The sequence below is a fragment of the Solea senegalensis genome, linkage group LG19, assembly GCF_019176455.1.
Source record: "Solea senegalensis isolate Sse05_10M linkage group LG19, IFAPA_SoseM_1, whole genome shotgun sequence".
In the NCBI taxonomy this organism is placed as follows: domain Eukaryota; kingdom Metazoa; phylum Chordata; class Actinopteri; order Pleuronectiformes; family Soleidae; genus Solea; species Solea senegalensis.
The window spans coordinates 890,196-952,658 of NC_058038.1; the positions used below are offsets into that span (position 1 = coordinate 890,196).

Below are 62,463 nucleotides of genomic sequence, written 5' to 3' on the forward strand. Positions count from 1 at the left end.
GTAGTAGCAGTAGGTCATAGTCGTAGTAGCAGTAGTAGCAGTAGGTCATAGTCGTAGCAGTAGTAGTAGCAGTATGTCATAGTAGTATAGTATCATAGTCGTAGCAGTAGTAGCAGTAGGTCATAGTCAGTAGCAGTAGTAGTAGCAGTATGTCATAGTAGTAATAGCAGTAGTAGCAGTAGGTCATAGTAGTAGCAGTAGTAGCAGTAGGTCATAGTCAGTAGCAGTAGTAGTAGGTCATCAGGTAGTAGTAATTAGTAGTAGCAGTAGGTCACAGTAGTAGTAGGTCATAGTTGTAGCAGTAGTAGTAGGTCATAATAGCAGTAGGTCATAGTAGTAATAGTCGTAGTAGTAGTAGTAGGTCGTAGTAGTAGTAGCAGCAGTAGTAATAGTAGTAGGTCATAGCAGTAGTAGTAGTAGCTCATAGTCGTTATAGCAGTATTAGTAGTAGTAGCAGTAGATCATAGTAGTACATTATATTACATTACATTTAGCAGACACTTTTATCCATTATCCAGTCTTAACCACTGAGCCACTAGTAGTAGTAGTAGTAGTAGCAGCAGCAGCAGCAGTAGGTCATAGTAGTAGTAGGTCATAGTCGTAATAGCAGTAGTAGGTTGTAGTAGTAGTAGTAGTAGCAGTAGGTCATAGTAGTAGTTGTAGTAGCAGCAGTAGGTCGTAGTAGTAATAGCAGTAGTAGTGGTAGTATTAGGTTGTAGTAGTAATAGCAGTAGTAGTAGGTCATATTAGTAGTAATAGCAGTAATAGTAGTAGGTTCTAGTCATAGTAGTAGCGGTAAGTCATAGTGGTAGTGTTAGTAGTAGTAGTAGGTCATATTAGTAGTAGTAGGTCGTAGTAGTAATAGCAGTAGTAGTAGTAGGTCATAGTAGTAGTAGCAGTAGTAGTAGATCATAGTAGTAGTAGTAATAGCAGTAGTAGTAGTAGGTTGTAGTCATAGTGGTAGTAGATGTCGCTCACAGACCTACATTTTATTTTGTTTTAGATCTGGAGATCCCTGCGCCTCCCCCTTCTTTTCTACTGGACACTGAGGGTGGCCTTGATGACATCTTGTTGCCCCTCCCTCCACCACTGGATTGTGACGACACAAACATGCATATCCTGGAGAGAGGTGCCACTGCTAATGCTAATATAGTTAATATTAATGAACCCACTGCTAATGCTAATACAATTACTGCTAATGCTATGACAGTAGTTCAGACTCATGTGAGTGAGTATGTGTATGTATGTGTGTGAGTGAATGGGTGAATGGCAAAACTGTAGTGTAAAGCAACCTTGAGTGGTCAAGGCTAGAAAAATGCTATAAATACAGACCATTTACTACTACTACTAATGCCACTTCTAATGCTACTACTAATTGCACTGCTAATGCTACTACGAACACCAATGCTACTGCTAATGCCACTACTAATTATACTGCTAATGCTACCACCAACACCAATGCTACTCCTAATGCCACTACTAATTCTACTGCTAATGCTATTACTAACACCAACGCTACTGCTAATGCCACTTCTAATGCTACTGCTAATGCTACTGTGAATACAACTACTGCTAATATAACTCCTGCTAATAGTACCGCTAATGTTACTGGTACTACTTCCAGTGCTAATGCTAAAACAACTACTGCTACCATTAGTACTGCTAGTACAGGGAGTGTCTGAGTGCGTCATCACCATGACAACAGTCTCAGTGTAGCGCTCCACCTGGAGGATCATTGGTCTAACTGCAGTTCTCTTTGTGTCCAGTGGTGGTGCTGTACAACTATGAGGCCTCTAAACCCGGTGACCTAACCCTCACTGAAGGTGAAATTGTCCACCTGACACGTCGCCATGATGATGGCTGGTGTGAGGGTTTCCTGGACGGAAGGCAGGGCTTCTTCCCTGAGAGCTACGTCACTCGACTGATCCACCCATAAAGATGACATGAAGGTCAAAGGTCGATCACTGAGATAAAACGATCACTGAGATAAAAGGACCAACCGGAATTTTATTGACTTTATTTTCATTCAGTTGTATTAATGGTGACAATAAGATTCACATACTTTGTTTAAATGATGACATGATTAATCATGTCTTTGATTGACGGACAAGTCACTTGGAATAACATCTGTGATGCTGCACTGCACCCTGCTGGCCACAGACACAAACTACACATTTACAAAAAAGTAAAAAAAAAGTAGAATTATTATCATACATGTTAAGATCAATAAAGTTATTAATCTACGATGACTCATTTATTTCCTATTTTCTTTACATGTTTCATAATAACTATAGATATATAACTATAGAGCCAGAAGTTAACCTAATAACCAGAGTTAAACCTGAAGTTAACCTAATAACCAGAGTAAAACCAGAAGTTAACCTAATAACCTGGCTGCTGGGTTAATTGGTTAATTGTTAGTTATTGAAATAGTAGGACAAGGATAACATTATCAATAGCATAAAATGTGATAAATAAATATTCAAATAAATAAATAAATAAATAAATAAATAAATAATCAATTAATTCCATCAACAACATGATCAATAAATAATTCACTGGTGACACAGTTAGTGTGTGTGTGGTGAACAGCGCCTCCTCTTGGCAGCAGCTGAAGGATGACGAATGGAGGAGACAAGCAGCTGTAACTGATCCAGGTGCAGTTTAGTTTCTCTGATGAGCGTCTGCCACGAGTCACTGCTGCCCCCCTGCAGTCACACACAGGTACTGCAGTCAGTACACACAAGTACTGCACTCACACACAGGTACTGCAGTCAGTACTACAGACAGCAAACACAGTAGTAGTAGTAGTAGTACTCACAGTGCAGTACACAGTACGTCTTATGAGCCTCTTGTAGTATTTTTTTAGTCGTGTGTCTGCTTGCTTCTGCATCGACACCTAAGGAAAAATATGAATGAAAAGTGTGTCAAAGTACTTTAAATGTGTCAAAGTACAGGTGTGTAACAGCACTCACAGGTGTGTAACAGTACTCACAGGTGTGTAACAGTACTCACACAGGTGTGTAACAGCACTCACAGGTGTGTAACAGTACTCACAGGTGTGTAACAGCACTCACACAGGTGTGTAACAGTACTTACACAGGTGTTGAGTCCGTCGATCATACTGTTGGTGTCGATCAGGAAGCGATGAGTCAAGTTTGTTTCCCAGGGAACAGAGGAGATGTTGTCATGGTGATAGAGGTCAGAGATCAAGGAGAGACTGTCTCTGATGAAAACCAGCTGAGACTTCACCTGGAGAAAGAGAGAGACGATGATGTCATCAATCTCTGTAGAGGATTCATTCATTCACTCGTTCATTCATCTGTTACCTCAGTGTGTCGTATACATGAGTAGAATCTGTATGGAAAAGAAACAGGAGCCTCATGATGAGTCACCTGACCAGCCTGAAAACACACACATAAATTAGAATTGATTAACTGTAGATTAACTGTTGTTAAATGTAGGTTAACTGCAGATTAACTGTAGGTTAAATGCATATTAACTGTAGATTAGTAGACCAGGACACAGAGTTGCAGTCTTTCATGCTTCTCTGTGCTTCTTTTATTAAAAACCCCATAGAGACTGTGTCTGTCCCTCGACCTACTAAAGTAAAAACTAAAGTAAATAAAGTAAATAAACCAATAACAAACAGAAGAGGAGTTAGACATTCTAACTTAATAAAGATTAATACCAACAATAAAATAGAGTCAAATAATACCACTTTCAAATGTGGACTATTAAATATAAGGTCTGTTTTAATAAATGATCTTATCTCTGACAATTGTATTGATTTATTCTGTGTAACTGAAACTTGGTTACATGAAGACGATTACGTCAGTCTAAATGAATCAACTCCACCCACTCATGCTAATACCCATATTCCTAGAAGAAGGAGGAGTAGCAGCCATTTTTAATACTAGATTATTAATCAATCCCAAGCCCAAACCAGGATATTCATCGTTCGAAAGCCTTATTCTTAATCTATCTTATCCTAGTTGTAAATCACAGAAACCAATTATAATAGTCACAGTTTATCGTCCACCTGCACCTTATTCAGAGTTTCTATCAGAGTTCTCTGAGTTCTTATCTGAGTTGGTGCTTAAAACAGATCAAATCATAATTGTAGGGGATTTCAACATCCATGTAGATGTTGACCGTGATAGTCTTAGCTGCACATTTAACTCGCTGTTGGAATCAATAGGTTTTATTCAACACGTTAATAAACCAACTCATTGCCTTAATCACACCCTCGACCTTGTTTTAACTTATGGTATTGATATTGATAACTTAAACATAGTTCCTCAAAACCCTCTCCTTACTGATCATTATTTACTCACATTTAACTGTTCAATAATGAACTACAATAACATAAATAAGAAATACAGCTACAGCCGGTGCCTGTCTGATAATAATATGAATACATTCAAAGAGACAGTGCAACCTTTATTTAACTCGGTGCCATATGTCAGTACATCTGAAGGTACCTTTTGTGATTTTACCCCCGCCCTCATAGATAACCTTGTTGATAGTACAGCAGCCTCTCTGCGTACTACATTAGACTGTGTTGCCCCTCTGAAAAAGAAAGTGGTGAATCAGATGAGACGAGCACCATGGTTTAACTCCAATACTCGTGCTCTTAAACAGACGTTACGTAGATTAGAAAGAAAATGGCGTTCCAGTAATCTAGAGGAACTTCATATAGCCTGGAAAGATGGTTTTGTAGCTTACAAAAAAAGCCCTACACAAAGCTAGAGTTGCCTATTATTCTTCTCTAATTGAAGAAAATAAGAATAATCATAGATTTGTTTTCAGCACTGTAGCCAGGCTGACACAGAGCCACAGCTCCACTGAACCATCTATTCCTTTAACACTGAGCAGTGATGACTTTATCAACGTCTTTGTGAATAAAATAACATCAATTAGAGAAAAAAATGGATAATCTCCTCCCTCATATTGGGACTGACTCACCTTCTAGCACAAAAGCTTTAGAAGCACCAGGTGCACAGTTAGACAGTTTCTCCCCTATAGATCTCCCTGAGTTAACATCATTAGTTTCATCATCTAAGCCATCAACCTGTCAGTTAGATCCTATCCCCACCAAACTGTTTAAAGATGTGTTTCCTTTAATTAACAACTCTATATTAACTCAAATTAATCTATCCTTATTAACTGGATATGTGCCCCAAACGTTTAAAGTAGCAGATATTAAACCCCTTCTAAAAAAAGCGACCCTTGACCCAGATATTTTAGCTAATTACAGACTCCAGTGTTAGCTTCTCTACACTGGCTCCACCCACAGTTTAGAATTCAATTTAAAATCCTCCTCCTCACGTACAAAGCACTTAATGGTCACGCCCGTACACTTATTTTATAATTAAAAAGTCGATATCAGTAACTGTATAAACTTGTAACCTGATACAGTTGTTGTGTATCTGCTGCTGGTCTCCCTCTCTCTCTTCTGTCTCTCCCTCTTGTCCTTTCTCTCCCCCCATTTTCTGTCCCCCACCTCTCCACTATCCCCCATTTTTCCTTTCACCCCAACCGGTCGAGGCAGATGACCGCACATCTCTGAGCCTGGTTCTGTCAGAGTTTTTTCTCTCCACTGATGCCTAGTGTTTGCTCATTGTGTGAACTGTTGTGTTTCTCTGCTCTCCTTGAGCCTTGAGATAATATGTATGTTATGATTTGGCGCTATACAAATAACATTGAATTGAATTGAATTGAATAGATTAGCTGCAGATTAACTGTAGATTAGCTGCAGATTAACTGTAGGTTAAATGCAGATTAACTGCAGATTAACTGCAGATTAACTGTACATTAACTGTAGGTTAAATGCAGATTATTTGTATGTTAAGTGGGAGCCCGGCCCCAGGACCAGTACTCACCATGCGGCGTACGAGCGTCAGAGACGTGTTGCTGTAGTGATCGTAGTGTCTCAGCCAATCACAGCAGAGCGCCGGCGTCAGGACTGTGAAGAAAAAGAGGAGGGAGGAGCTTAACATGATGATGATGATGACAGTGATTGTGTGTGTGAGAGAGAGTGAGACACTGACCTGAGGTCAAGACTTATGAACGTGTGAACAGGAAACAGAAAACTGAAAAAAGAAAGACAGAAAAACCCAAATTCACTTTTTACACACACACAAATTCACTTTGACTAAATAAAAATTACACACACACACAAATTCACCTTGACTAAATAAAAATTACACACACACACACACACACACAAATTCACTTTGACTAAATAAAAATTACACACACACACACACACACACAAATTCACTTTGACTAAATAAAAATTACACACACACACACACATTGTAAATCGCTATGGATAAAAGCATCTGCTAAATGACATGTAATAATAATGTAACATACACAAACACAGAAAGACATACACATACACACTAACACACACACACACATACACAGAGAGACACACGAACACACACACGCACACACACACACACATACACAGAGAGACACACAAACACACACACACGCACACACACACACAGAGTGTTTCCCTTTCTAACGTCAACCTCGTTTTCACTTTCGGGTCCGCGAGACCGTAATCGCTGATTACGTCACTGACCAGCAGCCAATCACAGTCTAAAAACACGTTCTGGAATATTTTTCGGACACGTGACCAATCACCGCAGCCTTCAAAGCGTCCGCGTGCGAGGGTTCGGGTTTTTCCGTTTTCTCCGTCATTCAAATAAAACTGTGACTGGTCGACTGAAAATGACGTCACTTATTCAAAATCCTCATTGGTCAGTGAAGCAAACTCCGCCCCTTAGCGGAAGTGTGGTAGATCGTTTTTAGTGAAAAGGAGCAAACCAGGTGTGTGTGTGTGTGTGTGTGTGTGTGTGGTTCCAGCTGAGTTCTGGTCTGTTTGTGATGGACGTGGACATCGTGGAGTTTGTGGTTCCTGTAGAAAACAACAAGACTGTGCTGGTGTGGAACATCGAACCTCTCACTGAAGCTGAAATCAATGTGAGTCTGCTCTGGTCTGGTCTGGTCTGGTCTGGTCCAGATTGTCATTTGTTTCTCTGTTGGTGTTGAAAATGAATCATTAACTTTTTAAGGTGTGTGTGTGTGTGTGTGTGTGTGTGTGTTGTGTGTGTGCGCGTTTGTGTGTGTGTGCGCGCGCGCGTGCGTGCGTATAGGATAGATTGTTTGCTGTCTTCTCATCCTTCGGTCCTCTCTACCTGTTGAAGTTGACTCCTAATGCTTGGCCCCGCCCCCACGGTTTCTCCGCCCTTATTAAGTTCTACTCTGGTGTCCAGGCAGCGGAGGCTCAGCGTGAGACTGACGGAATCTTGCTCTTCAACTCTCAGCTCAAGGTCTGATTCACTAAAGTTTATTATTATAAATTTGATTCATTATTCTTTGATTTTTTTGTCGTGGATTATTGATAACTGATAATCTGAGGTTCACCTGCTCAGGTGAGGCTGAGCTCCAAACAGACGCCTCACTTCCTGTGTAACAGCAGCAAACCTCTGAGCCACTCCCACTGCCTGGAACTGGCAAATCACTTCCTGGGATTCAACGGCTGGACCTCTGACATCATCACAGTAAGAGCCACGCCCCTTCATTTGCATACAGGTGAGTTGGTTCGTGTGACTTGTGTGTCGTCTTCAGCTGAAGGAGCTCACAGATGAAGACGATGTCCGAGGTGAAGAGGGCGGAGTCAACGAGAGGAGGCTGCGGTTTGGCTGCGTGTTGCAGCTCTCCTTCCCCCACCATGGAAAGACCACCAGAGGAGGCGCTGTGGTGGAGGACACCTGCACAGGTGGGCTTGTCTTCTCATTAACTCCACCCACATAATCAACCTGTGACTCCTCCCACACACCCGTCAATGTCACCCTTGTCACCCAACACACGCGCGTGCGCACACACACACATTTTTTACATGTGAGTTTATACAAACACTTCAATGATTCAATGTGTGTGTGTGTGTGTTTGCAGATACAGTGTTACAGAGTCGCAGTAAACTGCTGAAGCGTGTCAGAGACAGAGCTCTGGTTCAGGCCTTCTCCAACGTCCTGCTGATTTTATTAGGTCAGACCACACCCACTCACACACACGACACTGTGACATCACAGTGACATCACAGTGCAGTTGTGTCTCTGCAGGAAACGGTAAAGTGATGGTGGAGGTTAAACAGACATCGGAGCAGTTTGTCCCTGAGCAGACAGAGGGCGTCGTTCAGGTGTGTACACACACACACAGCACTGATCCATGTCGACATTATTGATCAGTGATCGCTGATCAATCGTCACCTCTGTTTCAGGTGAATCACTTTGATCCAGACGAAGGTGATGATGAGTGGGATCTGACGGTGTCATAGGTTTGTTCCTGGTGCATGATGGGAATCATGGTCCTCAGTCAGCAGGACATGTTGATTATTAACAGAAGCCACCAGGTGTCCTCGCTGCTCTGTTTTAGTACTTCCTGTTTACAGTTTGGATTGTGTTCAGTTGTTTGGAAATAAATGTTTCTTTCAGTTAATCACTTCTTGATGAGCCTGAGCCTCGACGTCTCAAATCAAACTGAAAATCTCTGAAGTGAAAAAACAATCTGTCACTATGTCAACGACCTGCATTCTGTAATGTAAATGACACACGATCATTAAGGTTATCTGTTAACATGTCACAGCTGAGGCTGTTTGGTCTTTTTGTCAAACCTTTACTCTTTCAACAAGACGTTAAAAACCTCTTCAGACTGTCGCAGTAAGACTTCAAAAACATCGTCAGACTGTCGCAGTAAGACTTCAAAAACATCGTCAGACTGTCGCAGTAAGACTTCAAAAACATCGTCAGACTTCAAAACATCGTCCTGAGTAAGACTTCAAAAACATCGTTCTAAGACTTCAAAACAGACTGTCACAGTAAGACTTCAAAAACATCGAACTGTGCAGTAAGACTTCAAAACAAGACTGTCACAGTAAGACTTCAAAACATCTTAAGACTTCAAAAACATCTTCAGACTGTCGCAGTAAGACTTCAAAAACATCGTCAGACTGTGAAGACTTCAAGAAAGTAAGACTTGAAAACATCGTCGAACTGTAAGACTTCAAAAATCGACAGTAAGACTTGAAAACATCGTCAGACTGCAGTAAGACTTCAAAAACATCGTCGAACTGTCGTAAGACTTCAAAAACATCGTCACGTAAGACTTCAAAAACATCTTCAGACTGTCAGTAAGACTTCAAAACATGTCGCAGACTGTCGCAGTAAGACTTCAAAAACATCGTCAGACTGTCACAGTAAGACTTCAAAAACATCGTCAGACTGTGCAGTAAGACTTCAAAACATCTTCAGACTGTCGTAAGACTTCAAAAACATCGTCAGACTGTCTTCAAAACAGGCAGCTTGAAAACATCATCAGACTGTAAGACTTCAAAACATCGTCAGACTGTGCAGTAAGACTTCAAAAACATCGTCAGACTGTCGCAGTAAGACTTGAAAACATCGTCAGACTGTCAGTAAGACTTCAAAACATCGTCGAACTGTCGCAGTAAGACTTCAAAACATCGTCGAGACTGTGCAGTAAGACTTCAAAACATCGTCGAGACTGTCGGTAAGACTTCAAAAACATCGTCAGACTGTCAGTAAGACTTCAAAAACATCGTCCTGAGACATCGTCGACTGTCAGTAAGACTTCAAAAAGACTCTTCAAAACAGTAGTAAGACTTGAAACATCAGACAAGTAAGACTTCAAAACATCGTCGAGACTGTGCAGTAAGACTTCAAAACATCGTCAGACTGTCGCAGTAAGACTTCAGAAGTAAGACTTCAAAACAAGACCAGTAAGACTTGAAAACATCGTCAGACTGTCGCAGTAAGACTTGAAAACATCCAGACTGTCGCAGTACATAGAAAAGACTTCAAAATCGCAGACCAGTAAGACTTCAAAAACATCGTCAGTAAGCAGTAAGACTTCAAAAACATCGTCAGACTGTCACAGTAAGACTTCAAAAACATCGTCAGACTGTAGTAAGACTTCAAAACATCTTCAGACTGTATAAGACTTCAAAACATCGCAGACTGTCACAGTAAGACTTGAAACTTCACTTCAAGACTTGAAAACATCGTCAGACTGTCGCAGTAAGACTTCAAAAGTGTAAGACTTCAAAACACTCAAACTTCAAAAACATCGCAGACTGTGAACTTCAAAAACATCGTCAGACTGTGCAGTAAGACTTGAAAACATCGTCAGACCTTCAAAACACAGACTGTCGCAGTAAGACTTGAAACATCGCCCGTAAGACTTGAAAACATCGTCGCTGTCGTAAGACTTCAAAAGACTGTCGGTAAGACTTCAAAAACATCGTCAGACTGTCGCAGTAAGACTTCAAAAACATCGACTGTCAGTAAGAAAAACATCGTCAGACTGTCAGTAAGACTTCAAAAACATCGTCAGACTGTCAAGACTTCAAAAACATCGTCCAGACTGTCGCAGTAAGACTTCAAAAAACTGTCACAGTAAGACTTCAAAAACATCGTCAGACAAGACTTGAAAACATCGAACTGCAGTAAGACTTCAAACTGCTTCAAAACATCGCAGACTGTGCAGTAAGACTTGAAAACATCGTGTAAGTAAGACTTCAAAAACATCGTCAGACTGTCGCAGTAAGACTTATCGACTGTAGTAAGACTTGAAAACATCGTCAGACTGGTAAGACTTCAAAAACATCGTCAGACTGTAGTAAGACTTGAAAACATCGTCCTGTCGCAGTAAGACTTCAAAACATCGTCTGTAGTAAGACTTCAAAACATCGTCAGACTGTCACAGTAAGACTTCAAAACATCGTAGACTGAGTAAGACTTCAAAACATCGACTGTACTGACCAAAACATCGTCAGACCATAAGACTTGACTGTCGGTAAGACTTAAAAACATCGCCAGACTGTTAAGACTTGAAAACATCAGTAAAGACTTGAAAACATCGCAGACTAAGTAAGACTTAAAAACATCGCAGACTGTTTAAGACTTGAAAACATCGTCAGACTGTAGCGTAAGACTTGAAAACATATTGATAAGGCACAAGCCAGACCAAAAGACTAGTCGCAGTAAGACTTCAAAAACATCGTCAGACTGTCGCAGTAAGACTTGAAAACATCGTCAGACTGTCGCAGTAAGACTTGAAAACATCGTCAGACTGTTGCGGTAAGACGTCAAAAGACTTTTTTTTTTTTTACCAGTGCCATTATTACTATTATTTCGAAATATTATATAAGCCCACAGCAACATAAAGTCATAGCAAAGACTATTAGATAATGCAGAAGCCTTTTTTCTGGGTACTTGTCCATCCCCTTTGTAATAGTAAGCCTTTGGTTTTATGTGTCACAGTTTATGTTTGTTAAAGTTTACATCAGTGTTAAAGTGCAGTTAAAGTGTATTACTGTTCATATTTCATACCTGAGCTTCCCCATATCATTCATAGGCCATATATACATATATATTCATTTCACTGCACCTTACTGGTTTTTGCACTCTGGTTAGACTGAATTGCGTTGCAATGACAATAAAGTTAAATGAATCTCATCACATTTTCATTATTAGTCTATATTAGTCTCATGTATAGCACACCATCTGTTTTTTTATTCAAATGTAACATGCAGTCGTCACATACGCTTCTCTTCTCTCTTCAGATGCATTTTTCAAATATTTCAGCACCACCCCCAGTGACACAGCCTCAGGTGCTCCTGTCCCGTCTACCTCTGCACAGCCCAGTGACACAGCATCAGGACTAAAGGCTGCACCTATAGACCCTGCTGACTTGCCATCTCTTCTTACAGACAAAGTAAGAAGAGAGTTAGTTCACAGAGGACCATTTCAAACAAAAAACAGTTACACATTTCCCCAAAACAACGATGGGAGAAGGTGTCAACGTGACTTTTTTAAAAGAGTCTTAGTTAATGGGGAAGAAATCAAAAGGAGCTGGCTGATGTACTCCAAAAAGAATGATAGCTTGCACTGTTTTTATTTGGTGTGATATTTTTTACTCAAAGAAATAAAATCTTGAATACACACATGCAGTTTCTGTGCGATTGTATGAAAGTTGATTGTGAAATTGACTGCTGCGATGCAAGGGGGCGCCAGCTAAAATCTTGCCTAGGGCACCAAATTACTCAGGGCCGGCACTGATTATTAGTTATACTTTATTAAACACAGGAAACATCATAACAAACATTGTAACAAATACTGATTACAAACCACGTCCACACAACGTGAACACGAGACTTTACACATCAACAGGTGCTGCTGGAACTCTAACTTATATCACATCATAGAAAGCCTCAATAAAAAAACACTTGTTGTTGTAAAGTCCGACAACACTAAAACACAACGTGTGTCACAGAAAAGTCCTTTAAGAAGCAGTTACGGATGAAAACACTTCAATATAAACATTTGTAGGTGGAGCTATTAAAGAGCATCACTGGATAATAGATCAATGAATGTCCCGTCAGTAAACCACACCCACAAACACGAGCGATGACGTGATGTCACTGCATCAACATTGTTTACATGAATTCACATATGTATAAAACATTAACACTCTCTCACACGCACGCACGCACGCACACACACACAGGCAGTGAGTCGCTCTTTGGTCCAGTTTATGATTTTTTATAGTTTCCATAGTAACCACACCATACCACATCATAGTAACTGTGTCAGCGAGTCTCAGTCCAGGAAGTGAGCCAGTGTTTCGGTGGTGAGGGGGCGTGGCCCTGAATCAGGAAACCATCAGCATCCTTGTGCTGCTGCTGTTTACCCATAATCCTCCCCTGGTGGAGCGCCACCGTGTGACGCACAAAGAAACCACACTGCAGAGAGGACAAAGATGATGTGACAAACGGCTAAACATGTAAACAAGATTACCATGTAAATTACCATAAACATTAGTCAGTCAATCTGTACAGAAACAGTTAGTCTGTGTCCTGAAGAAGAGGAGATGGTGGTGGACTTCAGAAGGAAGAAGACAGCTCCACAACCTTTGAGGGTACTGGGGGAGGTCATTGAGATGGTGGAGGAATACAAATTCCTAGGTGTGAGGCTGAACAACAGACTGGACTAGGCTAACACCAGTGCTGTGTACAGGAAGGGGATGAGCAGGCTCTTGTTTCTGAGGAGGCTGCAATCCTTTGATGTATGCAGCGAGATGTTGGAGTTATTTTACCAGCACACTGTTCTTTGTTGTGGTGGGCTGGGGGTGCAGCATGGAGCCAGTGAAACTAACAAACTCAACAAACTGATAAAGAAGGCCGACTCCATCATCGGAGAGGAGGACGCTGAATAAACTTTTTTCCATCATAGATAACCCCGATCATCCTCTCCACCAAATCCTCCAGACCCAGGAGAGTACATTCTCCAAGAGATTCAGACAGTCACAAGGACAGATTCAGGAAGTCATTCCTGCCATCAGCCATCAGGACTTACAATAACTCTCTGTAAGAAAAAAAGCTAATTGTCTCTCCATGAGATACGGTATGCCATTGCACTCCTTTATGCCATTCCTTTATTATTGCACTATTTTTTTTCCCACTGTTGCACATTTTACATTTTATGTTTATTATTTTTCTTTTTGTATTGTATTGCTGCTATGTGCAAACAATTTCCCCTTGGGGATGAATAAAGTATTTCTATTCTATTCTATACTATTCTAAGAACCTTTTCTGTTTACCTTCCACAGCAGCAGACAGATCACAGCCAGCAGTGACACTCCAACCATAACAGACACCACCACCAGCCACCAGGGGGCACTGAAGTCCACCTGCCGTCCCAGATCTGGATAAATGTGGACCTCAATCTGCAGAAGAAGATATGACTCGGCATACAACACAACAAATGACAGTGACCTGTAGGGGGCACTTACGTCCACACTGTGAGGCTCCATTTTGATGTTGGTTGTGTTTGTGTGCAGCTTCAGAGTCGCTCGACCTCGGACCACAACACTTTCTGCGTCAATAAAGTCCTGAAACACAATGATGAAGGACGACAGCTTGTTTACAGTTCCTTTACAGTTTGTTTACTGTAATGTAATGTAATGTTTAGTTTGTTTACAGCTTGTTTACAGTTTGTTTACAGCTAGGTTATATTTTGTTTACAGCTTGTTTACAATTTGTTTAGTTTGTTAACAGCTTATTTACAGCTTGTTTAGTTTGTTTACAGCTAGTTTACAGGTTATTTACAGCTTGTTTAAAGCTAGTTTACAGCTTGTTTACCTCCATCATGGTGGTGCTCCACAGCCGCGCTCGGACTGTCAGAGTCGCTGAGTTCTTCATGTCCGTCAGTGGACACACAAATGTCACACACTTGGCTCCCTGTACACAGTCCTGTCCCCCACACACACACACACACACACACACACAACTTAAACTCTGTACAACAGTAGTCTGCCCCCAGGTGTCAGGTGGTGGTACTGACCAGAATGTAGGCCTTTTTTCTGTGTGCGTACAGGTGGAGGACAGGCTCTTCCTCCAGACTCCACCTCCCTCTGTCCTTCCCCTCCTCTAACAGCTGAGTGAAAATGAACAAACATTTGTCTTCATCTTGAAAATTGTTATTATGTTTTTATGTACTATTCCATCAACCTGCCCAGGGACTACAGGTGGAAAATAGCAATCTGCTACAACCTGGCACAATGCATATTCTCTTGTTGTACAAGATTAATGTTTTGTTGTGCATTGTCCCTGTCTTGAAAAATATATTACATTACATTACATTACATCACATCTTATTTTGAAAGGACTCCATGTGTGTTACCATGGCTACCGTATCAGGTGGATCACAGCGAGCGCCCTGCACCTGGACCTCTGTGAGGTACAGCAACCGCTTCCCATTGAACAACGCCCATGGCCAATGAAACTCCACCTCCAGGTTACCTAGACGACCAAGTGACGGGCCTTGGACGTGCACCTGTGAGAGCATAAGTCAGGTTTACACCTGATCTGTGGACGTGTCATTAACACGTGTGACATGCGACTTCACCTGGAAGATGAAGAGCAGCAGAGCGCCGAGGTTTTCATCCATCACATGACCACTGAAGGAGGTGGGGCCTGGTGAGCTGATTCTGTCATGACACAAGGATGTGTTTAAAGCTTGACTCAGGAAGTGACACATGTTTCTGTCTGTGAGAGACAGACACATGGACATATCAGTCAGTGTGTGTGTGTGTGTGTGTATGAGGATACTTACAGAGACAGAGACGTCAGGAGCCAGTGATTCACCAACACTGAGACGAGGACGGGAGACAGAGACTGTTCACTGAGACTGAGACATGGACACATCAGTCAGTTACTGTGTCTGTATGTGTGTGTGTCTGTGTGTCTGTGTGTCTCACGTGGACAGCTGTAGTTCAGTCTGGATCTCTGTTGTGTCCACACTCATGTCAAACTGAAATATGATCCACACCTGAACCTGGAAGGACAATTTAAGACATTACAGGACAGTATAAGACATTTTAGGACATTATTATTATTATTGTTACGTCAGTTTACGTCAGTTCACGTCAGTTCACGTCAGTTCACTTCAGTTCACTTCAGTTCACGTCAGTTTACATCAGGTTACTTCAGTTCACGTCAGTTCAAGTTTTACAGTTTTCACTTCGGTTTACGCCGGTTAACGTCAGTTTGAGTCAGTTTACGTCAGATTACTTCAGTTCACGCCAGTTTACTTCAGTTTCAAGTTCACTTCAGTTCACTTCAGTTCACGCCAGTTCACGCCAGTTCACTTCACGTCACGCCAGTTCACGCCAGTTCACGCCAGTTTACATCAGTTTACTTCAGGTTACCAGTTCACGCCAGTTCAAGTTTTACAGTTACTTCAGTTTACGCCAGTTTGCGCCAGTTTGCGCTCAGTTCGCCAGTTTACGCCAGTTAACGCCGGTTAAGGTTACGCCAGTTACTTCAGTTCACGCCAGTTCACGCCAGTTCACTTCAGTTCACGCCAGTTCACGCCAGTTTTACTTCAGGTTACTTCAGTTCACGTCAGTTCAAGTCAGTTTACATCAAGTTACTTCAGTTTACGTCAGTTTGCGTCAGTTTGCGTCAGTTCGCCAGTTCACGGCGCCAGTTAACGCCGTTTAAGTTTACGCCAGGTTACTTCAGTTCACGTCAGCCAGTTCAGTTCACTTCAGTTCACGTCAGTTCACGTCAGTTCACGTCAGTTTACTTCAGTTTACGTCAGTTCACGTCAGTTCACTTGGATTAGGCATAGGCAGTATAGGCAAATTTTAGGGGCGCCGTCATCCGCAGGGGGCGCCGAAAACGGGAAAAAAAAAGAAAGAAGTGTATATATGTATATATATATACAGTTATTTTGAAATATTATATAAGCCCACAGCAACATAAAGTCATAGCAAAGACTATTAAATAATGCAGAAGCCTTTTTTCTGGGTGTAACGAGCCGTTGCTCTGTACCTGCGTGAGGGGGGCGGGGTCAAGAGGCCAGCTGCCTAAATCTGAACGGACCGTGACCCAGAGACGAAGAAAAAGATTAATGACACTGTATCAGAATTATGTCCAAAAGACTGAAGCCATCCGTATATATACTTCTCTTCTCTCTTCAGATGCATTTTTCAAATATTTCAGCACCACCCCCAGTGACACAGCCTCAGGTGCTCCTGTCCCGTCTACCTCTGCACAGCCCAGTGACACAGCATCAGGACTAAAGGCTGCACCTATAGACCCTGCTGACTTGCCATCTCTTCTTACAGACAAAGTAAGAAGAGAGTTAGTTCACAGAGGACCATTTCAAACAAAAAACAGTTACACATTTCCCCAAAACAACGATGGGAGAAGGTGTCAACGTGACTTTTTTAAAAGAGTCTTAGTTAATGGGGAAGAAATCAAAAGGAGCTGGCTGATGTACTCCAAAAAGAATGATAGCTTGCACTGTTTTTATTTGGTGTGATATTTTTTACTCAAAGAAATAAAATCTTGAATACACACATGCAGTTTCTGTGCGATTGTATGAAAGTTGATTGTGAAATTGACTGCTGCGATGCAAGGGGGCGCCAGCTAAAATCTTGCCTAGGGCACCAAATTACTCAGGGCCGGCACTGTCAGTTTACGTCAGTTCACGTCAATTCACTTCAGTTTATTTCAGTTTACGTCAGTTTACTTCAGTTTACTTCAGTTCACGTCAGTTCACGTCAGTTTACATCAGGTTACTTCATGTTACTTCAGGTTACTTCAGTTTACGTCAGTTTATTTCAGTTCACTTCAGTTTACGTCAGTTTACGTCAGTTCAAGTCAGTTTACATCAGGTTACTTCATGTTACTTCAGGTTACTTCAGCCAGTTTACTTCAGTTCACTTCAGTTTACTTCAGTTTACGTCAGTTTACATCAGTTCACGTCAGTTCACTTCAGTTTACGTCAATTTATTTCAGTTTATTTCAGTTTACGTCAGTTTACTTCAGTTCACGTCAGTTCACTTCAGTTTACGCCAATTTATTTTTCAGTTTACGCCAGTTTACTTCAGTTCACGTCAGTTCAAGTCAGTTTACATCAGGTTACTTCATGTTACTTCAGTTTACGTCAGTTTATTTCAGTTTACGTCAGTTTACTTCAGTTTACGTCAGTTTACTTCAGTTTACTTCAGTTCACGTCAGTTTACTTCAGTTCACGTCAGTTCACGTCAGTTTACATCAGGTTACTTCAGTTTACGTCAGTTTATTTCAGTTCACTTCAGTTTACGTCAGTTCACGCCAGTTTACGCCAGTTACGCAGTTCACGCCAGTTCACGCCAGTTCACGCCAGTTTACATCAGGTTACTTCATGTTACTTCAGGTTACTTCAGGTTACTTCAGTTTACGTCAGTTTATTTCAGTTTACGTCAGTTTACTTCAGTTTACTTCAGTTCACGTCAGTTCACGTCAGTTCAAGTCAGTTTACATCAGGTTACTTCATGTTACTTCAGTTTACGTCAGTTTATTTCAGTTTACGTCAGTTTACTTCAGTTTACTTCAGTTCACGTCAGTTCACGTCAGTTTACTTCAGTTCACGTCAGTTCACGTCAGTTCAAGTCAGTTTACATCAGGTTACTTCATGACACTTCAGTTTACGTCAGTTCACTTCAGTTTACGTCAGTTTACGTCAGTTTACGTCAGTTTACGTCAGTTTACGTCAACACACCAACAGTTGATGGTTTGTGGTGTAAAAACAACAGACGTGGAAATAGAATATGAAGAATGCATGAACAGGTAAAAAGAGGAGAACCTTCTGCTGGCTTCTGAACGGGTTCCCCAGCTCACACACAAGAACCCGGTGTTTGACTGAACACTTGACTGATGATGTCATCATTTCACCCTGAAACACAAACGCGAGTCAAACAAACCCTCAGACCACGCCTCCATAATTCACCCTCAGACCACGCCTCCATGACTCACCTTAGTCCGAACTCCAGAGTATAAGAGTGATGGAGGGAAGCTGATATTCAGAGTGGCAGCGTGAGCGTCCTCTGCTGGTCGACCTGGAGACTGAAGGTTACTGATGTTCACCTCCAGTAACAACCTGGTTACTGTGAAGTTGTTCTGTAACAACTGAGAGACATTCACCCTGAACACACACACATACACACACACGTCTTTTAGATCCAGTCTCAGGTCTTTTAGATCCCGTCAAGACTGGTTCACTTACCTGCTGAAGGGTTTTTGATCTTCGTCTGTGAACTGGGCTGTCATCTGCAGGTTACTATGGCAATGGTTGTCAGAACCACAGGTCTTCTGGATCTGGATCTGGGACATGAAGACATTTAGTTAACAGTCATTCACAGTGTTGACTGGTTCATGGTGGTTCTGTCTGGTTCTTCCTGGTTGAGACCTGGGTCCTGATGGTTCTGACCTGGGTTCTGATGGGATGTGGTGTGTGGCTCAGCACTGGGAAGTGTTTGAGGTCGTGTAGAGGACTTCTTCTCTTGGGAAGGTTTTCATGTAATGAAGCGTCCAGAGAAAAGACCAGAGGCTTCACTTTGTCTCTGACTGGACTCTGAAGACACAAAATATTACTGTGTCATCCTCACTGTGGCATAACACATGGAAACACATGAATGTCAGTTGGTGGAGAAACAGGACGTGCGCGCAGTGATCACGTCTTCGTTGTTATCTGGATCAGGGTCACAGGGGTCAGGGGTCAGCTCTCAGCTGCAGCTGCGGCTGAGAGCAGCCTCCGGATGTGTTGTAATGACTGTAACAGCCTACAGGGGGCAGTGAAAGACAACATAACTCACCAGAAGTCCCACTCTGATGGTTTGACATAGTTTTTTTGACATGGACAGGAAGGCGGAGTAGGTGCTGTGCCCGTTGTCATGGAAATGGAGGCGGGGCTTGAGGCTGGTGATGTCAGCAGCTACAGTGAAAGAGACAGCTAGAGACAGAAGGAGCACATCATCATTCACCATGTCATTCAGGTACATGAATTCATCAATTATACACATGTATGAGCAGTGAAAACAATTGATTATCAATTATTAGTTTAGGGTCAGGATTAGGATTAGGCCACTAGTAATTATGGTTAAGATTAGAGTTAGTCTCCAGGAAATATGTGTGCGTGTGTGTGTGTATTGTGATTTATTAGGGCAGAGGATATGAGGACACAGGAGGACAGACAGTATGATGTCATCAATTGTTGTTGTGATTGTTGTTATTTACTCACTGACGTTGTCTCTGTCACTTTTCTCTCCGGTGCTGAAGATGTAAGCGAAACACACTTCCACCTGAATACTACACACACACCCACACACAGACACAGCATTAGCTGTTAGCATTAGCTGTTAGCATTAGCTTGTTCAATGTCAGTTTCTCACCAAAAGTCACAGACGTTTGAGTCGACGATGTTTGGAAAAACACGGAGTGTTTTACTGAGATGGACGACTGGACGGGTTCTGAGGGACAATCAATCAATCAATTCATCAATAAATCCATCCATCAATCAAAACATCCGTCAATCAATCAGTCAATCAATCCATCAATCCATCCGTCAATCAATCAAAACATCCATCAATCAATCCATCTATTGATATGTTTGTTTCCTTTATTTTAAGTTGATTGACAGTTGATTGATAGGTGATTGACAGGTGGACGTACCTGAGCAGAGCGACCGTGTCGTCCAGAGAGCCGATCAGCAGATCTGGATACTTGTTCCCGTCCACGTCCAAACCTGAGGACAGAGAGAAGCCGAATGTCCTGAAGCGAGGAGACACGCTGCTGCCACGGATCACCTGCAGAGAGCAGCACACACCACACTGTCTGTCTGTCTGTGAGTGAGACAGACAGACAGACAGACGGACGGACCTGGCTCGGTTCTGTTGACACTCCGTCTTTACTCCCAACCCAGATCATCACACTTCCTGTTTCATGGAACGGAGCTCCGACTGCAAAGTCTGAAACACAACAAGTTCAATTCAATTCAACTCAATTCAATGTTATTTGTATAGCGCCAAATCATAACATACATGATCTCAAGGCACTGTACATAGACAACATCAAGGAGAGCAGAGAAACACAACAGTTCACACAATGAGCAAACACTAGGCATCAGTGGAGAGAAAAAACTCCCTCTTAACAGAAGAAGAATCAACCGGTGATCCGCCTCGACCCGGTTGGGGAGAAAGGAAAATGGGGGACAGCGGAGGGGTGGGGGACAGTAAGGGGGGAGAGAAAGGACAAGATGGAGATGAGGTAGAGACAGAAGAGAGAGAGAGACCAGGAGCAGATACACAACAACTGTATCAAGTTACAAGTTTATACAGTTACTGATATCAACTTTTAATTATAAAATAATAATAATGGTGACGATGAGCGTAGCCTCGAAAACTGGATCTTGATCCTGCAACCTGCATGATGAGAATACAGAGAGAGAGAGAGGGAAGGAAGGAAAGACACAAACTAGGGAGAGAAAGAGACAAGGTTAATGACATATAAAAAGTCATAATCATATCCTGAGTGTGAGAGAGTGAATGTGCGTGTACCACAGGAAAATCCCCCAGCAGTTTAGTTCTATAGCAGCATAACTAAGAGATGGTTCAGGTTTCCCTGAACCAGCTCTAACTATAAGTTTTATCAAAAAGGAAAGTTTTAAGTCTAACTTTAAAGGCTCCGCCTCCCGAACTGTCATTGGAAGCTGGTTCCACAGGAGCCTGGTAACTGGGTGATAGACTAGGTCCTTTCAGGTATAGGGTAAGGGGCGTGACCATTAAGTGATTTGTACGTGAGGAGGAGGATTTTAAATTGAATTCTAAACTGTGGGTGGAGCCAGTGTAGAGAAGCTAACACTGGAGTCTGTAATTAGCTAAAATATCTGGGTCAAGGGTCGCTTTTTTTAGAAGGGGTTTAATATCTGCTACTTTAAACGTTTGGGGCACATATCCAGTTAATAAGGATAGATTAATTTGAGTTAATATAGAGTTGTTAATTAAAGGAAACACATCTTTAAACAGTTTGGTGGGGATAGGATCTAACTGACAGGTTGATGGCTTAGATGATGAAACTAATGATGTTAACTCAGGGAGATCTATAGGGGAGAAACTGTCTAACTGTGCACCTGGTGCTTCTAAAGCTCTTGTACTAGAAGATGAGTCAGTCCCAATATGAGGGAGGAGATGATCCATTTTTTCTCTAATTGATGTTATTTTATTCACAAAGACGTTGATAAAGTCATCACTGCTCAGTGTTAAAGGAATAGATGGTTCAGTGGAGCTGTGGCTCTGTGTCAGCCTGGCTACAGTGCTGAAACGAAATCTATGATTATTCTTATTTTCTTCAATTAGAGAAGAATAATAGGCAACTCTAGCTTTGTGTAGGGCTTTTTTGTAAGCTACAAAACCATCTTTCCAGGCTATATGAAGTTCCTCTAGGTTACTGGAACGCCATTTTCTTTCTAATCTACGTAACCTCTGTTTAAGAGCACGAGTATTGGAGTTAAACCATGGTGCTCATCTCCTCTGATTCACCACTTTAAATAATAAGTGATTATTGATCACTGATCATTGATCACTGATCATTGATTATTGATCATTGATTGATCACTGATGATTGATCATGATCATTGATAATTGATCACTGATTATTGATATATTGATTATTGATATTGATACTCCCTTTTCTTTCCAAAACTCTGGAGTGTGCTATCTTTATTCAACTCTCTTTCTACCTTCACCGGAACAACCTTCTCGATCCTCATCAGTCTGGTTTTAAACCTGGTCACTTGACCAAAACTGCACTTCTTGCTATCACTGAGTCAGGGCTGCCTCTCTCTCCTCTGTGCTCATCCTATTGGACCTTTCTGCAGCGTTCGACACAACCGCCAGATCCTTACTTCCTCCCTTCAAGAACTAGGTGTCTCAGGCTCTGCACTTACCTTACTCTCATCCTGAGGATCTGTGTCGGAACCCTGTCCTCTAACTACTGGGGTCTCTCAGGGTCCTGTCTTGGGCCCTCTCCTCTTCTCTCTGTACACCAACTCTCTTGGTTCTGTTATTCACTCTCATGGTTTTTCCTATCACAGCTACGCCGATGACACCCAACTCATTCGCTCTTTTCCCAGCTCCGAAACACATGTAGCAGAACGGATCTCCGCTTGTCTGACCGACATCTCTCAGTGGATGTCTGACCATCACCTGAAGCTCAGTCTTGACAAGACTGGGTTTTTTTTTCTTCCAGGAAAGGGCTCTCCCACCACAGACCTGACCATCACCCTCGACAACTCTGTGGTAACTCCTTCTCATACTGTAGGGAACCTGGGTGTGACACGTGATGACCATCTCTCCCTCACTGCCAACATTGCTGCAACAGCTCGATCTTGCAGATACATCAGAAGGATACAGCCTCTTCTAACCCATAAGGCAGCACAGGTTCTGGTCCAGACTCTTGTCATCTCACGCTTGGACTACTGCAACTCCCTCCTGGCTGGTCTTCCTGCGTGTGCCATACAACCTCTGCAACTCGTCCAGAATGCAGCAGCTCGACTGGTCTTCAACTTACCAAAGTTCTCCCACACTACACCGCTCCTCCGCTCCATTCACTGGCTTCCTGTAGCTTCTTGCATCTGCTTCAAGACTCTAGTGCTTGCGTTCCATGCTACAAACGGATCCGGTCCAGCCTACATCAGGACATGAACAAAACCTACACCCCAGCACGCCCACTCCGCTCTGCATCAGCAAACGGCTTGCTGCCCCCTTCACTGAGAGGATTGCAGAGGCATTCACAGAACTCTAGACTGTTCACTGTCCTCGCTCCCAAATGGTGGAACAAACTCCCCATTGACATCTGGACAACAGAAAGCCTCCACAACCGACTAAAAACACATTTCTTTCGACTCTACCTCGACTAAGATGACGACAAAAAAAAAAAAAATCACTTGCTTTTACATTGCACTTATGACTAGCACTATATAGTTTGGCTTACTTACTTCTAGCTCTTGTTTGTACCCAAATGTTTAAATGCACTTATTGTAATGTAATGCAATGACATAGATAATTGATTATTGATTATTGATCATTGATCATTGACCATTGATATTGATCATTCTCACCCTGGAAGCCGTCTTGATTCAGATCTCCAGCAGCAGTGACACTCATACCGAAGGCCGACCCAGCTGGTCCTCTCAGAATCACACTGGGTTCTGGACTGATCCTCCCACCTGAGTTCATGTAGACATAAACGGCTCCACCCACCTCCTGTTGGCGATGGAAGTAAAAAGGAGCGCCAACCAACAGGTCGTCCCACCTGCAGGAGACGGAGAGTGTGACTGTGTGTCTTGAAGCCGGCAGTGACGCGTGAAGCTTCTGTTACCCGTCGTTGTTGAAGTCGCTGGTTGCTACGGCGTTACCGAAGTACGAGCCCGTCTGCTCGCCACGCAGGGTGAGCTGACTGATCAGCTGATTGGACCGTTTAACCGCCAACAGCACGGAGCCACGCGCATCATGTTTACTGTCCTTTGGAGCACCTGTCAATCAATAATGTGATCAATACTTTCATCAATAATCAATACACAACAACTGTACTCATTAATGGAGAGAGAAGCTGTCAATCACCTGTTACTATGGTTACTTCGTTCTCAGAGAGAAGATGGTGAGACTGAGTGACAGAGTATCCTGAAAAAAACACAGACACACGCAGGTAAATCATAAATATGCAGTTTTTTCCACTTCAGTCACAACTTGACTCAGTTTAGTTTCAGTCTTGTTGTTTTCATAGCTCCTCCTCCTCCTCTGTGTGGGCGGAGACAGTTGAATGACAGAATGGTTCCGTCCTTTAGTCAGTGAACCACACACACATTTACTAAATGTTGCAGATGAACCTTAATGTTAAACATTGTTGCTTTGAGTGACGACACTCTGACCAATCACACGTTAGTATCAGCTGAACTACAAAACATGCCGAGTCAATCCGCAGGAAGTGATGTCACACACCGATATAAATGCTTCTGTGGTTCATGTTGGTGAAGGAACTTTTCTGAGAGTCAAAGACATCGTCAGGGTTTAACCAGGAAACATGGACATTTCCTGCAACACACACACATGATCATCAGGGTTCACCTACAAATCACAAATATAACAGAGCAGAATAAATGGTACCTTGCCATTCGTAACTTCCAGGTGATCCGATGATGACCTCGTTCTGAGTGATTGAAGCTGAAATACCTGCGTTACACATGACCTCAGCTCTGATATCACCCAAGTGACTACACACACACACACACACACACACACACACACACTGTGATGACACTGCTTCATACTCACGGCTAAAGACAAAGATGGCGGCAGGGTCATGTGACTCACCTGCACGGTTGTTCTGGGTTCTGCCAGTTCATGTCAGTGTCATCGTACCACAGGTCGTTTCCACGGAGATAACATCGACCAATCATCTGTCGGATTCCTAAAGGTCCGTAAAGTTTAACGAACCGATGACCACACACCTGAAAACACACACACACACTGTAAAGACACACACACACACACACACACACATACACACACACACACACTGACCAGGACCCGCCCACCGGGAGGAGCCTGGCTGGCCACGGTCACTCCCAGCCACATGTCTTCTATCAGGTCCTCTGACAGGTTGACCTCTGGAGAACAGACAGAGTTCATCACTTTACACATGAAGGCCTCTGATTGACAGTTGCCATGGTGATGGTGATAGAGAGAGGTGTGGTCAGGTCTGAGTCCTGCTCTGTGATTGGCTGACACAAGTCATTTCAATAACAAAGTTATATTACATTTGTTCTCCAGTAGGGGGCGATGAGGACAGGTGTATGAATAATGAGGACAGGTGAGTGAATGATGAGGACAGGTGAATGAGTGATGAGGACAGGTGAATGAATGACGAGGACAGGTGAGTGAACGATGAGGACAAGTGAATGAGTGATGAGGACAGGTGAATGAATGATGAGGATGATGAGGACAGGTGAATGAATGATGAGGACAGGTGAATGAATGACGAGGACAGGTGAATGAACGATGAGGACAGGTGAATGAGTGATGAGGACAAGTGAATGAGTGATGAGGACAGGTGAATGAATGATGAGGATAGGTGAATGAATGATGAGGATATGAATGATGATGAGGACAGGTGAATGAATGATGAGGACAGGTGAATGAATGATGAGGACAGGTGAATGAATGATGAGGACAGGTGAATGAATGATTTTTGATGACATCACAGTCGTTAGTTACTGAGGGTGAACTGTTGTGTTTATCATGTTGAGGGCGCTAGTTCATGTCACTTCTCACCTGGATCAATGAGCTTTATCCTGCTGCATTCTGATTGGTCTGTGCTCACTGGGCAGCTGTACACGCCCCCTGTTTGATTTGCTGGAACACCAGGCTCTGCCTTCTCCCTGGGAGCTCCAACCAAGAGCCTGTAAGGATGAGACAGGTGAGTCGGGTGAGATGGGTGAGACAGGTGAGTGTGTTAAATCATGAACATCCTCGAGAACGTCATGAGACAGTTTAGAAGTCCTGAAATACTGAAACACCATCCTAGAAGTCCTTGAATGACACCATGAATTTACTGAAACACCCTGGAAAAAGTCGAATATCATAGAATTGTGAGAGATGTGTTTTCAAGGACACACACACACACACACACACAGGACAAGGTCAGGAAATAGACAATGACAGACAGGGGACTGGGGACTGTGTGTTACCATGGTGATGATATCACAAACTGGAGCAGACATCTGATGGGCGGAGCTCTGTGTGTGTGTGCGTGTGTGTTCATTAGCTGTCAATCCAGTTAGAGAACATTAACAGATGGTTGTCATGGTGACCAGGCAGAATGACCGCTGAGTGAAGGACAGAAAAGGATCTGGAATTTCCTCCAGGGTTAACAGAACCACAGACAGACAGAAAGACAGACAGACACTCACAGGAGACTGTCTGTCCTCAGGTCTTGGTGCAGCGCCACCGACAGGCCGAACAGGGTCCTGTGTCGTCCCGTCTTCAGCAGCGGGAACGATGTGTCGAGGTTAAACGCCACACACACACACACACACACACACACACTGACAACACACACACACCTGAAGCCATCGAAATGCACACACGCACCTAAGAGGGTTCAAAAGTCACTGAGTCACAAATCACATGACTACAGTGTGATGAGGGGACGAATGTGTGAAGTGATGAGGAAACAACATTCACACAAATTAAACACACACTGACTATATACACACATGAATGAATGAATTAATTAATTTGAAGAAGAGGAAGAGAACGACTGAAGGAGAGGAAGAGAACGAGTGAAGGGGAGGAAGAGAATGAGTGAAGGAGAGGAAGAGAACGATTGAAGGGGAGGAAGAGAATGAGTGAAGGAGAGGAGGAGTGAAGGAGGAAAAATAATCTGACCTGTTTCTTTGTTCTGTAGAAAATGACTCGACACTTTGATTCTGTTTGTGTCTCTCTACCTACACACACACACACACACACACACTTACCCTCGGACAGGTCTGTTTATTCTGTTCTGGTGGAGCGGAGGAGGTGTGGTCGGTCCAGATTCATCGAAGGAGGCGTGGTCAGTCCAGGTTCATCAGGAAGACAGACATGGTGGAGTGGAGGAGGCGTGGTCAGTCCAGATTCATCATTTTATCCAGGCTGTGACTAGCAGCTTCCAGACTCTGGCCCCCGTCACCACAGGACTTTGTATCCACAAAAACACATGTGCACACACGTGCACACACAGACACAATCTGCCTCGTGTGGTCAGTTTGTGACATTACATCAGAATTGTTTCATAATTGATGAAAACAATGTGTTGTTTCTTATTACTATAATGATGTTATAATTTAAGCTGTATCAGTAAATTAAAATGCTTTAAATGTTTTTATTGATAAAATCCACAAACAATAAAAAACAAACAATAAATATTGTGTTTATAAAAATATAAAAAAGTGGAATAAATAAAAATAATTTAATTGTTACCTATACATACACATGACCTTTGACCTCAGACAATATTATTGACTATTAACAAACAAACACATCATAAATAATTAACAATAAATATTAAATATAAACAATAAATAAAATAAAGATATTCAGTGGACATTCTTTTCTGTCAGCACGTTCAGACATGTGGTACATTCCTGCTCAGGGGGCGGAGTCTGGAGGATCCGCCCACACTCTGAGCACTAAGGGAAATCTCCTGGATCACAAACAGACACTGTGTGTGTGGAGAATGAAATGAATTGCTGTGTCTCTACATGAATACAGTGAAGTGGTGAACTGATGACTCCATGATGTTTACATAGGTGTGTGTGTGTGCTTGACACCAGGTGGCGCTGTCCTCAGCCTGTTCCCACGTGTGCAGCACAATGTTCAAGCCCACCAAACACGGTGCAGGTACCTCAAATGCAGTGATGGGCGGGGCTTAGCGCGTACCCACAGCATGGAGCCTGTAGGTGGCGACGGCTCTCAGGCTGCGGATCAGATCATGACAGAAGGATCGAAGCTGCGTCAGCGTCACATGGACCGCAACCTGAACCTCGTAGTTACCATGGAGACGAGAGGCCAGATCCAAACTCTGGTCCTGATCCTGAGAGTCCACACCGAGCTGAGAGACCTCCTTCATCTGAAACACACACACACACAGGTGTGTGAGAGTCTGTGTGTGTGTGTGTGTGTGCGTGTCTGTGTGTGTGTGTGTGTCTGTGTGTTACCTTGTGGATGTGTGTCAGCAGGTCTCTGAGGTCTGACTGCAGGTCCATCAGTCCGTCCACTCTGTCAGCCAAAACTCCCAGCAGCCCCTGGTACAACAGCCCGCCTGCAGACATACGACTCAAACACATGTCCTACACACACAAACACACACAAACACACACACATCAATAAACAGTAAACCTCAAGATCTATAAGTGACTTTAAGTATCTCCACTTTAAAGACGTAAGGTTCTACGACGTCTACGTACGTCAGTTTAAGTCTACGACGTCTACGTACGTCAGTTTAAGTCTACGATGTCTACGTACGTCAGTTTAAGTCTATGATATCTACATACGTCAGTTTAAGTCTATGATATCTACATACGTCAGTTTAAGTCTATGATATCTACATACGTCAGTTTAAGTCACATTTGTATTATTATTATTATTACATGTCACATGATATCACGTCTTTCTCTCACTGTTACACAGATGTTTATAAACGACTCTCCCTCAACTAAGACGACGACAAAAAAAACCCAACTCACTTATAACGAGCACTTTATAGTTTATCTTACTTGAAGCACTTACTTACTTGGGTTAGGGTTACGTGTTTGTACCCAAATGTTTAAATGCACTGGAAGACGCTTTGGATAAAAGCGTCTGCTAAATGACATGTGATGTAATAAACCGCTCACTCTCCTACACCAAAGCAAATCAGTGATTTTAGCTGCTGCTCCTCTGCTTCCTGTCTTGTGTCACTGACGTCAATCTGAACGTTGAAGTGACAAAATAAGATATTAGACCTTAGTGATGGAGGCAGCAGTGGATAAAAGTGACCACACGAGGCAGCAGCGGATCAACAACTCCTGAAAAACACAAATTTTCTCTGTGGACTTTGGTGTGGGAGAGTGAGTGTGTGTGTGTGTGTGTGTGTGTGTGACTGACCAGTGTGAAGCGTTGGGACAGTGGTTTGAGGACAGGTACGGCAGGTATCCCCAGTGACATCACCATGATCTGCAGGTGTGCGGTCTGACTGGAGGGGTCAAAGGTCAAACCCTGAGGACAGGAAGACACCATTAACATATAAAAGTCAAATGGCCGGAGTCGAGTTCAACCGCCATTCAGACAGAACCTTTACCGGTGTGTTGACGGTGGAGGCGTGGACAGAGGGGAGGTCTCTAAGAATCTTCTCCACCAGAGCCTTCGCTCGCTCAGCCGCCTCTTTAAAGGGAGTGGGGGTTTGGTTTCCTGGGCTGACGGGGGTTTGGTTTCCCGGGCTGACGGGAGCCAACTGAACCAAAAGTGGAAACAGGAAGTAGAGCAGCAGCACGATAACTGGAGGAAAAAAATATGTTGGCTGTTAACAGTAAAGACAAAATACACTGTGACCTTTGACCTGAAGAAATGTGTGAGGCTGCAGCAAACACACTCACTTAGCGTGTTTTGTTTTTTAATCGCTTTAATCTCATTTTTAACTTTACCGTTTCTCTATTTTTATAAAATCTGTTTTTATGTGTTGGTTAGAAAACAGTGGTCAGTCTCACCGTGAAGTGGACATTAGCTGTCCTTGTGTGGACATTAGCTGTCCTCAGAGTTCACAGCCCAAAGAATGAGACCTTTACTTTTGAAAAACATGCAGACGGCATCATTAATAAAGTCATATTAGGAGTTAGCTTAGCACCGGAGGAGCTCAAGTTTAGCCTACCACGTCCACGTGAGTGCACCCACAGCTAACGTTAGCATCAAAGAAGTTAGCAATTTAGCGAGCCATAGCAAAGCTCTTCACCAAACTAAACTGGAGAAGAACAAGTCTGTGACCGACAGGATCATTTATCTGGACCTGACGGTTTATTTTAATTATTTAGAGTTTGACAAAAGAGCGTAATGTAAATCCTGCATCTGTTCAAGTTTGTTAAAACAATAAATAAAAGACACTTTTTGTTATATATATATATATCAATCTTTTAAGTCATTTTTAGAGATAAATTAGATTAATTAATTGCAGATCATAATTAATCTTTCCATTTTTTTATCACTTGACAGCACTATCGAATAAAACTCTGCTATTAACTCTAAATATAATTTATAACTCTGTCGAAATTTTCTTTAACATCTTATTTTATATTTTATTTTCTTAACATTTTGCTTTCATTTTTTTTATTATTATTTATTTATAGAATGTGACAGTCAATTCATCCATTCATCCATCATGGTGTCATTTACGACATTATACTTTAGAGTTAGAATAAACATCATACATCCAAATGACACCACTTTGGTCTTAAGATCAGGAACTGGTACCAGTTTAGTGCCACTAGAATGCACTAATAACCTGTCATATGTCTTCAGGTCTCTGATTGGTTCTGGTCTTCACCAAAGTTTGAACATGTTAAACTGTCCAGTCCAGTCCCACCCAAGTCCAGTCTAACAGAATCCAGTCTCACATGCGTCTCACCTGTGTGACGTCTTACCTGGCACAGACTTGTTTCCTGCTGTCATGGCGGCTCTCTGTCTCGGTGTCTCGCGCTAAAATCAGTTTCAGCTTCCATTAGTTTGGACTTTTTATTCGCGCGGGCTCCGAGTCCGCGGGAGTTCCCGGCGCGTCACTACGGAGTCATCCGATAAATCCCGAAGTGACGAAGTCCGGTGAGAAACAGCTGTTGCGTAATGAGCCGCGTCGAGAAGTCGGGACGACTGGCACGTGACGTCACAGTTGCGTCAGGCGTAAAAACCAAGTTTTCTTCCATCGAGTTCTCGTGAAACCTGGAGCTCAGGAGTGGCCGCGAGAGCCTGTATCAGGGGTTATTAGTGCCCGACACAGGCACACACACATACACACACTATGATTTTAATGATTTCACCATCATAATGAGGAACTTTCATTTTAAAGTTTTATATTTGTGTAAAACAAAAGTTCACATTTTCTGTTTTTCATGAATTTTTCTTAGATTTAATTTAAATTTTTTTTATTTTTTTTCACTAATATAATTACATTAATCTGGGATTAGACAACGTGTGTGTGTGTGTGGAAAATGGTAAAAACCTGGATTTAAAAGACTCCAGAGTGAGCGTTGGAGCAGCAACGATGAAAACCCTGTTACAGGTGCGGGGTCAGCAGTAGACCTGGGACCAGATGAAGGAGGCCAGAAAGAGAAAGTGAGGGATTGGAGAGACTTGTGAAGAGGAGAAGCTTGAGGATGACCAGGGAACTCGTGCAGATGCTTCAGAGTGAGAAGCCAAACAGCAGAGGTGTGATTTTATGACTGCATGAATGAGGGTCTCAGTGACAGATCCCTCTTTCACTGTGAGGATCCAGAGTGACCTGACCTTTCAACCTTTGTCTGCTGGGATTGGCACCAATGCCCCCCTGTGGTCCTCATGTGGAAGATACAGCAGTAGAAGATGAATTAATGCGTGAATACATGAATACTTTGAGTGATTTCCTGTGGTTTGTTTTGTTTTTTTTGTGCTGGGATTTTTCCACATCATTTGTTTCAGGTTTAAAAGTAAACATTTCTTTCATTAATCACCTGTTGGAATTTTACCCAGAGGATATTTCATCATTTCATCTCAACTCAGAGTGTGAGTAACGTCCCTTAGATTTTTTAGTGTTTTTTATTTCCATGTGCATTCACTCTCTCAACAAACAGGTGGGTTATGTTAACCGTAACTAACTGATAATTAACGGGTACCTAATTGATAATTAACTGGTAACTAACTGATAATAAACGTCTAACTAACTGGTAAATAACTGATAATTAACTGGTAACTAACTGATAATAAACGTCTAACTGATAATAAACTGGTAACTAACAGATAATTAACTGGTAACGATCAAAACAGTTTCACATTGGTCAAGCTATCCGCAAACATCAGTGTGAGTGTGTCAGTGTGTGTCATCAGCTGTTTGATGAAATCCTGGACAAACTGTGACTCAGCAGGAAACTCTTGCTGATGTCAGCAGATGTTAAAAGTGCATACGAAACTTCATCTCTGTGATAAATGGAACAAATGCAACATTCAGATGATCATCATGTATTTTGTGTGTGCAGTGAAACCATGTTTCCAGGGTTGGACACAAAGGTTTTGGGACTTACAGAAAGGTCAGGTACAGAAGGCTCTTTTCCACCAGCACAGTTCTTCTCCATCAGTGAGAGAACCTGACCAGGTTCAGCTGATACATGTGATTGGTCAGAGAGAGTCGTCACTGAAGAGTCATGAGCGCGACATCGAAGCAACAATGTCTAACTGTAGATCAAAAGTTAAAAAAACATTCATGTTCATCTGCAAAATTTAGTGAATGTGTTGAACAGAGGAGTCTGGTTCACTGACTGAAGGACTGAACCGTTCTGTCAACTATTCAACAGAGGGCATGTAGGGTATGAAGGGTCAGGGCATGTAGGGCATGAAGGGTCATGGCATGTAGGTTCAGGACATGTAGGGTATGAAGGGTCAGGGCATGTAGGTTCAGGACATATAGGGCATGTAGGGTATGAAGGGTCAGGTGTAGGGCATGAAGGGTCATGGCATGGGGTATGAAGGTCAGGGCATGTAGGGTCAGGACATATAGGGCATGAAGGGTCAGGGCATGTAGGGTATGAAGGGTCAGGGCATGTAGGTTCAGGACATATAGGGCATGTAGGGTATGAAGGGTCAAGGCATGTAGGGCATGAAGGGTCAGGGCCCCAGGATTCATAAACAACATGGACACATTGTTTGTAAACAAAGAATTTTTATTTGTCTCAGAACATAGGGCTTATACAGGAGAGACAGAGAGTGAGGGGGGGCATCATGGGTAATAAATGACTACTACTAACACCAGCGTGCAACATGCACACACACCTACTTCCTGTATGTACAGGAAGTATGCACAGCTCATGGAAAACTGTCGTCATCATCTTCAGCCATTTCTTTAGCAAATTCCAGATCCTGCTGCTCACGTTCCCGACGCTCCTGAACACACACACACACACACACACACACACAGATTTTGAAAAGCTTGACGTATGGATGCACGTATGTGCGTTTGTCTGCACAGCAACAGGTGACACTAGCCAGTTACCCCTGGCCCCCTTAAAACGTCGGGTCACGTTCAAAAAAAAAAAAAAGAAGTACATTTTTTCAACAAGACATGGACTGTCACCGCTGATCGCTGCATAAACTGCCGCTGTATGTGACTGTATCAGACTGAGTCTGTGCTCCGGTCATGGAGGACGTACTGAACAAATATTTTTAATTAGGACGTGTCAGAATGGTTAGTTATGAGCTCTATTTGACCTTTTCTTAAAAATGTGTGTGTTTGTATGTTGGTGAAATACGGTCGCTGACTAAATATGGCGACCGCTGGCCACAGTCTGATGCGAAGTGGTGCGAACACACATTTGCTGACTTTATCCGGCACATTAGCTTCATATATAAAATCCTCTGAGGCTGGAAGTTTGTGTAAAACACTGTGCTCCACTGTGCAGCCATCAACAGCACACTTGTCCCTCCATGTTGACATAATACTGCTCTTCCTCCCTCGCCTGCACTCTCGCGGTGTGTCTAAGTGTGCAGGTGTGCTCTGTGTGTGTGTGTGTGTGTGGGTTGAGACAATATATTCACTGCCCTGCACCACAGTAGTATAGTATAATCCTCTTCAGTCTGGTTTTAAAGCAGGTCACTCGACCGAAACTGCACTTCTTGCTGTCACTGAACAACTCCACACTGCCAGGGCTGCCTCTCTCTCCTCTGTGCTCATCCTCTTGGACCTTTCTGCAGTGTTTGACACAGTTAACCACCAGATCCTTACTTCCTCTCTTCAAGAACTAGGTGTCTCAGGCTCTGCACTTACCCTACTCTCGTCCTATCTTCAAAACCGAACATACAGAGTAACCTGGAGAGGATCCGTGTCGGAACCCTGTCCTCTAGCTACTGGGCTCCCTCAGGGTTCTGTCTTGGGCCCTCTCCTCTTCTCTCTATACACCAACTCTCTTGGTTCGGTTATTCGCTCTCATGGTTTTTCCTATCACAGCTACGCCGATGACACCCAACTCATTCTCTCTTTTCCCAGCTCCGACACACAGGTAGCAGAACGGATCACCGCTTGTCTGACTGACATCTCTCAGTGGATGTCTGACCATCACCTGAAACTCAATCTCGACAAGACTGAATTTCTTTTTCTCCCAGGAAAGGGCTCTCCCACCACAGATCTAACCATCACCCTCGACAACTCTGTGGTAACTCCTTCTCATACCGCAAGGAACCTGGGTGTGACACTTGACGACCATCTCTCCCTCACTGCCAACATTGCTGCAACAGCTAGATCTTGCAGATACATGTTGCACAACATCCGAAGGATTCGGCCTCTTCTAACCCAGAAGGCAGCACAGGTTCTGGTCCAGGCTCTTGTCATCTCACGCTTAGATTACTGCAACTCCCTCCTGGCTGGTCTTCCTGCATGCGCCATACGACCTCTGCAACTCATCCAGAATGCGGCAGCTCGACTGGTCTTCAACTTACCAAAATTCTCCCACACTACACCGCTCCTCCGCTCCCTTCACTGGCTTCCTGTAGCTGCTCGCATCCGCTTCAAGACTCTAGTGCTTGCGTTCCATGCTACAAACGGATCCGGTCCAGCCTACATCCAGGACATGATCAAAACCTGCACCCCAGCCCGCCCACTCCGCTTTGCATCGACAAACCGGCTTGCTGCCCCCTCACTGAGAGGATTGCAGAGGCACTGGCAGAACTCGAGACTGTTCACTGTCCTCGCTCCCCATCGACATCCGGACAGCTGAAAGCCTCCACATCTTCCGACGCCGACTAAAAACACATCTCTTCCGACTCTACCTCGACTAAGACGACAACAAAAAAACTTCGCACTTATGACTAGCACTTCATAGTTTGTTCTACTTGAAGCTCTTACTTACTTCTAGCTCTTATTTGTACCCAAATGTTTAAATGCACTTTTGTAAGTCGCTTTGGATAAAAGCGTCTGCTAAATGACATGTAATGTAATGTAATGTATAATAGTATTCATTAAATAGTTTTTTATTATTTATTAATTTATTTATTATATAGAGTTGGTTTGTATGCTGCCCAATTAACACCTAAACAATTTACTGCTTTTTTAAGATAAAAGTGATAATATAAAAGTGACTATACACTATGTGTGTGTGTGTGTGTGTTACCTCAGCTGACTCCAGGTCTTTGTTGTAAGCTTTAGGGGGAAACCTCATGGCCTGCAGAGGGAGACAAAAGTCAGGAGCAGGAATGACAGTGTGACAGTGACACCTGCTGACAACAGAAGGGAACTACACCACTATGTGTGATCATTGTTTTCTCCCCGAACGACAAAAGCAGCTTCAATCTACATTCATACAATCTACACTATTACATTAGAGTGTGTGTTACCTTCACAGACATGTTGTGAATATCCAGACAGAAAGAAATCCTCTGGTGAAAAGCAAGCTGTGGTTCTCTGGTGCCGTATATGTCAATGGTCTCTTTTGATTGGACAAAACCTTTGTCATGGTTGATGCTCGCCTCAATGACACCATCACGGATCGCCTAACACACACACACACACACACGTGACTGTGACCACTGTGCAGAACAGCACAGCAGACAGTGCAACACACAAACGGCTCGCCAAATTCGTCTATATAAAAAACTGAATAGTGGTTTTATGGTTGAAGTTACCTTGGCAACAATGAACTCTGCATCTTCAGGACTGTCGAGCTGTAGCTTGAGAGCAATGTCGGCCAGAGAGATACGAGAATACGACAGGCTAATCATACGCACACCTGAAAACACACACACACACACACAGTGTCAGTGAGCCACCAACACATCATGTGACACGATGAATGGCCTGTGATTGGCTCACCTGTCTTGATGACATTGTGTCTCAGGCGGATGATGAGTGTGTACGTCCCGTCTGTCTGAAACTTCTCACCAAACTGCTCCAACACCTGGTTAAACTTGGCCAGGTTACCGGTTCTCACCGCTACACACACACACACACACACGTATTTACATCTGTCCTCACTGATCACTTTGTTTAGCTCTACGTTCTGGACACACACATTTTCACAAGTGAACCTGACCTTGTGTGAGCAGGAAGTAGGGCATCAGTGACCTCTTGAGTGACGGCTGCCTGAACTGAAGTCGATCAGGAATCTCTCCCAACAACAGCTCCACCACGATCAGCAGCTTGTGGACCTGAACACACACACACACACACACAGTCAGTGTTTGTCATATTGATCAGTACGATCATATTGATGATGTACAGACCGTCTGTTTGAAGCCCACTGCTGTGTGCTGTGGAGCTTTCCTCAGAGCGTTGGTCAGAGTCCTGCGAGCCTCAGAGTATTCCAGCTGGATTGCCTTAATACGTCCTACACACACACACACAGTGTGTTAGTTTAGCATTTGTTAACTGGTTCAAATGTTGTGGTTCAGTGCGTGAGACTCACCAGTGTAGTACAGGTATCTGGCCCACTCGTTGTTGTTGGCGAGCTCAGGGAACACAGACTTGGACACTAACTTCTCGGCCTGGTCGTAAAGGTTGAAGTGCAGGTAGTTTCTCAGCAGCAGGTTCAGGAGGACAGCCTGACCGTCAGCATCGTGACGCAGCGTCGCCGTGCGCAGGCGAGTGTGCAGGAAACTGAAACAGGTCATCAGTGATAAACCATCACAGGTCATCAGTGATAAATGATGACCTACTCAGTGTGGCTGCCCAAAGCTCCTAATTCTAGGATGGCTTAAATGCAGAGAAATAATTTCCCTAAGGGGATTAATAAAGTATAAGATTTAGAAAACCATCACAGGTCATCAGTGATATTTATTCTAATTCAAATGTTTTAACTCAAACACCAATGTTTGGTGTTTTATTGTGTTCACGTCTCCTTGTGTAGTACTATTATCATTATTATTATTACTACTGTTATATAAGTGACACACTAAATGTGGCTGTTTCATCCGACATACAGCAGGAGACATTATTGATTGTGGAAACATGATAAATGTGCATCTGTACCTGCGTATGATGTCAAACTGCAGGAGGAACTCGTAAACTCTTGCGTGGTAATAATAACACTTGGCAGCCACCAGATCCAGAGCTCTGCGGTTCTTTGAGCCGATCTTCTGCAGCAGGTCGTCCGACACTTTCTGAGCCTGAAGAGAGAAGATCATGCCGTCAATCACAACAACAACCACCACGCTCCGCCAACAACAACCACGCGCCAACAACAACCGCACACCAACAACCGCACGCCAACAACAACAACCACAGGCCAACAACAGCCCAACGCCAACAACCCTAACCCACAAACCGACAACCACCGCCAACAACCACCACACACCAACAACAACAACGCAACGACAACCACAAACCACGCCAACAACAACCAACAACAACCGCACACCAACAACCCCTAACCCACAAACCGACAACCACGCCAACAACAACCACCACACACCAACAACAACGCCGACAACCACAAACCACGCACCAACAACAACCACGCGCCAACAACAACCGCACACCAACAACCCTAACCCACAAACCGACAACCACGTGCCAACAGCAACCACCATGCACTAGGGGTGCAACGGATCAAAAAACTCACGGATCGGATCGTTCCGTGGATCTTGATTGTAATGTAATGTAATGTAATCTGATTCACGGATCGGATCATTTTTCGGATCAGCAAAAAAAGTCTGGCACAATCTTTTCGCTGAAGTGGGTGCGTGATGGCGCACCGTCGTAATGTGGCTCAAGCACTTTCAGCATATGTTTAAAGCCCTCGTTTTACACAAGCGAATATGGCCTCATGTCTGCACTTATAAACTCACCGATAGTGTTTGTGATGGCTTTAGCCCGGTGTGATTGTGCAACAAGGGGCAGCATTCATTTTCACTCCTGTCAGTGAAACACCGGGGTGATGTCGCTTCAAATGCGTGGCCATGCTTGATGTGTTTCCACCGTCATATGGCTTTCTTGTGCCACAGTGCCTATACACAGTGACGGTTTTATCCACTAACTTCTTTCCTTCGTCATTATATTTGACAGGGAAGCCAAAATGCTCCCATACAGGGGATTTAAATGACGCGGGGCGTTCAAGATCCTCCGTTCCTCTGCTCGCTATGACCAAGCAGTGTGTGCGCACAACTTTTTTTTTTTTCCATAAATCAATCTGCGGATCACTTGGGTGCCGAACCGAAGATATTGATCCGAACGGATCAATGATGATCTGTTGCACCACTACCACGCACCAACAACAACCACAAACCGACAACCATGCACCAACGACAACCACACACCAACACTCCAATGTCAACCATGTGCCAACAACAACCACGCACCAACAACAACCCTAACCCACAAACTGACAACCACGCGCCAACTACACAAAGTGACAACCACGCTCCAACAACAATCGCACACCAACAACAACCACAAACAACAACCACACTCCATTAACAAGCCAACTTTGACCAGACAACCACCAACAACAACCATGCCCAACAACAACCACAAAGCGTCAACCGCCAACAACAACCACAAAGCAACCACGCTCGACAACCACAAAGCGTCAACCGCAACGACAACCACAAAGCTAAACAACAACAACCCTAACCCACAAACCGACAACCACGCAACCACCACACACCAACAACAACCACCAACAACAACCACACGCCAACAACAACCACACACCAACAACCCTAACCCACAAACCGACAACAACAACAACCACCACGCACCAACAACCACACTCCATTAACAAGCCAACCTTTGACCAGGGTTATGAGGTGAAAGCACAGACTGACCTCAGTGTATCTCTTGTTGTTGGTCAGATGAACCACCAGCAGCAGCTGCAGATACGCCTCTACCTCCGGCAGCAGAGGAGCAGACGCCGCTTTTCCGGTCCTTGGACGAAACTGCACGTCTCCATCGGTCAAGTCCATGGGCTGTGACAGCAGAGGTCAGAGGTCAACACTGATGGTCTCAATTTACGACACTGACATCATGCTGATGAATATTCAAACGTCAATGTGACATAGACCAAGTTCCAGGCCATGTTCCTAAAAAACTGTTTTGGTGAAAAAACAAAATAAAAGGTTAAACTAAAACGAGTTACTACCTGGATTATTATAATAAAGTAATGCTGATCACCATATTGTGGCCTCAGCTAACATATACAAGCATACTTTAATAACTGTCACTACATGTTCCAGGGAAGTTCAGGAAAGAAAAGAGCAGCTAAAGGGAAGTGATGTTGGACATGAGAGTGGTCTCATTAACACCTGTGTACAAACACATGTGTTTTCATCAGCGGACACTCAATTCTACTCAGCTTAACAGACCTGTGTTTCTATTAAATATCAGAAATGACAAACAGCATCATTGCATTTTAGATAAAGAAGGGAAAGTATAAGCAGAGGACGAGCAAGAAATTAACACAGTTGAATTCATCGACTTAATCGAAGTCCTGGACTTTGCTTTATATGTTACTATATTACAATGTTTACTTTTCACCGAGTCTAAATATGGACATATGTGAAAAGTGTTCTTACAATCATTTGTTTTGTTAATATTTCGTTTTTTTTTTACAGATGCTCTAAAACAGGAATGAAACAAACATGGTGATAAAAATGGAAATTGGACAATGAGAAAATATATTGTGATAATTTTTCTACAATTACGTCAGTGGTGTTTTGTACACAAGCTTAAACATTATGTGTTCATGTGTCCCACATCATGGAAGTCTGGGAAATCCACCAGACTCCTGTTCAACACATTTGGGTGACGGTCACGTATTGTGTCACTTCCTGTGCTTCCACTGGTGTTGCGCTGTGTCTCCTGCGCTCCCTGTGGTTTTCTATCTACTGTAACGATCAATGAGGGTTAGGGTTAACAAACACTCGTTTTATTGAATTGACTAACACTTTCACCCGCTACATTTGCTTAAACTCTATCGTTTACGTAGATCACGTACGGGGTTTCTTTCTTTGCTAGCATAACAAGTTAGCTTAGCAGTGATGGCTTCTCTCTCTCTCTCTCCGTCTGCTGCTGTCTCCTGTGTTGCGTGCCACATGCTTAGCTACTCCACCTCCTACTGCCTCCTTTAGCAATAAAAGTACTTGTAAAAAGTGTAGCTTACTGGCTAGGATGGAGGCGACGCACTCGGCTCCGCACCAGAGAGAGAAGCTAAATCAGTTAGTCAGTCCCCTGTAGTCAGTGTGGACCACATAGCATTAGCTCCCTCAGCAGCTCCTGTGCACCCGGGATACAAACAGGGCAGCTGGGTGACTGTCCGCAATAACAGGCCTACGAGTCCTGTCCACCACCAACCTGTTCACACCTCAAACAAGTTTTTCCCTCTCAACACCACACAGACTGAGAAACCAACTCTGGTAATTGGTGACTCCATCCTGAGGAGCGTGAAAATAGCAACTCCAGCGACCACAGTCAAGTTTTTTCCTGGGGCCATAAAATCATAATTGTAGGGGATTTCAACATTCATGGAGATGTTGACCGTGATAGTCTTAGCTGTGCATTTAACTCGCTGTTGGAATCAATTGGTTTTATTCAACACGTTAATACACCAACTCATTGCCTTAGTCACACCCTTGATCTTGTTTTAAATTGTGGTATTGCTATTGATAACTTAAACAAAGTTCCTCAAAACCCTCTCCTTACTGATCATTATTTACTCACATTTAATTGTACAATAATGAACTACAATAACATAAATAAGAAATACAGCTACAGCCGGTGCCTGTCTGATAAGAATATTAATGTATTCAAAGAGACAGTGCAACCTTTATTTAACTTGGTGCCATATGTCAGTACTTTTGAAGGTACCTTTTGTGATTTTACTCCCGCCCTCATAGATAACATTGTTGATAGTACAGCGGCCTCACTGCGTACTACATTAGATTGTGTTGCCCCTCTTTAAAAGAAAGTGGTGAATCAGAGGAGAGGAGCACCATGGTTCAACTCCAATACCCGTGCTCTTAAACAGACGTTACGTAGATTAGAAAGAAAATGGTGTTCCAGTTGGAACAAGCCCCAGTTGGAACAAGGACCTTTCTGCATGGAGTTTGCATGTTCTCCCCGTGTGTGCGTGGGTTCTCTCCGGGTTCTCCGGCTTCCTTCCACATTCCAAAAACATGCAATGTGGGGATTAGTTGAATTGGACACTCTAAATTGACCATAGGAGTGAGTGTGAGAGTGAATGGCTGTTTGTCTCTATCTGTGTGTGGCCCTGCGATGGACTGGCGAACTGTCCAGGGTGTACCCCGCCTATCGCCCGATGTAGCTGAGATTGGCACAGCACCCCCCGCGACCCTCTGGTGGAGGATAAAGCGGTTAGATGATGACTGACTTCTTTTCAGCACTGTAGCCAGGCTGACACAGGGCCACAGTTCCACTGAACCATCTACTCCTTTAACACTGAGCAGTGATGACTTCAGCAACTTTTTTGTGAATAAAATAACATCAATTGGAAAAAAAATTGATCATCTCCTCCCTCATGTTGGGACTGACTCATCTTTTAGCACAATAGCTTTAGAAGCACCAGGTGCACAGTTAGACAGTTTCTCCCCTACAGAACCTCTCCAAGTTAACTTCATTAGTTTCACAGGTGCTGCCCTCTGCTGGTTTAAACCATACTTATCTGACAGATTCCAGTTTGTTCATGTTAATGACAAAGCCTCACGACAAACAAAAGTTAATTGTGGAGTTCCACAAGGCTCAGTGCTTGGGCCTATACTTTTTACCTTATATATGCTTCCTCTAGGGAACATTATTAAGAAGCACAACATACACTTTCATTGTTATGCAGATGACACACAGCTATATTTATCAATGAGGCCTGATGAAATAAATCAGGCTGTTCAACTCCAGGAATGTCTCAGAGACATTAAGTCCTGGATGACCTGTAACTTTCTACTTTCTACCGCCCTAAACACCTCAGAGAAAAACTTTCTGATCACATTGTCACTTTAGATGACATCACCATGGCTTCCAGTTCCACTGTGACGAACCTTGGAGTTACTTTTGACCAGAAAATGTCATAAAACTAATTTCCAGAAGAGCCTCCTTCCACCTGCGGAACATTATGAAAATTAGAAACATTCTGTCCTTACAGGATGCTGAAAAACTAGTTCTTGCTTTGATTACATCTAGATTAGATTACTGTAACTCCTTATTATCAGGATGTTCCAACAAGTCTGTTAGAATCCTTCAGTTAATTCAAAATGCTGCAGCTCATTGTGTGAACTGTTGGGGTTCTCTGCTCTCCTTGATGTTGTCTATGTACAGTGCCTTGAGATAATGCATGTATGTGGCATGCTGGCATCAGCCCAATCCTCCCACCTGGAAGCTCTTTATAAATATTATAAACTCAATTAACAACATAAAGGTGTTGACTTCAAAAAGGACAAATGAGAGGAATGGTGACAAAAATGGGACTGTCACAAATCTGTGCATCTGAATATTTCTGTTACACACTGGAACGCACCAACATTACATTACATGTCATTTAGCAGACGCTTTTATCCAAAGCGACTTACAATGGAATTGAGTACAATCAACCAGGGGTGGAGTCGAACTTGCGATCATGACGTCCTACCGGTCTTAACCACTGTGTCACTCCACCCCTACTTCTATTGGGATTGTTTTGTCATTGTAATTTACCTGACCCTTATCTGTTCTTTGGTCATATAAAACAAACTTAAAAAGCAAACATAACAGACTGACATGCAACGAATTGTGTTTGTGTAGTGATCACTTCATATCAGGTACAGAATCCATTGCTGACTAACTTTAATATTGTGTTTATTATTTTAGAGTCTGGAATAATCCTGGTTGTTCCTCTAAAAACATTCAGTCTACGAAGATTCACACAACACACTCAACTGTGACGGCATGAAAGCAGCATTTGTGCTGTTAATTTTTGAAGACGTTTTATACCAACCTCCTCAAGGAAACCCAGCAGGAAGTCTCTGGTGGTGGCGTTGCTGGTGAAGAACCCACAGATGGCCTTGTGTAGCACGTTGGTGTTAAGGCGGCGGCTGGTAGACGGCAACGCTCGGAGGGCACGGAGCACAAACCGAGGCTCCTTCCCAGACACGGCCTTTTCTATCTGCTTCACATGCTCCCTAATGTCTGAGGAGGAGATGATACAAAAATCTCATTAACGTGACTGACAGTAGGAATAAAAGGAAGTGGTTTGTTGAGTTACTGACACCCCCTTGAGCAAAGTACCTGCCTCAATTTGTACCCAAATGTTTAAATGCACTTTTGTAAGTCGCTTTGGATAAAAGCGTCTGCTAAATGACATGTAATGTAATTTCAATGAAAACATGGAAAATTTGATTTTAACACCTTAACTAAAGAGTATGAAATCATGTCAGTTTAAGTCTCTGATATCTATGTCACATGTTCACATCTTTATCTCACCGTAAGACAGACTTTTACAATAGGAAACTGAAGTCTATATAAACTACTAACTCTCCCACACCAAAGTCCATAGAGAAAATCAGTGATTTTAGCTTGCGGGGACACAGGAGCTGCTGGTCCTCTGCTGCCTCGTGTGGCCACTTGGTGTCACTGAGGCAAATCTAAATTAAATATTTTAAAAGGGAATATGACAGAATAAGACATTTGAAATTAATGTTGAAGGAGGAACGGATCAACAACTCCTGTGTGCCGTGATGCTCAAATCACTGATTTTCTCTATGGACTTCGGTGTGTGAGAGTGAGTGGTATCTTTCCTGTAGTTAGCATCGACAGTCGTCTCATAGTTAGCTCTCCCGTGACTGTTAGCCCACACAGCTAACGGGCTGTAACGTCTGTGAAGCACTTATCCCGGGCTAAGTCCACTCTAACTCCCGCTCTTACCCTCCAGAGTGAGGCTGTCCTGCTCTTTCGGCTGTTTCGCCACCTCCTCCTCCGGCATGTCCACGTCCTGGAGCTCCGGGCCCGGCTCTTTTAGCTCCTTCGTCTCTTTCGGCTTCTCGGCTTTGGATTCCCGGTCGCGGCCTCCCGCCTTGTCGCGCCGCTTTGCGGCTGATTCTTTCATGGTTCTGCAAACGGAAGGAACAAACACGGAGCTACGTCACACAGAACCGCAAACTCAACTGGACCGTCTGTGGTCCGGGTTTTTGACCTGCTTGAGCTTTCACTCCTCACCTCAGAAAAAAACGTCACAATGACTGGCAAGTGTTGTGGCGCAGAGCATTGTGGGATACGGCAGGCAGCACTAGAAGATCAAAGATACAACAGCGCAGACACTACTTATCGAAAACAGATGGATCGATAATTATCAGGCCGGTGACAGGGAGACAGGTGTGGGCGGTCCACGCGGCGTCCATGCCTGCCTGCTTGTCTGCCTCTCTGCCTGTCTGACTGGTGTATACAGGATAATAATCATTATTTTATAAAAACGGTGACGATAGATTGAAATAAATTAAACTTTAATGACAAATCAGTGGTCAAATTACATTATTGGTTAATTTTCTTCTGGGTGCTATATCAATTTTATTTTTTAAATATAAAGCAATGGTGATGAAATGTGCACATTAAATGTAATTGCCTATTTATGAAGTGATTTTGTTGTGAATCTGCTGTCATTGATATTAGTTTTATAGTTAGATGGTGCTGATGATGAAATGATGACTATGTAAGACTAAGACTATGATGACTAAGACCCGGGTTCGAGCCCCGGTTGGAACAAGGGCCTTTCTGCATGGAGTTTGCATGTTCTTCCCATGTGTGCGTGGATTTTCTCCGGGTTCTCCGGCTTCCTCCCACAATCCAAAAACATGCAATGTGGGGATTAGGTAAATTGGACACCCTAAATTGACCACAGGTGTGAGTGTGAGAGTAAATGGTTGTTTGTCTCTATGTGTGTGTGGCCCTGCGATGGACTGGCAAACTGTCCAGGGTGTACCCCGCCTATCGCCCGATGTAGCTGAGATTGGCACAGCACCCCCTGTGACCCTCTGGTGGAGGATAAAGCGGTAGATGATGGATGGATGTATGGAATTCACTTGTGTATTTATTCATTCAAATAAGCGTCAACATTTATTTGAATTAAATCGGTTATTTATTGGTTTATAATACTAATAATAATTATAATGATAATAATAATAAAAATAATGTTATTTCCTCTTTAATATACGTTGTTGTTTTATTTCAATTATGAACATACATTTAATTGTTTTTTAATTCTATCTTTTGTTTTAATACATGATTAAGTTTTTCTTTGTGCAATATCGGCTTTTTTTTATAACACCACCAGGGGGTGCCTCTTTTCGTTTAGGCTCGTTTCTCTCCGGCCTGGCCCATCCTCGGTAATGTTCGGCTGAGTTCGGCTGCTAACGGTCGGTGTGTTCAAATCTTCGGCTGCGGCTCCTGTTGGAGACACAAGTAAAGAAAGAGCGGACAGAAAAGAAGGAAACCGACAACAGGAAGCGATAGACGGTGTCTCTCAGCGGAATGACGGTGCTGCAGGAACCTGTCCAGGTAAAAACACATTTTCAGCCCGTTGTCATGAGCACGGAGCTGAATGTTTAAGAAATCGAGGCTGTCTTCTCCGGCCCGGCAACAGCGGCTCATCCAGTCCGCGGGTGAGAGCGTCGACCGCCGCAGGCCTGAAGCCGCTCATATCTGAGCTTTAGCTGAGGTTTAGCCGAGCTTTAGACTTTTTGGCGTTAAAGAAACGATGAGTTCACGGATGACTAATCTGTCGTGACGTTATCATTAGGCTTGTTCGCACGGTCGTGTCCGCTTGGTTTCAGATCAACGGTCAAGCCAGAATTAATTGAAAAATGTGTTGACGTTTCTATCGGTGTAGCTTTAAAATGAAACCGGTCAGAACAGCTGTTCTCGGTCCGGTGGGACGTTGTGCTCCTGCTCATCACTTCGGCATAGATCCAACAAAGAAGTCGTGTTTAAATGTTCACATAAACAGCTCTGGTTCTGGTTGAAGCCAGAATGCTGGTGGAGGACACGATCAGTGCTAACAGTTAAAGTTTGTGTTTTTTTAATCTGTAATAAAACGTGGGTGCGTTGAGTTTATGATCCTGACACCGCATTAGTTATTTTCTAGTTAGATCAGAAGCGGCGACTTTTGTCGAGAAGCAGCAGCACAAAAGCAAGCGCTTACATTTATGTCATGAACGCTGCTAATGCCAAGATGCTAACAGTAGAGCTAAGTCTGTCTGAGTTTGAGCGGCTTCACTTTCCTCACATTCAGTCGTGAAGCTCGTAGTGAATCATGGTGAAGCTCGTAGTGAATCATGGTGAAAACAACAAGCTTCATCCACTTCAACACGACAGCATTGACCACACACCAGCTACTTAGCTTCTTGTTGCTAACGTTAGCAAACGTCAGACAGCACCCGGTTAGCTACACGGTAAAACATCAGCTGATTGGCTGCCATGTTAACCAGACCAGGCCGCTTTATTTTTCAGACTGTTTGGAAGGTAGTATGACGTCACAAGAAGGCCAGAAATAAACAGCAATTTAGTGACGTTACGCAGCACGTTCCTCCTAAACATAACTCTAAATTGACCCGTAGGTGTTAGTGTGAATGTCTCTGTGTCCCTGTGATGGACTGATCTGTCCAGGTATTGATTGCGTCCTTTGTCAACTATGTCAACTGGGATCAGCACAAGGGCCCCCTGTGACTGTGAAGTGGTACAAGATGAATGAGTGAGATGAATATTAAATTATAGGGTACAAACACATTAAAACTGTTGGTAAACAAGGCAATTAGAGACACGTGTGAATTGTACTGAAAAAAGTGTAATGATTGGTCCAGGAGATCGTCCTCGGCAGCCGTGACTCAGCTAATTATCGTTGAATGTATTTTTGGAAAGTTTGTGTCCGTTTTGACAGATAAATGCACAATTTCAGGCCAATTTGAAAACAACTTAATGGACAGAAATGCCCTCACTTCTCTCCAGTTTTGTTGATGGATAAGTGATAAATGCACGTGAATCTCCTTCACCCATGACTCCAACATGCTTCCTCTTCAGGTGCTCATGCAGCAATGTTGTTCAGCTGTGCCATGCCAGATCAGATGTGCACATTTTGCACATCTGTTCTTTAAAGGCGCTCATCTAAAGTGCTCCCATACTTTATAAAATTTTCTCTCTGCTAATGTTGTTCTCTGCCATTTTTCAAACGCGTCTTCCAGAATCACGTTACGTGAGGTACACAAGGCGTGGCATCGGTTCTCTTCTTCTTCTTGTATGGCGGTCGGCAGTCGGCGTCCAGCTTGATGGTGCTTACTGCCACGGCTTTGGTTGGCTTACTGCCCTACATTAGGAGTAGCAACTGTGCGTGAAATAACATAGACCCAACTAACTAACTAACTAGATTTAATGGATTAGTTGTTGCAGCCCTGAATACTGCATTACCAATGGTGTAGGTTTGGTTACTGGTAGACTGGCTGGGACACTGTGCCACTGTGCTGTGATGCGTTCACTGATGCTTGTAAAATCCACTCACTTTTCCTCCCACTCCTCTCTCACAGCAACATGTCCCCACTGATACTTGGAGAAAGCCAGATTGTTCTTACCAATATTAGACACTGGACAATGTGTGCGTAACCCTAACGCACAGGTCATGTGATGTTCTCAGTGTCCCCACTAGGGCCGGGCGATATGAGTTATACTGGTATATTTTTGACATAGATATGTATGTGTATGTTGAGACAATATTGCCATACCAGTATATTATATATTATTTTTATGTTGCGAATAGAGTTTTTCCGATTCCGATACCAGTATCGGAAATGCCTCCGATACTGCCGAAAATTAGGGAAAAAATGGTATTGGAACATCTCTACTTGCGAACACTGTGTAATAAAGCCGACTGCTTCTCTCTGAGCCTACAAGCCTAGTTCAGCTGCTCAGCCAACTTGCTATGACTTTGATTTGTTACAAAGATTAAGTGATGTACATGTGAGTTTCATTCTGTGTCATTACTTCAACATAATATGTAATTCTGCTGTATCAAGTTTTAAATTCAGAGCTGTAGTATAAGATATAAAAATAAATGAATCCGTGTTATCAGTCCTGCAGGGGGAAATGCCTTCTCTGCATTTAACTCATCCTCTTCTAGAAACCTTCCTAGAATTAGCAGCAGGCAGCCATTGAGCAGCGCCCGGGGAGCAATGGGGGTTGGGTGCCTTGCTCAGGAGCAGCCTGAACCTCAGTCATAATATCCTGAGACTTTAGGTTTTGTCAAACCAGCTCAAGCATAGAAAGCCTGGATCTGTTAAACAGGCTTTGTAGACCTTTGACCTTCAGTCCACAAAACGGGTTCAATGTAAGGCAATGTCGTGGCCCTGTCTGTTTGTTTTTGTGCACTTGCCAATATGATCAACAGAGGCCGACAGTGGCTTGTTGCGTGAGTGGGATGAAGAGTGTCATCTCTGATTGCCTTGTTACCATGGTTTATAGTGAATACTTAAGTGTTTTGATGAATACACAGAGAGAACAGTGCATCATTGGCTGATTCAAGTAACAAGCCTGAAACTGAACAGTCCACCTTCTGCTCTGATCTATTTCTCTGTCATCATCACTCTGAAATGTAATTTACTTGCAGGCTGCAGTGTGGCAGGCTCTGAACCACTACGCCTACCTGGACGCTGTTTTTCTCGCAGAGCGACTCTACGCTGAAGGTAACACCTGTTTGTCTGTCTGTCAAACATACTGTGTGTGTGTGTGTGTTTATATATACACAAGCAGTCACAGGTTGGTGTTTTTATCCTATAAATACTGTTCTTCAGAAAAATAGAAAAGACAATAAATGTGTTATTTCTCCAGACTGGTGTTACCTTCACTTTATGTCATTTAAGGTATTTTTTATTATATTTTGCTTCCAGGAAATGCACTCGGGTGAATAAGAAACTTAAGATTAATTTTGATGCAAAGATTTGCACATTAGCTGGAATGTAGCACACTGTGGCAGCAAAGGCAGTGCTCTGCTAATTTAACATTTGTTAAAAAGTGTTGATACTATTTCTTGTAGGAGATGTGCTGTATCACATGTTGCACAACAGTGGAACTGAAAGCATTGCTCAAAGTTATTATATATGTATAGTAAGGCTGAACGATTTTGAATAAATATCTAATTGCGGTTATTTCGACTGAAATTGCGATTTATCTATGATTTGCTATATAAGAGGGAATGGTCAATTTTACATAATTGTAATATTTAAAAAAAACATTCAATATGACTGTGTATGCAAAGATGTTTTCTCCTGTGTGTAGAAAATGATTTGTCGGTCAGGACAATATTTCATCTAAAAAAATGTATTAGTTTTATACACATTTTGGCTTGAAATGTTTTTTTTGTCATATCGCGATTTTATTGACATTTTGATAAATTTTTAGCCCTACTTAGTATTGTCAAGCATAGTCAATATGGCGTCTAATTCTGTATGTATATGGTTGATCTGTCTGTCTGTCAGTGAGGTCAGAGGACGCCCTCTACCTGTTGGCTACGTGTTACTACCGCTCAGGGAAGCCATACAAAGCTTATCGACTACTGAAGGCACACAGCTACTCCACACCACAGGTTCGATTCCTGTTGGCCAAGTGCTGCGTGGAATTGAGCAAGTAAGTAACGCCACAATATGCACAATATACGCTAACACACGCCAAAAAAATATACGCCAACACGCGCCACAATATACGCCAACACACGCCACAATATACTGACCACACCTGTCTGTCTCGCAGGCTTGCTGAAGGAGAACAGGTTCTGATTGGTGGAGTGCTGAACAAACAGAAGAGTCAGGATGACATCATCACTGAATTTGGAGACTCTGCGTCTTTCACTTTGTCGCTACTGGGACACATTTACTGGTAATGATGTCACACCTGTCTGTGTCTCAGTTAATTGTGTCACGCCTGTTTGTGTCTCAGTTAATTGTGCCACGCCTGTCTGTGTCTCTGTTAATGACGTCACCTGTCTGTGTCTCTCTTTGAGTAGTAAGACAGATCGTGTTGCTAAAGGTGCAGAGTGTTTTCAGAGAAGTTCAACTCTCAACCCGTTCCTCTGGTCACCTTTTCAAAATCTCTGTCACCTAGGTAATGAAATCACAAACACCTGAGTGCTTGATCATGTGATCGTCATGTTGTGATCATGTGATGTCATCATATGTTGTTCTGTCTATGTTTCCAGGAGACAAACCAGATCCAGATCAGGTTTTCAGGTTGTCATCCCCACAGAACCCTTCTATGGCCCCGCCCCCTCCATCTGTCAGCCCTGCCCAGAACCCCTCCCATCGCTTGGACACCGCCTTAATGGAGACGCCGCAGGACACACTGGTACACGAAAGCAAACATTAGAGGTGTCACGATCTTAATATCGATGAAAACGATTGTCACAATCGAGGATTTAAAAAAGGTAATGCTAATAAGATAGTCTTTTATTAGTCCCGCCCCCACAGTGAGGACATTTAAAGTTAAAGTGGACATATTATACCCTTTTTCCCCCATTAAAATAGTTCCCTGGTGTCCTAAAGAGCATGTCAGTGACATGCTTTGGTCAAAATACCATAAGGATGAAGAATCATAGCAGTTCAATAACCCTGCTAAACCCGCCCCTTTCAGAACGCTTGGTTTTCGTGCATGGTCCCATGAGACACAGGCAAACACACACCCACTTCCAGGGGGTTTCTGATTTGTCCTCTTTACAGCGCTTTACAGCTCTATTCGTCCCCCCTCCCTCCACTAATTCTCTGACAATATCAACATGGCAGCGTGCGCAGAAAACAGCGAGAGTGCCGTCACAGGAAGAGACGTCCTACATAAGGATTGAGCCGAACAGTGCCGAACTGTAAATCAGTTAAAAGCACTTAGGAACAGCGCCGCTGATCGCCAGCAGCGCGCGGCGAGCTTAATAATCTGCCGCTGTATGTTACTGTATCAGACCGGTGACTGTGCTCCGGAGACCTCTCCGCTGTTGTCCCTAAGTATCCATGTGACGGAGGTCTGTTCCTGTGACGGCACTCACACATACAGCGACAGTTTAGGCAGCTCGCCGCTGGCAATATGTGACTGTATCAGACTGAGTGTGCTCCGGTCATGGAGAACGTACTGAACAAATATGCTTAATTAGGACGTGTCAGAATGGTCAGTTATGAGCTCTGTGTGACCTTTTCTTAACAATGTGTGTGTTTGTACGTCGGTGAAATACGTTCGCTGACTAAATACGGCGACCGCTGGTCACAGTCTGATGCGAAGTGGTGCGAACACACAAACACACGTTTGCTGACTTTATCCGGCACATTAGCTTCATATATAAAATCCTCTGTAAAACACTGTGCTCCACTGTGCAGCCACCAACAGCACACTTGTCCCTCCACGTTGACATAATACCGCTCTTCCTCCCTCGCCTGCACTCTCGCAGGGACAAGGTGGAGCTAAGGTGGAGCTTGCGAAGTAAACGTACTGGTGGGGCGGTAACATTCGCGGTGAAATGCGCATGCTGCCGTCATAAGCGCAGGGAATTCAACATTGCATGTTTTATCGCCTATACTTACACTAAGGGGGACCACGAAAACATGACTGAGTATTCTTTTTCCACACTTTGGCGACTGGTAGGGCCCCCAGAGTCCCAAATATACGTATTGAAATGGTTAAAAAGTTGATTTTGCATAATATGTCCCCTTTAAAATGTAGTGAGAGCCACATACACCCTCTCTGATCGCTAACAGTTTCCAAAGTGTAGCCTAGGATTGTTTTATTGGAACAGATCAGGAGCAGTTTCATGCAAGTGCATGTGGCACAGAAACAATACGGGGAGGATGTTGATTATGGGGTGTGTGATCACGCACACACATGCCTGCAGTTCAAAATATGATGTTTTATGAGGATACTGACGGAGAGATATAATGTCCGAAGTCCGTTTGAGACGTTTTTCAGTGATTTCTGTCATGTTAAAGTGGACATATTATACCCTATTTCCCCCATTAAAATAGTTCCCTGGTGTCCTAATGAACATGTCAGTGACATGCTTTGGTCAAAATACTATAAGGATGAAGAATCATAGTAGTTCAATAACCCTGCTAAACCCGCCCCTTTCAGAACGCTCGGTTTTCGTGCATGGTCCCTTTATATGCAAATGAGACACAGGCAAACACACACCCACTTCTTCCAGGGGGTTTCTGATTTGTCCTCTTTACAGCGCTTTACAGCTCTATTCGTCTCCCCCCTCCCTCCACAATATCAACATGTCAGCGAGAGTGCCGTCACAGGAAGAGACGTCCTACATAAGGATCGAGCCGAACACTGTCCAACTGTAAATCAGTTAAAAACACTTAGGAACAGAAGATCAGCGGTGACACAGAGAGTGCAGCACCGCTGATCGCCAGCGCGCCAGCGGCGCGCTGAATAAACTGTATGTTGCTGTATCAGACCGGCGCTGCTCCGGAGACCTCACCACTGCTGACCAGCTCCGGTGCTCCGGCGAGCTGGCGATCAGCGGTGGCGATCACCGTGTAAGCGGAATAAACTGTATGTTGCTGTATCAGATCGTGTGTTCGTGTGTTCGCACCACTTCACATCAGACTGCGACCAGCGGTCGCCGTATTTAGTCAGGGGACGTATTTCACCGACGTACAAACACACAAATTGTTAAGAAAAGATCACATAGAGCTCATCAGCTGATGAGCTCTATGTGATCATCAGCTGATCGCCACCGCTGATCGCCAGCGGCGCGCTGAATAAAATGTATGTTGCTGTATCAGACCGGAGACTGTGCTCCGGAGACCTCACCACCACTGACCAGCTCCGGTGCTCCGGCGAGCTGGCGATCAGCGGTGGCGATCAGCTGATCGCCAGCGGCAGTTTAGGCTATCGGTGACACAGAGAGTGCAGCACCGCTGCACAGAGAGTCAGCGGCGAGCTGCATAAACAGCTGCTTTATGTGATTGTATCAGACTGAGTCTGTGCTCCGGTCATGGAGGACGTACTGAACAAATATGTTTAATTAGGACGTGTCAGAATGGTCAGTTATGAGCTCTATGTGATCTTTTCTTAACAATTTGTGTGTTTGTACGTCGGTGAAATACGTCCCCTGACTAAATACAGCGACCGCTGGCCGCAGTCTGATGTGAAGTGGTGCAAACACACGAACACACGTTTGCTGACTTTATCCGGCACATTAGCTTCATATATAAAATCCTCTGTAAAACACTGTGCTCCACTGTGCAGCACACTTGTCCCGCCGCGTTGACATAATACCGCTCTTCCTCCCTCGCCTGCACTCTCGCAGGGACAAGGTGGAGCTAAGGTGGAGCTTGCGAAGTAAACGTACTGGTGGGGCGGTAACATTCGCGGTGAAATGCGCATGCTGACGTCATAAGCGCAGGGAATTCAACATCGAGCGTTTTATCGCCTATACTTACACTAAGTGGAACCACGAAAACATGACTGAGTATTGTTTTTCCACACTTTGGCGACTGGTAGGGCCCCCAGAGTCCCAAATATCAGTATTAAAATGGTTAAAAAGTTGATTTTGCATAATATGTCCCCTTTAAATCCAGTTGGAGAGACAGAACATCGTCCTTTACTTATGTCAAAGATGAAACCTTAACCCTTTGTATCATGTCATGTGACCTTCTGACCTCATTCATCATTCATGTGACCTTCTGACCTCATTCATGTGACCTTCTGACCTCATTCATGTGACCTTCTGACCTCATTCATCATTCATGTGACTTTATGACCTCATTCATGTGACCGTATGACCTCATTCATGTGACCTTATGACCTCATTCATCACTCATGTGACCTTCTGACCTCATTCATCACTCATGTGACTGTATGACCTCATTCATCACTCATGTGACTGTATGACCTCATTCATCAGTCATGTGACCATATGACATCATTCATGTGACCTTCTGACCTCATTCTTCAGTCATGTGACCGTATGACCTCATTCATCAGTCATGTGACTGTATGACCTCATTCATCAGTCATGTGACTGTATGACCTCATTCATCAGTCATGTGACCGTATGACCTCATTCTTCAGTCATGTGACCGTATGACCTTATTCATCAGTCATGTGACTGATACACGGCATGCAATTGTGTATATATATATGTGTGTGTGTATATATGTGTGTGTATATATGTGTGTGTATATATATATATATATATATATATATATATGTATATGTGTATGTACATTGTGTGTATATTTATATATACATACATACATACATACATAGACATACACACACACACACACACACACACACACACACACACTGCCTGGTCAAAAAAAAAGTCGCCACCTGGATTTAACTAAGCAAATAGGTAAGGGGTTGCTGCAGTTGGTCAGGTCTGACTACCTGAATATAATGAATGACCAGATTATTCCATCAATGCATTTTTTTCTTCCCTGATGACATGGGCATATTCCAAGATGACAATGCCTGGATTCATCAGGCTCATTTTCCAGGTCATTATATATCCGTTCAAACTTATGAAGGGAAAAAGTGACCGCTCTAATGTCAGCTGAGCCTCTTCAGCATGAAACCTCGACCGGTAAGATAATTAGCTAATGTTCATAATCTGACTAGTCGGCCGGGCGTTACAGTAGTCAATGACTAGTCATTAGAAATGTGAATTAAAACATTAAATGGGTTCTTATGACATAAACACAATGATTCTAGATTAAAGAGACAAGTCTAAAAACCACAGACCAAGGATTAGGAGAATCGTGACACCTCTAGAAAACTTTTTTTACTGTGTTTGTGTGTGGTGTTAATCTGAGTCTTTTTTTGTTTCCAGGAGTTAAATCGTTTGAATTTAGAATCTTCTAATGGAAAGTTGACGTCTGATTTGTCGGTTTCCTACATTGACTCCTCCCTTATCTCCCCGGAGACTGGCTCTCTTCTGGGAAACACTGTTTCCATGGCATCAGCCGGCTCCCTATTGGCTAAACAAAATAAACCCAAAAGTGGGAGGAGTTTATTGGGAGGACCTGCTGCCCTGAGCCCACTAACACCCAGGTGAGGTTTTCTGACTATGTGTGAATGAGTGAACACCAAAGCCGTGTCTAAATCCATGGTCTGGATCCTCCTAAATGTGGATTTGTCGTCTGGATGTTGTCAAAATGCGTCAAACACAAATGCAAGAAAATAAAAGAATAAACATTTGGTGTTTATCATTTTATGTATTAATAGGGACTTACTAAGTACTTCAGTTCACTCTTCATGTTATATATTTACACCGTTTAATTCTGATACCAGCATAACTGTGATTCAGGGTTTGGGCTGTGGAGGGCAGTGTTTAAACTCTGTACATAGGTTAGGGTTTGTGGTCGTTCTTAGTGTTGTGTGGATTGGACTGACTTCTGTCTCAGACCCTGGATTGACACACAGTTCATGTAGAATTCTATGTGTGTGTGTGTGTGTAGTTTTGGAATCCTGCCTTTGGAACCTAGCCCTGGAGAGCCCACATATCTACAGAACTTCTCAACTACCATGGAAACACAGACCACAGCACCTAGCAAGAAGGTACAGGAAGCCACGCCCCACACTTATCTCTATCTGTCTGTCTCTCGGACCAGTCAGTTAAAGTCTAACTGTCTCACTTCACCTCACTTGTCCATCTGTCTCACAGTCTGTCTCCAGGATCAGTCAGTCAAAATCTGTCTTCAGTCAGAGTGGAAACAGTAGAGATGTTCTTCCCATTCCCTTCAACCAATCACAGAGCTCTGTGCCTCACACCAGGTAACTGCACTGACCAGTCACAGAGCCTCAGTTGTGTGTGTGTGTGTGTTTGACCACCTGTCTGTCTCCTGTCTCTGTCAGTGGCTCCCCTCAGGTCCTTAGTCCCAGTCTGTCTGCTCCTACAAATGTTCAGCCCAGAAGAAGCTCCAGACTCTTCACTAGTGCCAGCTCCACGGCCAAGGTACACTCAGAAAAGACCTGATTTTTACTGTTAGTGTTTTCACACAGTACTGCACTGCTCCATGTTGACTATGTCTCTCTGTCTCCCTCTGCAGGAGAACAGTAAGAAGTTAAAGATGAAATTTCCCACAAAGATCCCAAACAGGAAAACCAAATGTAAATCAGCGAAGACGTCGAACAGCAACAACCTGAATGAGAGTCTCGACATCCTGAGGCTGGACCCAGGTCTGAGTCTGCAAGACACCAAGGTGCCACAGTACCAGAGAGCTGCTGCAGGTACACACACACACACACACACACACACACACACACCTGTACCACTCAACAGGAAGTTATTCAGATCTGTGTGTGTGTGTGTGTACACACAGACAGTGTGATGGCGTTGTTACGGGAGCTGGGCCGTGGTTACCAGGCGCTGTGCTCCTACAACTGCAGGGAGGCCATCAACATCCTGAGCTCACTGCCTCCACAGCACTACAGCACTGGCTGGGTCCTCACGCACATCGGCAGAGCCTACTTTGAACTGGCCGAGTACACACAGGTAACACATACACACACCTCACGCGCACACACACACACAAGTAACATGCACACACACAGGTGACGTGTGTGGTGATGTCATTGTAGGCGGAGCGTCTGTTCAGTGAGGTGCGCAGGATGGAGTCGTACAGAGTTGAAGGGATGGAGATTTACTCGACGACGCTGTGGCACCTGCAGAAAGATGTTGCTCTGTCAGTTCTGTCCAAAGACCTGACAGACATGGACAAGAACTGTCCTGAGGTGAGACATGTTCACCTGTCTGATGGGTTAGGATCAGCTGTGTGTCTCTGATCACCTGTCTCTCTGTGCAGGCCTGGTGTGTTGCTGGTAACTGTTTCAGCCTACAGAGGGAGCATGACATTGCTATCAAATTCTTCCAGAGGGCCATCCAGGTGAGCAGTGTGGTTACCATTGTGATGAAGGCACCACTCAGCAATGAGCTTACCTGTGTGCACCTGTGCTGTATGAGCTTACCTGTGCACCTGTGTGTCTTTCAGGTGGACCCAGGCTTTGCGTACGCATACACTCTGTTAGGTCATGAGTTTGTTCTGACCGAGGAGTTGGACCGAGCACTCGCCTGCTTTCGAAACGCCATTAGAGTCAACAACAGACACTACAATGCATGGTATGGTAACCATCACACACTATGGTTTCATTAGCATGAGCCTGTAATGCTGCCACATTCTGATTTTTTTTTAGTTATGTTTTCTTTGTTTGTGTTTAGCTATGCTAACAGTTATGTTTTCTTTTGTTTGTGTTTAGCTATGATAACAGTTATGTTGTCTTTGTTTGTGTTTAGCTATGATAACAGTTGTTTTCTTTGTGTTTAGCTATGATAAGTTATGTTTTATTTGTTTGTTTTTAGCCATGATAACAGTTATGTTTTCTTCGTTTGTGTTTAGCTATAACAGTTATGTTTTCTTTGTGTTTAGCTATGCTAACAGTTATGTTTTCTTTCTTTGTGTTTAGCTATGCTAACAGTTATGTTTTTCTTTGTGTTTACCTATAACAGTTATGTTATCTTTGTTTCTGTTTAGCTATGCTAACAGTTACGTTTACTTTGTGTTTAGCTATGCTAACAATTATGTTTTTGTGTTTAGCTATGATAACAGTATGTTTTCTTTGTGTTTAGCTATGCTAACAGTTATGTTTTCTTTCTTTGTGTTTAGCTATGCTAACAGTTATGTTTTCTTTTGTGTTTAGCTATGCGCAGTTATGTTTTTCTTTGTGTTTACCTATAACAGTTATGTTTTCTTTGTTTGTGTTTAGCTATGATAACAGTTATGTTTTTCTTTGTGTTTACCTATAACAGTTATGTTATCTTTGTTTCTGTTTAGCTATGCTAACAGTTACGTTTTCTTTGTGTTTAGCTATGCTAACAGTTATGTTTTCTTTGTGTTTAGCTATGATAACAGTTGTGTTTTCTTTGATGTCTTTAGCTATGATAACAGTTGTGTTTTCTTTGTTTGTGTTTAGCTATGATAGCAGTTGTGTTTTCTTTGTTTGTGTTTAGCTATGATAACAGTTGTGTTTTCTTTGTTTGGGTTTAGCTATGCTAACAGTTGTGTTTTCTTTGTTTGGGTTTAGGTATGGTCTGGGAATGATATACTACAAACAGGAAAAGTTCAACTTGGCAGAAATCCACTTTAAGAAAGCTCTCAGCATCAACCCACAGAGCTCAGTGCTGCTCTGCCATATTGGTGTGGTACGTTGTCTGTCCACTCCCTGTTAACATTTACCCTCGCCACCTTCTGTGTTAATATGTATTTCCCCCCATTATTTGTTATTAGTAAATTTAAATTAAAATAAATTTAATTTAATTTAATTTGATTTAATTTAATTTAATTTAATTTAATTTAATTTGATTAAATTAGATTAATTAAATTAATCATTTATCAGTCCTGCAGGGGAAATTCCTTCTCTGCATTAAGCCGTCCTCTACTAGAGTCTTCCTCGATTTAGGAGCAGCAGCATTTGGGTAACATGCTCCCGTTACAAGCCAAGTTTCCTTTCCATTTGGCCATGGGCTGCCCAAGTAGCTCTGTGTTTCCATCATTGTTCAGTTAAGTACAGAACAGTTTGGAATGGTAAAGTCCTGGGTCAGGCTTGTGTTTCCACTTAGAACAGTACCTTTACTTGGGAGGTGGAGTGTGGACTGTTGAATGACGGCAGTGTGAGAGCCGGGAATATGACGTCATCGTTTTTTTCTGTCTGCACGGAAACACGAGGCCTAACCCCTAACCCTAACCCTCCTGGTCGTGCGATCACTCGCTTGATTGATCCTAAATTAAATATAATGAAATATGGCATCATATTTGTTTTAATGCGTGTATCTGTTTACTTGCAGTTATTGATGGTGTTGTGTGTGAATTATTTCAGGTCGATCAACTTCTGTGTTCAATCTGTCAAAATGACACTTCAGATTTTTCCATCATGGTAGAAAAATATCCGTCAGTGACACTTTTCTGTCGCACAATCAGCTGACTGTCGTGGGTCTAGCTCTGCCCTGACTGTACCATTACTCTGATACCCTAAGTGAAGTTTAACTGAAAAATGGATCAGCTCAGTTATTTTGGTTCTGTTCCTAATGGAAACAAAAAAATACATAGCAAACATAACTGAAGTGAGTGTGTGTGTATGTGTGTGTGTATTGTAACTTGTGTGTAGGTGCAGCATGCTCTGAAGAAGTCAGATGCAGCATTAGAGACTCTGAACAGAGCGATTGGCATCGATCCTAAAAATCCTCTCTGCAAGTTTCACCGAGCGTCCATTCTGTTCGCTAATGACAAGTACAAGGTAAGAGGGGAGGGGAGGGGGCGGGGTCACAATGATACTTTATTATACTCATGAATAAACTGTGTGTGTGTGTGTGTGTGTGTGTATACATATAAATGTACACATTTGTATTTATACCCTAACCCTGTGTGTGTGTGTGTATATATATATATATATATATATATATATAAAATCTCTGTCCGTGTCTCTCTCACTCACGCAATCTCCCTCCCTCTCTCGCTCTCACTCACACACTCTCTCGCTCTCTCACTCACTCACACACTCACTCTCTCGCACACTCTCCCTCCCTCTCTTTCTCACTCACTCTCCCTCTGACTCTCTCTTTCTCTCTCACTCGCCCACACTCTCTCCCGCTCACACTCTCCCTCCCTCTCTTTCTCACTCACTGTCTCTCACACTCTCCCTCCCTCACTCACTCACACTCTCTCTCTCACTCTCAGGCAGCTCTTCAGGAATTGGACGAGTTGAAACAAATAGTTCCTAAAGAATCTCTTGTGTATTTCCTAATAGGAAAGGTAAGCTGATTCTCTATGACCTTTGACCTCTCTCCCTCTGATGTCTGAGCCCCTGGTCAGCTGACTTTCCTCTGTGACTGTGCTTTGGCTCCGCCCCCTCAGGTGTATAAGAAGTTGGGTCAGACTCACTTGGCTCTGATGAACTTCAGCTGGGCCATGGACCTGGATCCTAAAGGAGCCAACAACCAGATCAAAGAGGCCATCGACAAGAGATACCTGCCCGAGGATGAAGGTGACCCCTTACCCTTGACCCTAGAACATAATTACATTTATATTGTGCACTTACAAACATGAAGTGGTTTTTATGTTCAAAAACGTCCTTGTCGCTACAAACGAGCCGATGTAAATTTTCAGACCAAAACCACACCCGCAGAACACGGACTGTCTTGTGATTGGCCAGTTACCTGGAAGTGGCGTAATTGGCACGTCAGCTCTCAGACCTGCAGCGCCCCCTCTGGAAAGGCAGATGCACCTCTAGCAATGATCAAAATATTGAGTAATGTCGTAATCCCTTACACATTTGATCTGGAGTCTGAGCCAGAGTCAGAAGACATTGTGACTGTGAAAGACTGCTGCAGGACGCCTGGAGCTTGGATAACGTTGTGGTTACCGAGATGATAAACACACATGCAAATGAAACACGAGCGTAGCATGTAGCTTAGCACTTACCACTTCAGGCTCCGCCTCCACAGGTCTACTGCTGTTGCCTAGCAACAGAACCACAGCTGGCCTGTTGCAGTAAAAATCTTATCACATAATGTAAAGACTATGTGGACTAAACATGTGCATGCAGTAACTGGATTTGACCACAGAGGGCTGTAGATACACTCATTTTTATCACTTTCTCTGACCTCAGTTTCTCTCACACTTAACTGTCTCTCTCTCTCACACTTGTCTGTCTGTGGGCGGGTCAGCGGTGGAGTTGGACGACAGTCAGGACAGCAGCATAAAAAGTCATAGTTTAGCATGTCGTCCGAATTTTGACAAAAAAGTCATAGTATAGTATGTCATCCAAATTTTGACAAAAAAGTCATAGTTTAGTATGTTTTCCAAATTTGGACAAAAATATCATAGTTTAGCATGTCGTCCGAATTTTGACAAAAAGTCATGAGTATGTCGTCCGAATTTTGACAAAAAAGTCATGAGTATGTCGTCAAAATGAGAAAAAAAGTCATGAGTATGTCGTCAAAATGAGACAATAAAGTTATAGTTTAGCATGTCGTTAAAATTTTGACAAAAAAATTATAGTTTAGTATGTCGTCAAATCTTTGACAAAAATAGTCATAGTTTAGTATATCATTCAAAATGAGAAAAAAATCATAGTTTAGTATGTCGTCCAAATTTTGACAAAAAAGTCTTAGTTTAGTATGTCGTTCAAAATGAGAAAAAAAGTAATAGTTTAGTAAGTCGTCCAAATTTTCACAAAAAAGTCATAGTTTAGTATGTCGTCACAATTTTGACAAAAATGTTATAGTTTAGTATGTCGTCAAGTCTTTGACAAAAATAGTCATAGTTTAGTATATCATTCAAAATGAGAAAAAAATCATAGTTTAGTATGTCGTCCAAATTTTGACAAAAAAGTCATAGTTTAGTATGTCGTCCAAATTTGGACAAAAATGTCATAGTTTAGCATGTCGTCCGAATTTTGACAAAAAAGTCATAGTTTAGTATATTGTTTAAAATGAGAAAAAAAGTCATAGTTGATGTCTGCTGCTGCAAGGCATACTTGTGGGAATGGGAAACGGAGGGGCTTGTGAGTCTCAAGAACAGCAGGCACGCTTGAAATTTCACTGTGGAATTTTCTAGTTAATATAATGTTTTTGATTTAAAAAAAAAAAGCAGTGGAATGGCACACAATCCGTCACAGTCCTACAAGTGCTTTTTTATTCGACAAGTACAGTCAACTGCTTCCACAAAGCCTTCCATTTCTCTCACGTGCAAACAAAAAGACAATCTCCAAACAATCTGATGACGTTTTTTTTAAAGAGGATATAACACTAGCACACACACACACACATACAGCAGAGCATACCACACAACAAGCCTGGTAATACAACAACCACAGCCCTCAAGCATTCAAAGAAAGAAAGAAACACTGTAAACAATTTTAAATTTTGAACCTGTAAACTCATGAATTAAGCTGATAGTCACTGATTTCAACTACAAGTTCTGTATATTCATACATGTGTGAAGCAACAAATACCACAGTTCACATTGTTACATACAGTTTAGATCCCAGTTAAAGTCTGGAAATAATGTCCTGTACATACACTCGTAATGTGCCCAATCACAGGTGCCTTCTGATTTTGGGCGTGAGCAGAACCCCACAATAACCAATGAGAGCGAGTTGACAGGGAAACAGATGTTACATACCTTTGTTCATAAACATAACTTGTGTAAGTCACGTTGATTCCGTCATCTCAGCCATCCACAGTTTTTTTGTGTTCCTCAGCACAAAACATCGCACACACACACAACAGCTATAACTAATGA

General features: G+C 43.1%; 7 protein-coding genes across 10 annotated transcripts in view; 3 read left to right on the forward strand and 4 right to left on the reverse strand.

The window, feature by feature from the left end:
- LOC122785504 (abl interactor 1-like) overlaps window positions 1-2,243 on the forward strand; it is a 3,770-nt gene extending 1,527 nt beyond the window's left edge. Inside the window, exons 5-6 of the mRNA XM_044051333.1 lie at window positions 1,004-1,129; window positions 1,767-2,243. Coding sequence (XP_043907268.1) covers window positions 1,004-1,129; window positions 1,767-1,936 — 296 coding nt within the window. The 3' untranslated portion in view covers window positions 1,937-2,243. The remainder of the gene's footprint in view (window positions 1-1,003; window positions 1,130-1,766) is intronic.
- Window positions 2,244-2,293: 50 nt separating this feature from the next.
- LOC122785501 (interferon a3-like) lies at window positions 2,294-6,002 on the reverse strand. Its single transcript, XM_044051328.1, has 5 exons — window positions 5,886-6,002; window positions 3,330-3,404; window positions 3,100-3,252; window positions 2,822-2,899; window positions 2,294-2,708 (listed from the first exon to the last, which is right to left on the reverse strand). Exons 1-5 carry the CDS (start codon window positions 6,000-6,002, stop codon window positions 2,571-2,573), a joined length of 561 nt encoding a protein of 186 aa, XP_043907263.1. The 3' UTR covers window positions 2,294-2,570.
- Window positions 6,003-6,769: 767 nt separating this feature from the next.
- Window positions 6,770-12,093, forward strand: rdm1 (RAD52 motif containing 1). Of its 4 annotated transcripts, none has more exons than XM_044051319.1 (8): window positions 6,770-6,999; window positions 7,224-7,349; window positions 7,452-7,580; window positions 7,648-7,798; window positions 7,975-8,067; window positions 8,142-8,218; window positions 8,300-8,356; window positions 11,663-12,093. In XM_044051319.1, exons 1-7 carry the CDS (start codon window positions 6,904-6,906, stop codon window positions 8,354-8,356), a joined length of 729 nt encoding a protein of 242 aa, XP_043907254.1. In that variant the 5' UTR covers window positions 6,770-6,903; the 3' UTR covers window positions 11,663-12,093. The 4 variants fall into 4 exon arrangements, with proteins under 4 accessions (XP_043907254.1, XP_043907255.1, XP_043907253.1 ...); XM_044051320.1 differs by having other exon boundaries at window positions 6,771-6,999; window positions 7,293-7,349; XM_044051317.1 differs by having other exon boundaries at window positions 6,773-6,999; window positions 7,173-7,349.
- A 62-nt stretch (window positions 12,094-12,155) lies between these two features.
- On the reverse strand, window positions 12,156-27,046 carry LOC122785231 (integrin alpha-3-like; the record flags this gene model as incomplete). The annotated part of the gene is made up of 27 exons (XM_044050953.1): window positions 12,156-12,841; window positions 13,699-13,824; window positions 13,891-13,989; window positions 14,240-14,350; window positions 14,442-14,534; window positions 14,781-14,933; window positions 15,006-15,087; window positions 15,213-15,287; window positions 15,358-15,434; window positions 18,237-18,326; window positions 18,407-18,575; window positions 18,657-18,754; window positions 18,861-19,004; window positions 19,246-19,382; window positions 19,671-19,738; window positions 19,822-19,899; window positions 20,102-20,235; window positions 20,309-20,397; window positions 23,547-23,740; window positions 23,807-23,960; window positions 24,049-24,108; window positions 24,427-24,519; window positions 24,592-24,698; window positions 24,799-24,935; window positions 25,009-25,094; window positions 25,759-25,886; window positions 26,964-27,046. Coding segments are annotated over 27 exons (3,018 nt in total), but the record flags the coding sequence as incomplete, so codon positions are not given.
- Window positions 27,047-27,526: 480 nt separating this feature from the next.
- On the reverse strand, window positions 27,527-30,763 carry LOC122785497. The gene is made up of 5 exons (XM_044051324.1): window positions 30,639-30,763; window positions 29,306-29,502; window positions 29,113-29,223; window positions 28,185-28,316; window positions 27,527-28,096 (listed from the first exon to the last, which is right to left on the reverse strand). The coding sequence occupies exons 1-5, from the start codon at window positions 30,664-30,666 to the stop codon at window positions 27,896-27,898; spliced, it is 669 nt and encodes a 222-aa protein (XP_043907259.1). The 5' UTR covers window positions 30,667-30,763; the 3' UTR covers window positions 27,527-27,895.
- Window positions 30,764-32,882: 2,119 nt separating this feature from the next.
- Window positions 32,883-44,441, reverse strand: psmd3 (proteasome 26S subunit, non-ATPase 3). Its single transcript, XM_044051268.1, has 13 exons — window positions 44,360-44,441; window positions 44,069-44,253; window positions 43,143-43,333; window positions 38,989-39,129; window positions 37,193-37,329; window positions 36,630-36,820; window positions 36,448-36,551; window positions 36,258-36,372; window positions 36,038-36,157; window positions 35,851-35,954; window positions 35,563-35,718; window positions 35,340-35,390; window positions 32,883-33,120 (listed from the first exon to the last, which is right to left on the reverse strand). The coding sequence occupies exons 2-13, from the start codon at window positions 44,247-44,249 to the stop codon at window positions 33,043-33,045; spliced, it is 1,569 nt and encodes a 522-aa protein (XP_043907203.1). The 5' UTR covers window positions 44,250-44,253; window positions 44,360-44,441; the 3' UTR covers window positions 32,883-33,042.
- Window positions 44,442-45,529: 1,088 nt separating this feature from the next.
- Window positions 45,530-60,351, forward strand: cdc27 (cell division cycle 27). Its single transcript, XM_044051246.1, has 19 exons — window positions 45,530-45,694; window positions 48,789-48,864; window positions 49,657-49,804; window positions 49,928-50,053; window positions 50,181-50,278; window positions 50,373-50,518; window positions 54,996-55,216; window positions 55,624-55,723; window positions 55,830-55,939; window positions 56,021-56,120; window positions 56,215-56,395; window positions 56,488-56,660; window positions 56,747-56,899; window positions 56,971-57,051; window positions 57,157-57,284; window positions 58,247-58,364; window positions 59,327-59,455; window positions 59,896-59,970; window positions 60,073-60,351. The coding sequence occupies exons 1-19, from the start codon at window positions 45,668-45,670 to the stop codon at window positions 60,262-60,264; spliced, it is 2,382 nt and encodes a 793-aa protein (XP_043907181.1). The 5' UTR covers window positions 45,530-45,667; the 3' UTR covers window positions 60,265-60,351.
- The last annotated feature ends 2,112 nt before the right edge of the window (window positions 60,352-62,463 follow it).

Bases quoted from the DNA above. Each gene is read 5' to 3' on its own strand.
- LOC122785501 (XM_044051328.1), bottom strand. From the start codon at position 6,002: ATGTTAAGCTCCTCCCTCCTCTTTTTCTTCACAGTCCTGACGCCGGCG. The intron at 2,900-3,099 runs GTAAGTACTGTT...ATTTTTCCTTAG, and splicing joins TCGACGGACTCAACACCTGT to GTGTCGATGCAGAAGCAAGC. The intron at 2,709-2,821 runs GTGAGTACTACT...GTGTGACTGCAG, and splicing joins GACGTACTGTGTACTGCACT to GGGGGCAGCAGTGACTCGTG.
- rdm1 (XM_044051318.1), top strand. From the start codon at position 6,904: ATGGACGTGGACATCGTGGAGTTTGTGGTTCCTGTAGAAAACAACAAG. The intron at 7,000-7,172 runs GTGAGTCTGCTC...GCGTGCGTATAG, and splicing joins TCACTGAAGCTGAAATCAAT to GATAGATTGTTTGCTGTCTT. The intron at 7,581-7,647 runs GTAAGAGCCACG...TGTCGTCTTCAG, and splicing joins GGACCTCTGACATCATCACA to CTGAAGGAGCTCACAGATGA.
- LOC122785497 (XM_044051324.1), bottom strand. From the start codon at position 30,666: ATGACAGCAGGAAACAAGTCTGTGCCAG. The intron at 29,503-30,638 runs GTAAGACGTCAC...TTTTTCCTCCAG, and splicing joins AGGAAACAAGTCTGTGCCAG to TTATCGTGCTGCTGCTCTAC. The intron at 29,224-29,305 runs GTAAAGGTTCTG...TCCTGTCCTCAG, and splicing joins CCTCCACCGTCAACACACCG to GGTTTGACCTTTGACCCCTC.
- psmd3 (XM_044051268.1), bottom strand. From the start codon at position 44,249: ATGAAAGAATCAGCCGCAAAGCGGCGCGACAAGGCGGGAGGCCGCGAC. The intron at 39,130-43,142 runs GTTGGTATAAAA...CTGCTGTCACAG, and splicing joins TGCTGGGTTTCCTTGAGGAG to CCCATGGACTTGACCGATGG. The intron at 35,955-36,037 runs GTGAGCCAATCA...GTGTGTTTTCAG, and splicing joins ACACAATGTCATCAAGACAG to GTGTGCGTATGATTAGCCTG.
- cdc27 (XM_044051246.1), top strand. From the start codon at position 45,668: ATGACGGTGCTGCAGGAACCTGTCCAG. The intron at 56,661-56,746 runs GTAACACATACA...ATGTCATTGTAG, and splicing joins AACTGGCCGAGTACACACAG to GCGGAGCGTCTGTTCAGTGA. The intron at 56,900-56,970 runs GTGAGACATGTT...CTCTCTGTGCAG, and splicing joins TGGACAAGAACTGTCCTGAG to GCCTGGTGTGTTGCTGGTAA.